The sequence below is a fragment of the Mustela nigripes genome, chromosome 16, assembly GCF_022355385.1.
Source record: "Mustela nigripes isolate SB6536 chromosome 16, MUSNIG.SB6536, whole genome shotgun sequence".
Taxonomy (NCBI): Eukaryota; Metazoa; Chordata; class Mammalia; order Carnivora; family Mustelidae; genus Mustela; species Mustela nigripes.
In genome coordinates, this window is record NC_081572.1 from 36,672,648 (window position 1) to 36,744,166 (window position 71,519).

Genomic DNA, 71,519 nt, shown 5'->3' on the forward strand with positions numbered 1-71,519 from the left:
ACTCTGGTTTGTGTGTGCAAGGTGGGGCTGTTCCTGGGAAGAGCTCAGCCTCTGCCACTTTGGGCAAGTTACCCAACTTCGCCACCTCCTGCTGATACAGGTATGACCAGTCACTCCCCAGGAATCCAGGAGCGAGCGTTCTTCATATCTAGGCTTCTGAATGCCCGTATTTCAGCTTCAAAAGTACACACATCATTAACTTATGTGTTTCTCCCTTTGTGTAAAGGAATGAACAGCAGTTTTCTGGAAAATTACTTGTCGCAACAGCCTAAAATGCTCTTTTGTAGCTGAGCTGGGCAAGGTTTGAAAACAAATTGCTGACTCTCCGGGGAAGAGAGTAGATGGCAGGGCTCATACTTTCTTGGTGTCCCCTGTGCGTGTGCCCCAGCTGTGCTTAGCATCTTATGGAAGCTTCCAAAACAGCTCTCCCCAAAGTGCATTAAAGAGATTGCTGGCTCTGCAGGAGGCTAGTCTGTGTGCCTTGTAAAAAAAAGGATTCTGTTGCTTAGAAAAGCCTGTGGGGTTCAAAGTTAAACGGATTCTTTCAGAGCTTGGTTGATCTAATGTTACTCACGAATCCCCCAGATGGAGACATGATAGTCAGCATTTGCCAGGCTCACCTGACGGCAAAACCCTTTCTCACACATCTCATCAGACGAATGTTCTGAAAAACACACTTCGAGAATCACTGCTGACAACAACTGTGCAAGATAATGTCTGTCCGTGTCATGTACAAATGAGGAAACTGAGGCTCAGATAAGTCGATCAGGGTGGTCCAGTTGGTGATTCCTGGCCTTGGGATTTGAACCCAAGGCCACCTGACCTTAAGCCTGGGTTTGGTTCCACTGTCCCCTGGGGCGCAGAGGGTAGGAATCAGGGTGCCTTTAAGCTAAGTGCTGGGCGCATGAAACTGGAGGGTGAATGCGAAATCAAGCTCAGAGTTGGGAAGAGGATCCCATGCTGCGTGCATTGGTCCTGGAGCCCAAGTTGATGGAAACTGATGCAGTCTTAAGAAACCAAGGAAGTGGGGAATCCAGAAAGCTGAGGTCAGTGGAAGACAGATGGGGTGAATTCCAGGGGCCCTGCTATTAACACTTCATGGATCACTTTCTTATGGACTCAGCTGGTTTACGAGGGTGGTGGATTCATCTCTTGTGCCAGTGTAAGGTGGAGAGCAAGAAAGGAGCATTACTCTGTTGTGCTGTGGTGTGGAAGAGCCCAGAAGACTCCTGCCTTATTACCAGCACCTCTTGATTGTGTTAACTGCTCCCTGCCTCCCATGATAGGCTCTTCCCTTGATTCCTGTCTCCCCCGTGGGCTCGGACCGTTTCCTGCTGGGGCTCTGCTCTCGAGCAGCTGCAGGCCTACGGTGTGTGCACTTCACTGACCTCAGAGGTGTGGAAGAGATGAAACCTGGTAATGCAACAGCGTCATAGCCAGAGCTCTTCCATTCCACGCATTCAACAAAAATTCACACGCTGGCATTGTTCTAGGCTTCCGGTGTATTAGGAAACCGTCCAGACAAAAACCCCCTACCTGTAGGCATAGTCATGCTAGTGCGGGAGGGAGATGATAAACCAGATAAGAAAAATGTTAGATAGTGATCAGCAATAAGGAAGAAAAGGGGACAAGAGCAAGGTGGGGGATGGAACAGTAGGGGCTCACATTTTGGATCCGGACAGCCAGGGGGACCTTACCGAGAAGGGGCTTTCTAATCCCCGCATCACCCTTCGAGCTGGGAAGGGACCCCACGTGTGCTGTACCTCTAGTAGATGCCAAACATTGCACGTTTGTATATGCCGTATGTATTTTTTCCTTTTCAATGTACAGATGAGTAAAGTAAAGCTCAGAGAAGCCAGGTAATTTTTCCTAGGTCACACAGCCTAGGTATGAAAGAGCCCCCAATACACTGGAAAGCCCATGCTTCCTCTGCAAACCCACACTTTCTTCCTGAAAGAGCTAACCAGGCCAGGCCCCACTGACTCACTTTAGAGGGAAGGAAACAGATGCCCAGAGAGTCCTAGGTAGAGGTCAGGGATGCTGCTAAATGTCCCACATGCAGAGAATAGTCTCTGTAACAAGGAATTACCCTGCCGCAGCCGTTGGTCGGAAGGGTGGAGGCAGAGAAACCAGAAGCAGAGGGAGTCTTATCCAAGGGAGGTAGGCTCATGGCCACGCTCCGCTCACCACCCTCCCAAGGCTGCCTGTCTTCCTCGAGTGGGTGCGGAAGGACAAGGCCCTCCTGGCTCTGCTCCTGCTCCCTGTTTCACCTCCTGGTCCTTGGAGCCTTGCCCCTACTTTCCATCGAATGTCACCTTTGCAGATTCTCATATGAAGCTGCAGCCCGGCCCAGGGCTCTCCGTGCTCCTCCCGTGTTAGAGGCGTCCCCACCCCACCGACGGCCCGACACGAAGTCAGTTACTATATTCCTTCCTCTTCCCCTGGGGGAAGACCCACAGCGAAGGCATACTGGTTTGGTTCACTGCTGTACCCCACTGCCTGGTGCTCAAAACACATTTGCTGAAGGAGCGAGTATATCCACATCATACCGGCCCTGACGTGCTCCTCTCCCCATGCCTGTGACCCGAGTCATGAGGCCACCATCTCATCGGGAAACCGAGGATCATGCTTGGGCCTTCCCTTTCTCCCTCTGACAGCTTTACGGAGGTGTAATCCACATACCACACAATTCATTCACCTTTCGGTAGCTTTTTCAGTAGCTTTTCCCAATCAGGTGGGTATTTACCATGAGACACCATCAATTTTAGAACATTTTCCTTACCTCTCCCCTGCAAAACCCCATAGGGCTTAGCCATCAGCTCCTAGTCTCTCTTGCACGCCAGCCCTAGGCAGCCAATAATCTACTTTCTGTCCGATATATGTGCCTGTTCTGGATGTGTCGTACGAATGAAATCAGACAATATGTGGTCTTTCGTGATCTTCTCAGTTAGCATAATATTTTCGAGGTTCCTTCATGTTGTAGTACGTATTAGTATTTCATTCCTCTTTTTACTGAACAATGCCCCATTGCATGAATTTCATCTTATTTATCCATTTATCAGTCGATGGACATTCAGATCAGGTTTTTGTGAGCCGTGGGCTCCCTCCTGCATCCCCAGAAACTGCCTGGCCACTTCGCGCCCGGAGAACCACAGTGCCTGCCACCTGGGATCTCTCTCGAGTGGGTCACCCTCACTGTACACCAGAATCACAGGGAGAAGGAAGTTCAACGTCCCAATGCCCAGACTACACCCCAGACCCATTACAGCAGCCTCTCTGGGTGGTAGACCCAGGCATCAGCCTCTCTCCAGCTCCCAGGTGGTCACAAGCACAGCCAACTGTGAGAGCCACAGTGTCTCTGTCTAACCCCTGCTTCGAGCTGCTACCTTAGTGCAAATCTGGTGGTGTCACTACACTCTTCCTGAAAGCCCCTTATAGCTCCCTGTGGCTCTCAACAAAATCCCAAGTCCCCGGGAGACACACAGATTTCTGGGACCTCCATCCGACTGCCACCCGGTCCTGCCTCCTACCCTCCCTGACTCATGTGGCCCCACAACTCCATGCCTTTGGACACACCAGTCCCTCTCCACTGGCTGCTCTCTGCTCTCCCTGGGGGGTGGCTGGGCCCCCTCCTCCACACGGACTGTACCACTGTGTGTCCGGACCTGTCCAGGAGCCTCTCCAGCCCAGAGCGAGTATATGATACATGTCTGTATCCTCCAGCTGCAGGGGCCTGCCACACAGTAGGTGGGTTTGTCGGGTGGGTGGGGCAGGGAGATGAATGAGAGAGAGAAGGCCTACTGGTCTCCGGGGGAATGTGAGCGACCTTCTCTGTTACCTGACCATTCTCTTCCAAATTCCAGCACGAATCCTGAGGCAGCCAGTTGGCTGTGCCCACTGCGCCTCCCCGACCAGTGAGGGTCACGAGCGTGCGTCCCCGCTGTGGCCACGCCCACCGCCTTTTCCCCTCCTGGACCTACCTTGCTTCATTCCCTCGCTGTGGGCCCAGTGCCAGCAGGTGTTGGCAGAAAAGGGGGGACTGGGAGTGACTGTCCTTCTGTAGCTAAAGGCAAAGGGCCCAACCTAGATATAAATCATGTAAATCCACTTTCAAAGGGCTGGAGTGGAGTGGAATGTCTCTCATCCCTCTGTTAGCCATAAATCTTCTGGCTGGGGGAGGTAATTGTCCTGCTCTTGAAGAAGCTATAAAGGGGGGGGGGCATTAGCAGTTGGCAGGGCAGAGGCTATAAGTGGCCCTCTGGGTGGGGCCCTGGCTGTGTGCCCTCTGCTCTGCTGAGCTCTCCTCTCCTTCTGCCTGGCATGGCTGTGCATCTTGGGAGGGCCTGTTGGAGGGCTCCACTTCTTGTGCTGGAGGCTTCCATGGAAGGCCTCCCTTGCCCTGTAAATAACCCAGCTCCTTTCTGCTGCTCAGCCGTGTGGACGCCACTTCATTTCTGGCAGATGAGGAGCACTGTAGAGGGAGTCCAGCTCTGCTGTGTGACTGTGGGTGACTGAATTCCCTCTCAGGGTCTTGGTTTGCCTTGAGGTGAGGAGGTGAGGAGGGTGGGCTGGCTGATCCCAAAGGGCCGCTGTCAGCTCTAATGTCCCAGCCTGCCCTCCCGACAGCAAGGCTGTATGAACGTCTTTCTGTAAGGGCCTGAATTATCAGGAAAACCACGGTTGGGAAGACCAGAATCAAACACAACAAAAAATAACAAGCCAGAAATCACTCCTGTCTGTATTTTCCTTTCTTCTCTATCTGGCCTCAAGGGAGCAGCAGTGGAGAGGGACACAGCACTGGACCAAGGCGTCTGCAAGACCTGAATTCAATTCCCATTCTGCCCCTTACGGGCAGTGTCATTTGGGGTAAGTCATTTTTCCCTCTGTGGGACTCAGTTTGCTCATCTGTGAAGTAGGCTTATTTCACACTTCATTCACACAGGTACTTGCTTAGTGCCGGCTCTTGTGCCGGGCCGAGGGCTTGGTGGGGGAGATAGAAAGATGGATAAGACACAATGCTAACCCTCAGGCTGCTCACGGTCTAGTAGGAAGTCGGCCAAGCAGAAGGGCAACCGCGGCGATAGGATAACGATAGGATAAGATCACAATAAACGCTGTAACCACAGCTAGCGTTCATTTACGTCCTGTTAGTGCTCTGTGCTCTGCTAGGGGCGTGATCATTTCATTCCCTCCCGTAACAACCCTGTGAGCACGGCAAGCGTCCCATGTCACCGGTGCTCAGGGAAGGTGGACCAGAGGAAATGGTGTGTCTGCTGGGCCCCGAAGCGGGTATGGGAGCTTCCTGGGCAAACCCTGAAGGGCTGGGAGGGAGCATGGGGACTGACCAAAGGCCTGCACTTGCCTAAGCCTGCATGGCTGGAGCCCACTCAGGGGTTGGGCTGGGGAGGGGGCGGGCAAGCCATGGGAAGAGCTTCGTGAGCAGCTGTGTGGAGGATGAGCCGAGCAGCCAGTGAGAAAGGTGAGAAGCCCTCCAGACCTGCTAGTGGTGGGAGTGCCCTCTTTGGAGGCTATTGTCATAGTCCCTAAGGGCCTGGGCTTAGGGACCCATGGTCAGAGGGGACTGATGGCCGTGTGGGTAGAGTGATGGGGCTAACGATTGATGACGCTAATGAGATCCTCCTGGAAAGGCAGAGTCCTACAGCTTGTCCCTGTTCTAGCCTCAATCTCATTCCCAAAGTGACCCCCACCCCACTCGCCATCTTGGCTGTCAATACACTGACTGGCACTAGGAGAGAGGGGCGGATCAGGGAGGAGCCTGGGAAGCCTACCACAGCCCTGAAGGAATAGAAGCAGGGAGGATCTGAGCAAGGAGGCACGTCAAACCCAGGGGAAGGATGGTTTGATTATGAAAGCAGTCCTGCAGAGGCGATCGGGAAAACATCAAGGTCCATCTCTGCCTCACATCACACATCCACGTAAGATTTAACCTCCACTCAAGACTCGCATGTGAATCAACAAACAGTTGGAGTACCATGTCCAGAAAGAGAGAACTGGTTAAAATGCGACCTATTGCTATCTTATGGCCAGCTCTTGAGTCATTAAAATCATGTTTTAGTGCACCTGGGTGGCTCAGTGGGTTAAGCCTCTGCCTTCGGCTCAGGTCATGATCTCCGGGTCCTGGCATTAAGCCCCACATCGGGCTCTCTGCTCTGCGGGGAGCCTGCTTCCCCACTCCCCCCACCTCCGCCCCCCCTGCCGCCGCCCCCCCCCCCCCGCCTGCCTCTCTGTCTACTTGTGATCTCTCTCTCTGTCAAATAAGTAAATAAATGAAATCTTAAAAAAAAAATAAAATCATGTTTTAGGAGCACATTTAATGCTTACGAGAGGTTATTAAGTAAAACAGCAGACTACCAAAAGGGACATAGGTTATGAGCCCAGTTTTGGAGACTGATTTCCACAACATACATGGAGGAGTTTCACGTGAGTCCACGTGGATGGCGCGCGCTCACACGCCTGCGCGGATCGATAGCAGTGGGACTGGAAACATGCCAAAATGATAATAGCTGTCACTGCAAGTCATTTTTACTTACACATACCTACTGGGGATTTTCGCGAAAATTCTGCTGTGAAGACTCATTGCTTTTATAACATGGAAAAGAGATAAACGTTACATAGAAAGTTAATCTATGCTGGCTCTAATATTAAAATAGTGTAAACACTCGGGTGAAAGAAAGTGCAAACAAATCTGGGGAGCGTACCTCAGGAAGGCTGGAAATCCAGTTGCCCAAGGAGCTCAGCGTTTTCCCAAGGCCCCACCACGAAATGACCAAATAGGACTATTAATGCAGCTGGAACCTGACCGAAACTTGCCCTTCTCTGGATAGGAGAGACCTCTTCCCTTGTCCCACAAGATGGTCCCAGCTGCCAGGGCGGGTGTGTGTGTGTGTGTGTGTGTGTGTGTGTGTGTGTGTGAGTGTGTGCAAAATGAAGTCCGCGGTTAGCGTTTTTTTCAATTTAGATTTATCTCCTATACGATTTTCTTAAACATTTGATGTCTTGAAGTTACTGATATATTGGAAGCTAGTATGAGACGATTATCAGAGCCGGTCCTGATTCTGTATTTCACTCTACTAAGTCTCTCACGTAACCATTTCCGTATGCACTGGTTCTCAAAGGAGTGAAGGCTACAACAGCCCGAGTCTCTGGTTTTCACCTGTTCTCCAGGTGACTCTGAAACTCGCCCGCTGGTGTTGCTCGCGCTTACGTGCTGAACGTAGTGGGTCTCAAATTGTGCTGTAATTATAATCACTCATGCAGATTTTAAACCTGCTCAGGGAACGACGGCACCTCAGACCAATAACTCAGATTCTGTTGTTTTTAAAGTTCCGCAGGTGATTCCAATTCAACCAGGTTTGCGCTTAGAGCTCTCTGAAATCGGGGGCTAGGGCAGAGAAGCAAGACTAGAGTGTGAAGGACTTTGTGTGTTCTCTGTCTCCATCTGCTGGCCGTTCTGCCGCATTGCCATAATTTACCTGTAAAAGGGCGAGGCTGCTTGTACTTTTAAGAACGTTGGCCACGTGAATTAAAGAACCAAAAAGAACGGAAATGTTTAAGTAATAAAAATAGCTACAGAATGTATTCTTGTATATAAGAGGATGGTTTAAGTTATAAATGCAGTAGGATAACCCGTTTAGAATCTTTTCTGCTGTTTCAAATTAAAAGCAGCCATAAATTGTTAACAATTACCATTAAAATTAGGCATGTTGGACCCCATCTTTTGAGTACAGTGAGTCATTTCTGAATGAATGGCCTTTTTTTTTTTTTAAAGATTATTTATTTATTTATTTGTCAGAGAGAGAGAGAAAGAACGAGTGAGCACAAGCAGGGAAAGCAGCATACAGAGAGGGAAGGAGAAGCAGGCTCCCGGCTGAGCAGGGAGCCCAATATGGGGTTTGATTCCAGGACCCTGGGATCATGACCCGAGCTGAAGGCAGATGCTTAACCAACTGAGCCACCCGGGCATCCCCGAATGAATGGTTTTTATCCATTTAAAAAATATATTTAGTGCTACTATACCTGGCGTCCTGTCGGCTATGGATACCTAATAGTAAACGGACACAGTCTGTACACTGAGAAAGACACTGGAAGAGAGACAGAGGTCTTTAAAAATTATTATTATAGACTTTTGAGGGAGTGCATGTTCTGTGAGTTCCATACAGATTAATGTATCCACCACAATAAGGATTCCAAACGGTTCCATCAACCCTCAAACACTCCTTCATGCTTCCCTGTAGTTCAATGCTTCCTTCATCCCAATCTTTAGCAAACACTGATTTGCTTTTCCTAACTAGGGTTTTGCCTTTTCCGTAATGCCATGTAAATGGCATTGTACAGTTTGTAACATCTTGAGAGAGGTTCCCTTCGCTCAGCATAATTTTCTTTCTTCTGCTTGCTTTAGGTTTCTCTTGTTTTTCTAGAGTTTAAATTTGAAATTGAGATTATTGATTTGAGAACTTTCTTCCCAATTTCTCATGCTACAAATTTCCATCAAAGCCCTAGCTGCATTTTGTGCATTTTGACATGTAGTATTTTTATTTTTGTTCAGTTTAGACTATTTTCTAATATTGTCTGGGACTTCCCCTTCAACCCAGGGTTTACTTAGAAGTATATTCATGTCCAAGTATTTAGAGATTTTTTCCCCCAGTTATCAATTTCTGGCTTAATTCCTCTGGTCAGAGATCATACTGTGGATGATTTCAATTCCCTGAAATTTGTTGAGATTCATTTTATGGTCCAGATTGTGTTCTATTTATTCTACTATTGGTTATTGAGGGAAGAGTAAGTGTTGAAGTTTCCAACTATAATTGTATGCTGATTTGCCATCTCTCTTTGCAATTCTACCAGTTTTGGCTTCCCATAGTTTGAGTATTTGTTAGGTATATGCCATTTAGGATTCTTATGTCTTCTGTTTGTGTTGACCCTATATTTCTAGTGTCTTTTTTTTTTTTTAAGGTTTTATTTATTTATTTGACAGAGAGAGAGATCACAAGCAGGCAGAGAGGCAGGCAGAGAGAAAGGGGGAAGCAGGCTCCCTGCCGAGCAGAGAGCCCAATGTGGGGCTCCATTCCAGGGCCCTGAGATTATGACCTGATCTGAAGGCAGAGGCTTAGCCCACTGAGCCACTCAGGTGCCCCTCTAGTGTCCTTCTTTATTGCTGGTAAATATCCTTGCTCTGAAATCCATTTTATCTGATTAATATAGCTACTCCAGCTTTCCTTTGATTAATATATGCATGGTATATTTTTTCTTTTTGTCCTTTTATTTTTAAACTACACTATTTACTTAAAATGGTTTTTTTTTTTTTTTAAAGATTTTATTTATTTATTTGTCAGAGAGAGAGTGAGTGAGAGCGAGCACAGGTAGACAGAATGGAAGGAAGAGTCAGAGGGAGAAGCAGGCTCCCTGCGGAGCAAGGAGCCCGATGTGGGACTCGATCCCAGGACGCTGGGATCATGACCTGAGCGGAAGGCAGCTGCTTAACCAACTGAGCCACCCAGGCGTCCCTCAAATGGTTTTTTTATACATAGCAAATAGTTAGGTCTTAAGGGGTTCTTCTTCGTGTTTTTCTTTTTTTTTTTTTTAACATCTTGCCAATCTCTCTTAACTAGCATAATTTAGGTCTTATGAATTTCATTGTTGACATGTTTAGATATAGGGCTACTGTTTTATTATTCGTTTTCTATTTGTTCCCTATGTTTTTTATTCCTGTTTTTGTCTTCTGAATTAGCTGAATATTTCTTTGTATTCCATTTTAAGTAACTGATTATCTAGTGAGTTTTTTTTTTTTAACTGTATCTTTGTGTGATTTTTAAATGTGGATTCTTTAGGCATTGCAAAACACTTCACTTTTCATACTCTGTTTAGGATTAACATTTTATTGCTTCCAGTGAAGTATAGAAATCTTACTACCATACAGATCCCTATTCCCTACCTCTTACAATTTTCATATGTACTACATCTGTATTTGTTAAAATCCAATCAATGTTATGGAAGTGAAACTTATATTATACATGTTATAATGGACTCAAGATGGGGAAAATAATCAATTATATTTATCCAAATAGTTCCCATTTCTGTTGCTCTTTCATTCCCAAAGTTTCAAATTTCCCTTTGGTGTCAGTGTTCTATTAATAAAATATTATCATATTAAGAGGTCAAATAAGAAAACCCAGAGAGAGAAAGCAAGCAATGGTCATCCCTTGCTGTGGGACGATACTTCCTCTGGACCAAGAGAAGAGCTCCCTCCCTGTAGTTTTGGCTGCCAGAGTCCCTGCCCCAGTGGGCTTGCCAAACGGCTGGTGTGAGGGAGGAGAGAAGCTACAAACAGGATTTCCCTACTCTCTGACCCACGCGGCCCTCTGCCTTTCCTAAAGCAGGAGATAGAGAGCTTCTGTCTTTCCATCTGCATCTGGTCTGTAGGTCCAGGTCTCTCTGTCTGCTAGGAGTCCAGGCCAGGAGAGACCAGAGCGGGGAAATGGCAAACTTAGGGCCAGTTTGGTGGTGCTCCGAGTTCTCCTGTCCCTCCCTCATGTTCCTGTTTACTCCTTCCCTTCATGACAACTGCATGTGGGGGAGGAGACAGAACCAGGATGGGGAGAACAGGAAGGAGAGAGAGAGGGATTTGCTTTTAACAGACAGGGGTGTGGATTTACAAAGGTTGGAAAAGTGCTTCTCTGGGGCACACTAATTTAGGGAGAAATTCTCTTTTCTCCCACAGTGGCTAAAAGCCTGATTCCTTGGTTTGAATTTTTGCGTTCACTTTTCTAGATGAAATTTAGAATCATTTTGTTGTTTAAAGAAATCTTATTTTGATGGAAATTTAAATTTGTAGATCTGAAGAGAGGTGATCTTTTTATAATATCAAGTCCTTCCATCTAGAACATGGTACACCTTCTCTTTCTAATTTCTTGTTTTGTGACCATCGAAGATTTTTTTTTTTTTACCATCGAAGATTTAAAAAAATTTTTTTTTACAAAATATTTGCTTTGTTTAAACTTATTTATTAGTAAATTAAATTTATTTCTTAATTGGCTTTGTTTAAATTTATTCCTAAGTATTTTATTTTGTTACTATTGTGAATGGAATCTTTTTGACATAAAAAAATTGCATCTGTTGCTGGTGAGGATGCGGAGAAAGGGGAACCCTCCTACACTGTTGGTGGGAATGCAAGCTGGTGCAACCACTCTGGAAAACAGCATGGAGGTTCCTCAAAATGTTGAAAATAGAACTGCCCTATGACCCAGCAATTGCACTACTGGGTATTTACCCTAAAGATTAAAACGTAGTGATCCAAAGGGGCACGTGCACCCGAATGTTTAAAGCAGCAATGTTCACAATAGCCATATGGAAAGAACCTAGATGTCCATCAACAGATGAATGGATCAGACAGATGCTTCTTCCCCAAGATCCCACTCCAGTGATTTCTCTCTAATGAGACAGACATTCAAGCCCAGGAAAGACATCAAAGAAAATTGTGTTTAACACCAGCTCTGGGCCAGCTCCAAGCCAGAGGCTTTACTTCACTTCACTTAACTGGCTTACGTGACTTACCCCTGACACTCTGAGGTACCCTTATCCCCAGTTTACAGAAGAGAGGTCAAGTAACTTGCCCCTGGATGTGGTTATTAAGTTTTATTGTTGTCCTTTAAAGCTCAGGTGTAGTTCCAAAGCTTGTGGAAAATGATCTGTAATTTCTCACTGGCCCTCAGGGATGGGTCATGAGGCAGAACTAGGGAAGGGGTTACAGCTGTCCTATTGAGTCTCTGGCCTGCCACAGGTCTGGTCCCTTCCCTGGCCTGTGGGGACCTCAGGGAAGGATGCAGGGCTGCGTGTGGCCAGCTACCAAGGTCCCGGGGCAGTGCCTCTCCCGCAGGGCTGGATTCCGCTTCCCGAAGCAGCCCAGGTAACACCTCACCTGAAGGAGCAGTTGGGAGAACCCAACTATTTGTCATCACGAAAATTCATGGTGTGTTGACAGTATTTCTGCCTAGTGCTCTGAAAATTCAAGGAAAATACGTATTTGACATTTACTGAGTACCAGAAGCTATGCTAAGAATTTTCTACGCATTAACTCATTTAATCATTAGAATATCCCTATGAAGCAGATACTATTATCCCCATTTTACATTTTCTCCCCTTAGAAAACTAAGGCACAAGAGGTCCATAGAAAGCAAGCCAGGACCTAAGCCTAGGCTCTTGACCACTGCACTGTATCAACGAAGTGAAGACCAAACGAACCAGAGGAGCTAGAACTCAGCGCTCTTACGTTGGAAAGACAGTGAGGTTCCACTCAGGGTCTGCATTCATGCACAAATGTCAAAACCAAGGAAGCCCTTGCCCAGGTATTCCATGGAAGGTTTCTGCCGCCCTGTAATCACCAGAGGACATCTGTTTTCCCATTAACAAGTACCACAGAAGAGGTTATAATGTGCACCTTCCTCAAGTTCTAAAAGTGGGTAGAAACTCGTGAGTTTCTTTTAGTGGTCACAGAAAAGGTTCAAAAGTTAAGTGAGGTGTCCTAATGTGGTCAGTTTGTTATAAAAAGATTCTAGTCATCTGTCCATGGATGACCCTTTCTCCAATTTTCTTTAAATATCAAAAAGCAGTTCAAAACTTGGCAGTCTAAATGGAAATTTGGAATTGGAGCTGGACTTTCTATTATTTCTGCATCAGACTCAGTTCTAACTCTGCATCTTCTGTGTGGCTTCCCTTCAGGATGGCAGCTTTCCTGGGGCCCTGAGCATCTGAGGGTGTCTGGCCCCTGGGGTGCCACAGTGAGAAGGAAAAGTCAGCAGCCCATCCAGACCAGGATCTGTACCCTGGATGTCCTGAGCTTCTAGCAGCGGACCCCTGGTCTTTCCCTGCCTATGGATACACTAACATCTGGAGACTGGGAAACCTTTATGGAAGTGAAAGTTTTTTTTTTTTTTTAATGAGATTTTATTCAAGATAAACAACATATCATCAAATCAAATCATTCAAAATCTTTTTACAGATATTTTATCAAGAAACTCACCAGTGAGAACCCTCCAAACAGTGGCTAACTATGCCACATTTTTGCTTTTATGAAAGTGACAGGTAAATGAACTGCTACTAAGAATGTATCCCTTCAAGAGAAAGAGGGAGGTTCTGAAAGTCATCATCCGATCAGCACCAGAGCAGCAGAGGTTCAACTTGGGCCCCATGCCTCTGGAACAATTCGTGTCCAGAATCCTCCCCAAAGAAAAGCTAATTTAAAGAACATTCTAGATGTTTTTACTGTACCTGTGGTCTATTTCTTTGGAAATCAGTTGGTATTCTACCAAAGGAAAAGCAGGCCTTCAGGTACTGGACTCCTCTGTTCCCCACACTGCTTGGGTAGTACTTCCTGAGCAACCAGCAACACAGTAGAGGGAAAAGAGCAACTTAGGGGCAAAGGAGAAACACGGAGGACACATGCATGCCATGTGTTAAGTAACAATAGTTAAATAATGTATTGCCAAACCCCATTCTATGTATCTTGATTCTTATTTATCCCAGATCAAATATAAGTACAGAGACATTTTATTTATTTATTTATTTATTTTTAAAAGATTTTATTTATTTATTTGACAGACAGAAATCACAAGTAGGCAGAGAGAGAGGGAGAAGCAGGCTCCCCGCTGAGCAGAGAGCCAGAGCAGGGCTTGATCCCAGGACCCTGGGATCATGACCTGAGCCGAAGGCAGAGGCTTTAACCCACTGAGCCACCCAGGCGCCCCAGTACAGAGACATTTTAATTGGTTCTTTTATGTATCTAAATTCCTACCTGAAATCAATTCTTAGAAACTGCTGGAGGCAAAGAGATGAATGCAAAATTTAAATGTAAATAATTCTTTGGTGAGAAGTGACTTTTGTAACTGCTTAGACATGATCGAAATATTATTTAAAAACCTTTCTTAAATGGTTACATAAATTTTCTAAGGTCCAACAAACTATATAGTAGCAAAATGGGGAAATGAGAAAAAAATTCATATTGTAAGTGCAATTAGTATATAAACTTCAACAAAAGTTCAAAGGAAAGTCATCAAGCTAGTTTTCAAGATTACAGTAAAAATATAGACTTTAAAGTGATTTGAATTTTGGGTTGGCTGTAATTAAGCATCCAATTGTTGATCTCAGCTCAGGTCTTTAAAAATTTTTTTTAAATAATAATAATAAAATTGTTTGAAGTTTAAAAAAAAAAAAAACCTTTCTTTCTAACCACCTAAATTAAATTAAATAGTTCTTTTTTAAGGCACAAATTCAAAGGTGGCAAAAGCACTATCAGGTGAGGATGGAGGACACCCCCCCCCCCCCAAGGACACCAGGGAATGGAGACAGAAGTAGGTGTTACGGCCATGGTGAGACAGAAACAGGCCTAGCCGAAAGCCTCTGTGTGCCGGGGGTCAACATGTCCGGGAGTGGGTTATGGGGAGATGTGGAGAGGCTTCCAGGCTTGGTACTGGGGTGCTCAGTGCAGTAGCTATTTACCAACCTGGAAGGAACTTTCCAGTATTTTCGCAACGGAAGCAGCTCCACCAGTGCAAACTGGCTGAACACAAGCTCTGTGGGAAGCTTTCTAGAAGTGCAACTTGATCTGAAAACAGAGGAGACTGTGGGCACGCTATTTTTCATTAGTTTATTATAAAAGCAAAACAATTCCCGGAGATACAAGACACAACATCCTAATCTCTAAATTCCTTTGTGTTTTGTTTCTACCTTGTGAGGCTAAACGCCCTTCATGACCACCCGATCTGCTCCATCCGCACTCAACCCTGTCTCCGGGCTCCTGCCACACAGGTCAGAGGCTCCAGCAGCCTGTACCGTGGCCAATGCCATGGAACCACTCTCTGAGGTGGCTGAGCCTTTCAAGGAAAAATTTCAGTAGATGCTAACCTATTCTAAATAAAGGTGAACAGGTTGTTTCTGCCCCTAAAACTAAATCCTGCATATCTAGTAGTCAAGCTTACGTCTTTCTATTACCACCTAACACTTAGAAGTGTGGCAGACTATTCACCGACTTGTTAATTCTGGGATCGCTACTTGGGATCCAGACGAGTCAAAATAAATGGCGAGGATATCTTCTAAAAAGCCCATGATGGCCCTCCTGGCAGTGTCACCGGTCAGTGCCTGGATACTGCTTACGTGCTCCAGGGCCCTTCTGACCAGCTGGCCTCTTTCATGCGAGCTGTGGGGTGCTCCGGGGTCCTCTCCCTCTGCTCCTGATTTTAGAAACTGTAGGATAAATGACTGCACCATGTCCCCATTCAATTCAAGAGTTTCTCGGATGCAGGGCAGGTCTGAGGCACTGGCCAAGTTCAGGAGATGAATCAGTGCCTGGCAGATCTGGGTCCGTAGGCTGGCACAGTACTTGAATTCCAGAAAGTCTGTGGTGTCTTCACTCTTCTGTAAGGCAGTGACCAATGCGTTCCAGATCTGAGCGTACTGGTCAACAGAGCCATAGTGCTCTCTCTTGCTTGGGATGGAAAGGGCAGTGGCGGATCTGATGCGCACTTTGAAATTCTTGCATGATGTTACAACCGATGTCAGGGCGTTGTAGGCCTGGGAGGTCCATGGGGCTGTTCCTAGAAAGAACCCACTGGCACTGAAACCAGCAAAGGCTTAGACATCAACGGGGGAGAGGGAGTGGGTAGAGGAAGCACACACACTAGTGCTCAAGCTAATCACTATGTTTTCACTTAATTCTCACACTAACCCTAGAGGATTAGGGTAACCAGTGGGATTACTGGGATAACCACAGGGTAACCAGTGGGATAACTGTGGGATTCTGGGGAAGGTGCCGAGTACTGACTCCCAAACTTCTCATTTCCCTAAACAACCTGCTGCATGCTCAGGGCCTCTGCTACTTGCTACTTCAAATGGGGACTCTGGCAACCATGACAGAGGCTTCTTCTCTGGGAAGAGACTGTCCTGAGGGCTTGGTGGGTGGAGTACAGACTGAATTATAGCCCCATTTGTTCTCTCAGTCAGGTGCTTCTGAGCAGAGCACACACTGCACAACTGTATGCATATCCTTGTTCATGCTGACAAAAGAGTATTTTATCACCCAGATTAGCATCCAGGCACGGCTGTGGACATAGCCAAGTCATGCATTTTATTGCATAGAGAAAGAAAATACTATCTAGGCAGTGACTGGGAAACAGAATACTCAGATTAACCAAAGGTACAACTGTCTTAATTTTGAGAAGATATTGCCCCGATTTCTGTCTTCTCTCCCTTCCTGATGGTCTCAGGTAGTTAGCCTGCTTTCTTCCTCCTCAGAGCTACCACTCTCCACTCCCCCACTCCATTGTGAGGGTGTTGTTTTTCCTTGAGATGGGCAGCAGCATAGATTTCATCTTCCCTAACTCTCCTAGCTCCTCTCAACTTCTTCGTTGCCTTTGAAGACAGGCAAGCAGACATCTACCTTAAGGAGCTCCAACTCCGCAGGTCACTTGAGCCTATTTCCTCCATGGAAAAGCCGAGAAGCTACTTCTCCACTAGCTCCCTTTTATTTTCTTAAGTAAGTTTATTTGTTTATTTATTTAAGTAATCTTAAGTTTATAAGTTTAATTTAAGTTTATATGTTTATTTAAGTAATCTCTACACCCAATGTGGAGCTCGAACTCATAATCCTGAGCTCAAGAGTCACATGTTCTTCTGACTGTGCCAGCCAGGCACTCTCTGGGTGGGAGTTCTTGATAATAAAGGGGAAGCAGAGCCAGATTTCCCTAACCTGATGCATGCTCTGCTGGTCCAGAATGGATTTACCTCCTCAGTAACACGTCTTATTTCAAACCTCGTCACAAGGACAAGTGTATAAAGCAAATGCTGATAAGGAAAGTGGATGGGATTTGGAAGCTACAAGCCACACGCCTAAGCAGCTGTTAGCCACCAATTCTCTAGTTCGGTACATGGCAGGTCACTACTTAGATGCCCTCCTTCTATGCTGCAGCCAATGGCTCACATGGATTTCTGATTTCTACTCTTTCTTCCATGCCACTCTTTTTCCTTCTTTTTGACCCCTGTTGTTAAAACAACATATGCTCTTGTAGAAAATTTAGAAAGTGAAAGCAGAAAAAAAATTCTACTTATCGTCCCCTCCAGAGGCAACCATTGTCACTAATTAGACTAATTTCTACCCAGTCCTTTTTCTACCCATTTATTGAGATCATGCTATTGAAACAATTTTATAACCTGTTTTAATTTGCTTAACATCATACTTTCCCAGATTATCAAAAACATTTTGTAAACATAATTCTAAAAGATCCCTTTGAGGGGCGCCTAGATGGCTCAGTCAGTTAAGTGTCTGCTTTTGGCTCAGGTCATGATCGCGGGGTCCTGGGATTGAGCCCTGAGTTGGACTCCCTGCTCAGTGGGTAAGCAGGGAGTCTGCATCTCTCTCCCCATCTCCCCTTCCTCTTTGCTTGTGCTCTATCTCAAATAAATAAAATCTTAAAAAAAAAAAAACAAAAAAACCCCTTTGAATATATATATACTATGATTTATCTCAACCATTCCCCTAAACTTGGGTGTTCAGAACATTTCCATTTTTTCCTAATACTGTGATAAGTACCAATGTAAGGAACATCATAAATAACAAATAGGCTGGTGGGGCCCCTGGGTGGCTCAGTGGGTTAAGCCGCTGCTTTCGGCTCAGGTCATGATCTCAGAGTCCTGGGATCAAGCCCTGCATCTGGCTCTCTGCTCCGCAGGGAGCCTGCTTCCTCCTCTCTCTCTGCCTGCCTCTCTGCCTGCTTGTGATCTCCGTCTGTCAAATAAATAAATAAAATCTTTAAAAAAAAATAAAAAATAAAAAATAACAAATAGGCTGGTATGTGTTGTCCTAGGGCCCTCCACCAGAGAGAAGAGGGAGACTTTCTTACCTAACGGAAGAGCAGGATTTTTAAATACATTCCCCATTGCATAACAGGCATTCCACCGGACTTTCATGGCAGCCTCAATTAGAACAGTAGAAATTAGGGCCTGGATGGACTCCTCAATGATTTCAGCAAACCTGGGCTTTTCTATATGAGACGGCTGCAAAAAATGAAGCAAATTTCCAAGGGCCCGGACTGCATTGCTTTTTACCTAGAAAAAATGTAAAAAAAAAAAAAAAAAAAAAAGCATTAGAAATCTGCTTTGCCAAAGAAATGTTACAGAAAGTTTATTTTCAGCTTTAAAAAACCCAGGAAGTGTTAATGCCAATGAGACAAGCAGACCATAAAGGTGTAGCTTCTTGGAAAGCTGTAAAGACCTAGTGTGGTGAACAGCCTGTGCCCCTGGGAAGGTGAGGTCCTCTACAGCTCCTCACCGGTATCTTTAGATTAGACTTCAGAGAGGTGTGTCTTCCTCGTTTTGCAGAGATGGCGTGAAAGACCCAGGGGCAACATAGCAGAGATGGCTTGGAGCAAGGGGAGAAGAGGTGAGGTTTCAGAGTTCCAATCCCGTACTTTTGTATTTAAGAGTCTCAACTTTTGTAGCCTACTAGCATCATCTGGGGAGCTTTCTTTTTCAGAAACCAATTCCCAGGCCCGAAGTCCAGAAATTCTGAACAAATTAGTTCAAGGCAGGGCTCCCTAGGTTTTCAGAATCACCGTGCTCAATTAAGCACTTGGTGTGGGTCAAGTGCTATGCTAGGTGCTTCAACACAAGCATCTCCGAGGCCACTGAGGTAGAGGTCCTGACTTCCATGTTCAAGATGAGGAAACTGACCTTCAGAGAAGTTCAGCAATACACCAAACATCACCCAGTTACCAAAGGGCAAGCCAGGATTTGAACCATGTCTGCCTGACCCTAAAATCCATTTCTATGCTTTCAACGTACTAGTCTAAAAGGAGCTATTCAAAGCCAAGAGCTGCTCATCCTTCTGACTTACCACTTCTACTTAAAAGATTTTTTTGGAAAAACAAAACAAAACAAAGGCAGATTAATATTAAAGCGAACGAAAACAGATTACAAGTGGTATTACAAACAGCACTCATGTTTTTCAGGACACAGGAAGACAGGAGAGAAACACATCATACCCTGAGTACTCTCTCGATCACCTCTGAACAGGAATAGATTCAGTGGAACAAAATCATAATACACTAGTATCTACCTGAGAAATACCAGTGCTGTGACTCTACCTTGTCTTTATCCCTGGATGCTTCTATCGCTGATCGCAACATCTTCAGGAGCAGGAGACCAGAGAACTCTTCCTGGAAACTGGGGTCTGGTGTCTCCCTATTCCATCCAAAACAGGCAAAACATGTTGAAAGGCAAAACCCAGTTGAATATACACATATACACATACTCTCACTTAGTACAACTATAAAAAAAATTTGGGAAAACAGCTCAACAAATCTGTTCAGATTAAATCAAGAACTTAGAGTTTATACCCTTTGCCTCAGTGGGTCTACATCTAGGTATGCGACCAAAAGGTGTATCTCAGAATAAAGATTTCATGCACAAAAATGTTCACTGCATATCAAGGCCTAAAATAATGCAGATGTTCAGTAACAGGGGATTAAATAACCACTGCCCACTGATGACGGTGTAATAGTAATTCACATTTATAAAGCTGGAAGAATGCTCACACACGTTCTGAGAGAGAGCTCAGCAATGAAGAGCAGGACGTGTGAGGAGCAACTGCTGCCTCCAGGGAGGGGAGCAAGGTAGGAACGAGGCTTTATACTGAATACCTCTTTAGTATCATTTAAATTTTTTTTAACCTGTGAATATAATACTTTAAAAAATTACAAATTTGACATTTAAAAAGTAGTGCAGCGAATACTATGGTTCTGTACTTCTACTTCTGTATCTTCTATAATGTGGATATATAACTTGTATCAGAGACAGTATTAAATATATACACACACACACAGAGAACAACTTGCTAATCTTTTTTGGGGTGCGGAGAAAGGGAGAGAGAGAATCCTAAGCAGAGAAAGAATCCTAAGCAGGCTCCACACCCACACGGAGTCCAATGTGGAGCTCCATTCCAACATGCTGAGCTCAAGACCTGAGCAGAAATCAAGAGTCAGATGCTTAACTGACTGAGCCACCCAGGTGCTCCACAACTTTCTAATCTTAATACTTGAAGGAATATAAAAACAAAACAGGAAGACTGACTACACAATATGGGAAGATTACTGTTAGTTTTTTTTTTTTTTTTAATAGTAGTGATCAAAGATATCCTCCTGGGTCCTCAGCCTCAGAAGTCACGCACGGGAAATGAGCTGAGTCACCTACATGTTGACAATCAGAGTGTCTGTCAGGTTGCCCAGGGACCAGGCTGCTTTGGCCCGGACGTTCAGAGATTTGTCTTGAAGTGACATCAATATTGCATTTGCTGTATCTGCAACAAAAATGACATCCTAGAAGATAAAATGAAACATGGTAGTTACTTTACGAGCTCACACGGCTGCCTTGCAATTCTGAAATTTATTTTCAGAGAAAGATTTATTTATTTACCACAAACTTCCACTTGAAAAATCAACATGTATTTACTCAATTTGCTGCTCTACTGTACTATAATTTGGACCCTCACTCAAACCCCAGGGGAGGGTCTTCCATGATTTTGGTATGCGCCATGCACACCCAAGGAGCCTGCGGATTTTGCCTTGTCGAACATTTTACAACCTGGTCCATGACAGTTATCAATGAATTCTGTGCTTAGACTGATTTCCACCTTGGGAAATGATGTTGACAATGAAATGCATTTCTGGAAACATGGCTTATTCATTACACACTTCTCAGGGTGATAAATGTCCTAGGTAAGACTGAAAGAGAAATTTATTTCCTTCTTAGTAACAATTTTATCAGCTTTCTAAGTTATTACCATCGCACGGTAATGTCCCATTTCTTTTTTTTTTCTTCAATTATTCATTAATTTAAACATTACCTGGGCACTCAGGGTCCTGAGCAGTACAGGCATTACTATATTTTAGCAACAATTAAGGAAACCAGATTAAAAGCAATGTTATGTCTTTTACCGTCCAGCTCTCTATCTACCCAAACCACGAGCACACTGGCCCATCACAGGCACTGAAGGGCAGTGCAGACTCACACTGACCTGTCTGAGACAGGGGAAAAGCACATAGACTCCAAGGGCCCGTGAGGTCGCCGCTTTCACTAATCGGTTCTTGCTGTCGTTCAGCCCGAGCAGCATGGTGAGGCACAGGATCTGCCTGTCGCTCTGCAGTGGGAAAGGTTGGCAAAGGGAAAGTGAGCTTGAAAGAACTAGAAGCCATTGTCCTTGACAGGTGACTGTGACGCATCTGTGTCTGAGTTCATATTTGGGAGCAGAACACAACTGAGATCTGGAAGCTACCTTGGCAGAGAGCAGAGGTTCACTTCGGACCCATCAGGGGAGTGTCTGCACACAGAGCATCTGTGACCTTTAACCTTTACCACTGTGTGAACTTGGTCACTGTACTCTGCTCCTTCATGAAAGCTAAGAGCAGACACAAATGTCACTGGGGACTAAAGAAGGGGAGCCTCCTAGACACCCCATGTGGTGGGCACCAGCCAAGTACAGTCACATACTTCACGTTACTCCTCACGTAGTGCCCATTTTATAGATGATAAAACTCAGTTTTAAAGAAGTTAAGATCATCAGAGAGGTGGAGAGTGGAAGAGCTGGGACTTACACCCAGGTCTTCCTAACTTCCGGCTTCGAATGCTTTCTGAAACGTCTCTGACTTCTGAGCCTCTCCCCCCACTTCCACCACCCACCCTCTAAAGTGCACGGAGGAAAGGCTCTCCCGAGACGTTAAGATTTTAAATTTTAACCCCGCCCTCTCTCCATACTCAAGTAGACTGAGCCCCCTTTTCTCCGAGAACATGATGAATACTGGCTCAAAAACAACAAGAATCTGAATCAAACTAAAGCTCTGATGCTCGAGGGGGCTGCTTGGGGCTGAGGAAACACTCCTCTGGTTACCGGCAGGCTGCTGAAGGCTTCGGGCAGGATGGAAGACAGGGCATCACAGGCGCTCGCCTGCAGAGTCGGGTGCTCAGAATTCTGCAGGGCTCTGGGCAGAGGGCCATTCAGCATCATAGTCCAGAACATCACCACCTGGAACAGGGGCACAGTCAAAACCGTGGCCCAAGAGCCAACAATGGAACCAGCTCAATGTGAACACTACCACAGGGGGCCAGAGTAACAAAACATCCTTCTATAAAGCAGAGGCTTTCTCTAAGTCTTCTGCTAGTCCTTCCATAGCAATGGAAGGGGCTTCAGAAAATGACAACTGCATCCTTCCACCTTACTGACCAGGGACCGGTCTGCTACAGTAAGACGACCGGAGAAGACAATTGTGGGGAGGAGGGGGAAGATGATGGTAGTAAAAGCAGCAGCTGCCGGCACCTCGAGCCTTCCAGAGTGCGTCTCACGTGCCAGACGCTGCTCTCAGTGCCTCACACAGATCTACACACTGCAGTCCTCAGCACAACTAAACGAAGTATGTGTCATTATCTCCACTTTCACACAAGGAAACTGAGGCACAAAGACATGGTGTAACTTGCTAGTGGGCGTCAGAGCCCAGGGCCCAGAGGCCTGTGCGGGAGTCCAAACAGTGTGGGATCCAGAGGCAGATCCTTCAGCGGCCGCTTCCCATTTCTGCAACCTCGGTCAAACCCCATTTCTGCAACCCGCCTAAGTGTCAGCTCCTCTTCAGAAGAACAGGGCAAAGTTGTCTACTTGGCAGAGTCGGGGTGAGAGTAAGACGTAATGCTGGGTGTGAAGTCCCTCACACATGCCCAGGAAGAACAAGCTCACTTTGAAGCTCTCCAGGTAGGCACCCGCAGAGTACCTTGAACAGCTTCCTTCCCCTGCTTTCTAAAAACCCAGGGATTTCATGTCATTTGCCAATCTGTTCGTGGCTTGGTACCTCTTTCTGCCCCATGGATTTAGTCCTAAGATCTACCATGTATCCCACAGCCCAGTTCTGTCCTCCCCTAAATCCCAACTCCTAGAAACCCAATCTGGGTCTCTCCTACCCCAAATGAAAGACTGCGGACAGAGGTATGCTTGCCAGCCTCCAAGATGGCCCACAGTGATTCTCGCCTCCTATGTTAAGGAGGTGGCCCTCCGTTCCCACACTGGCTGGGGCTGACCTGTGTATCCAATAACAGCCTGTGGAAATGACAGTTTGAGATTTCCAAAGTGAGGTCTTAAAAATGCCACAGCTTCTGTCTTGTTCTCTCTTGATTCTCTTGCTGTGGGGGAAGCCAGCCACTGCATCTAGGGGACACTCATGCAGCCCTCTGGAGAGGTCTTCGTGGGGAGGAGGGAAGAGGCCCACTGACAAAAGTCAGTGCTAGGTATGTGAGTGAGCCATGATGGAAGAAGATCCTCGAACCCCTATCAAGTTCAGTTAATGGCAGCCCCTGCTGGCTTCCTGACCGCAACCTCAGAGAGACCTGAGCTAAGCCACTCCCAATTCTTGTGCCAAAGAAACTATGTGAGAGAATGTATATTGTTTTAAGCTGCTAAGTGTTTTAGATAATTTACTACCAGCAACTGACTAGTAATATAGCAAGGGTATCCTTTCCATACATATGAAATAACACCCAAGTGTGAACAGATGAGTCTTGCCTAAAAGTCACTGACAAGCAAGGGGAGAAGACTGGGTGCAAACTCAGGTCTGTCTGAGCAAATCAACTCATCTCCCCGTGAATGGTGACATTTCAGCTTTAGTGGCAGTCTCGGGAAAGAACTAGGAATAGGTATTAATTTCTTGCAAGGATGATGGAAATTGCAAAGGGAAAAGAAGAGGCAGGTTGAGGAAGACAGGAGAAAAACCCATCACTTGTGGTAGGGTCATATGTTCCTCACTGGCACAGTATGGGGACAGCAGAAACAACTAAGATCTCAGATCTTTAATGGGAACCACAGGGGCACGGTGGTGAGGGCGTTAAGGGAACGGACATCTGTTGAGCACCTACTATGCGCCAGCACCTTTACATTTCAATCTTCCAATACTCCCAGGAGTTAAAGATTATTATTCCTCCTTATGAGGAAACTATGCTTGTACATCCATTAATGATGCTCCCTCAATTTGATCTCCTGTCTTCTGATTCCAAATGCTTGGCTCTTCCCATCATTCCAGTCTGCCTCTTGGGCAGGATGAATAACCAAACTAGGTTTTATGTGGAAGAAATGCTATTTCAGTTGCTGGCTGTATGTTATATATAATGTGACCACACAATGAACTGCAAAGAAACCAAAGCGCACATAAATCCTATTCGTGGTAGTATCATGTCATAACAGATTATAAACTAGTTTTTGACACTGGAAGGAGCCTTATCATTTACTTTACTTTATTACTGAGTCTCAAAACTGACTGAAGTACTAAGAAAAGAGAAAGCCGTACTCACCAAGGTGACTGGCACTCTCTGATCAGATGGTACAGTAGAGTCTGGTTTATACTGTTGAATTAAGCCTGTACCCAGTTCTTCCAAAAGCTGCCGAGGTAAAAGAAATAGATTATCAAAGCACAGTATGAGAATTACGGAGGTAGAAAACCTCACTTGTTTGGAGATGACCTCAAATCAAGGGGAAAAATAATTTCCAACTGAATTTTCTCTCCTTTCTCAGCAACTGCTATGCAAGAAGTATGCTTTCAGGAACAAAAGCACCAGAAATATATGGTTGATTTATTACCAAATGAATTCTTCGGGTTTTTACATTAGAGCTGCAAATAAAAGAATGTATGATTTTCCCTACCTGAAACCTCCCTCCAAAAGAAACTTCAGAATGGACCGACATGTAGCAGAGGGAAGAACATAAAGGAAGAGAAGAAGAAAGCAGGTGGCTTTTCATGAAAGTTACCTTTGCTCCATGAAGCTGAATAGACGGATCTGCTTCCCCCATGCATTTGCAAATCACCTCTCCAAGTTCCATCAAGTACACTTGAGCCATTGAAAAGTAACCTCTGGCCAGATGAGCCAACACCTGCAAAGAGAAGGGACGAATTACCCCCAAGACCTGAATGCAGTGCGGGGCTGCAATATCCAGAGGTGTGCTCTAACATTACAGAAGTCGCTCACACTTAACACGGGGCAGGATTCTAATGCTGAAGGAAATGAACAACTGCGATCTGTATTTTATGACTGAAGTCAATTAACTGTGTCATATAATCTCAGGGTGCTTTATAATTTATGAAATGTGTTTCACTAAGATTGGTGATATTATTTACGCCTGGGAACAATTTGCTGAGGCTGGGACTCGTGGAATACTTCAGCTGAAGGAGGGAGCTAAGGCTGAAAAAGTTGGAAGTTTCCATGTTCAATATCAAACCAGACGACTAGCAGCAGAGCGCAGAAACAAACCCATGTCTAAGATCACAGCTGAGCACAGAAGAAGGAAGTATGTTAACCTAGCTTGTTTTCTTCCTTTGAAGGAGCAATTATTTTGTTGTCTCTAAGCAGATGGAAGATGAAAGAGAAGTTATGGAGAACTGCACATTTACTTAAAGTTGCAGAAATCAGAGACGAACTGTACAATTTCTTTCAGAATTACCATATAATCTAGCGTTCCCACCTGTCACATAATAGAGGTGACTAAAACGGCTTGCAACAAAAAGGCAGGCATCTGACATTTAAACCAAGTCTTCTCCCAGCCTCGGCCAAAAACAAAACAACAGAGCTCTCACACCTAAAATGCAACTCCCAGTAACACCACTGGCCCGTGGCTCGGTTTTCCATTACTTTCATGGACTCGCTCCCCACAACCCAACACCCTTTGAAAGCAGAATGATTTCTTCCATTTCAGAAACAAGGAGCCAGAACCTTCTACCTGTAAGGCCTCCAGCCGCATGGGGGATGGTTCGTAAGTGCTTCCTCCAGCAGAGCCAGCATCGCTACCTGAACAGGAATCCTCCTTGGGCAGCACAACAGTGGAAATGCAGAGTCGGATGAGCCAGCAGGGCTCTGAAGATCCCTTTGGGGAGCTAACTGATGCTTCCTCCAGAAAGGGTCCTGAGGGGGCTTTTTTGCACCAATCAGGAGTGCTGAGGTGGGGAGTCACTGAATTGCTACTGCTGAGTCCGGAAGAACAGGGCTGTTGTAAGAGCAACTGGACTTCAGGTAAAGGTGCGTGAGTGGACACGATGGCTCCCAAGAGAGTAAAGCTTGACACTCGAACATTTACATCTGTCAAAGTTAGTGGGAATTACTATCACTGTGGGATCACAATTACCGCCGCAGGCAATGAAGAATTAGGGCATCCTTGGTTAACCTTCATCTAATTAAACCTCTAGCCCTAACTTCCAGTTTAGAGAACTACACGGGACAGAAACAGTAGTTCAACAACCCTGTAAAGAAACTATCTGGCAACAGGGTGTTTGGGTGATGGGGAGGGTATGTGCTATGGTGAGTGCTGTGAACTGTGTAAGCCTGATGATTAACAGACCTGTACCCCTGGGGTAAATAATACATTATATGTTAATAATATAAATATATATATATAAAGAATTCAGAAAAAAAAGAAAGAAACTATCTGGCAAACTGAGCATGTGAAACGTGCTGGGAGACAACTGTCTGGGACGCATCCATAAATCAGCGTGGCGAAAGAAAGGAAAGGCTGATGGACTGCTCTAGATTAGAAGCCACTACAGTGACAGGATAACGACATGCAGTGCACGAACCCAGAATGAACCCAAGTTCTCACAAAAAACGAGGACAGATTCTTTGAGACATGGGGAAATTTGAATGTGGAATAGATTTAAGATGATACTATGAAATCAATGTAATTTTCTTAGGTGTGAGAATAGTGGTGTGTTATTTAGGAGACTGTCTTTATTCTTAAAAGATGCATGCTGAGGTATTGAGGATGAAATATCATGTCTGTAATTGACTTTTTAAAAATTGTTTTTTAAAAATTTTTATTTATTTGAGACAGTGAGAGCATGAGCAGGAGGAGGGGCAGAGGGAGAGGGAGAAGCAGGATCCCCACTGAGTGGGGAGCCCGAAGTGGGCTTTGGTCCCAGGACCCTAAGATCATGACCTAAGCCACCAGTAGGCACTTAGCCAACTGAGTCACCTAGGCACCCCTGTAACTGACCTTCAAATGGTTCAGAAATATACATATTTATACGCACACATGTATATTCACATACACAGATACACATGTGCGGAAACAAAGCCAACATTACCAATGATTAAGTCTAGGGAGAGGTACGCAGATGTCCATTGCACTATTCTTTCAAATTCCTGTGGGTTTGACCATTTTAATAGTAAAAATGCTGGAGGACAAAGCCAGACGCTTGTCCCCTCAGTCTGCAGATGAAGAAGAACTGGAGCAGGAGAACGGGCAGGGCACTGAGCCCAAACACTCGGGATGTTTCAGTCTTACTTCTGCCACTAATGTGATGAGAGACTCCAAGGCAGGATTTACCTTTCTGGGTCCCGTTTTACACACTGGCAAAATAAGTGAATTGGACTTAGTTTGCACATCATGATCTCTTTAAGCCTCATAAAAATCTCATGAGGTAAGTCTACTTCTTCCTGTTCGGGGGAAAGGAGGCTCTGACAGGGCTGCGATTCTGAGATGGCAGCAGTGGGAAGGGGCTGCAGACCCTCAGCCTGACTCCAGGTCCATCAGCCCTCCCATGACGTCACAGAAACATCTGCCACCTCCTTCAAGTACTAGAAGTCAACACTGAACAACTTAACATACCAGAATACGGTCTGATCCTAAAGCTTGCAAGCAAAAGAAAAACTACTGTTCTCCAAACAAGTGTTCTAGCACATGTGTATTATGTGTGGGAATAAGTCAGGAAACAGCAAGAAATAGGACTGTAGCCAGTGGGGATTTGAGGCTCTGGAATTTTATCCAAACCTCAGAGGACATAATGTTAAGGAAGTTAGGTTTTATATTCCAGTTTTTCTTTCCAAAAAGAGAATGATGTCTATGTGACTCTCCATCCATCCTTACTACTGGGGCTTTAGGGTCCAAAGTGGGGTTCTAGCAATGGCTGGTTTCCCCGAAAACTTGAGAATAAGTAGAGATATCCTAGAGCTACAAATATGCTTTAAATACTTTTAAAAATAATAATCTAGATTTGATTGATATAAAAAAACAGTTGACTTTAAACTACCACCAACCTTTGTGGCGAATATAAGGCTTTATCTGGTTCCAGACTTTGGTCAACAGGCTGAGTTTTAGACGGTTATATGGTGAATTTGATACTAAATTTGCAAGGCACTGCAAAATACAAGGATAGCCCATCAATCGGTCTGATTAAGCCACAGCACAGACACAAACTTTACAGCATTTAATTAAAAAAAGAAAAGTCTTCATAGTCATTTGAAAATCAGTCTTTTTCTTTTTTGTTCTTTTTTTAGGGGAAAAGCATTTGTATTCTCATTGGTACAACTTAATACTAAAAATAGGAATATTTTTAGTAAATCATTTACTTGGACATACAGAAATTGTAGGTCAGATCAAATAAGTAGGCACAACAGTATAGCTTTAAATAAAATCATCAGTTAGACTTCCAAATAGGGTATCATTAAATAAAATTAGTACTTCGTTATATTCTTAAGTCAAATTACTTTTGGACAATGTAAAACATACAGAATTGAAACAAGACAAAACCCCTCCAGAACCTATGGATAACTTGGCACGCTTACCTTAATTATTTGAGTAAGGGTCTGTGAGGACGACTCGGCCACCAGCGCTAACAAAAGACATCTGTGCAATTCTCTAATGCTGGATGCAATCATCACAGAAAAGGGAGTGAAAGCCCTTCGGTGGTCACTGGTATCTTCAGCAACAGACAGAAACTGCTTTGAGCCTTCCAAGATGGCAGATAAAACTTGCAGAGCACAGGCACGTGTCTGAAATTTCAGGATGATTCCCATCAGTTAGTTAATAATCAGGAGTCAAATCCCCTTCTTGGGGCACCTGGGTGGCTCAGTGGGTTAAAGCCTCTGCCTTCAGCTCAGGTCATGATCCAGGGTCCTGGGATCAAGCCCCATATCAGGCTCTCTGCTCAGCGAGGAGTCTGCTTCCTCCTCTCTCTCTGCCTGCCTCTCTGCCTACTTGTGATCTCTGTCAAATAAATAAATAAAATCTTAAAAAAAAAAAATCCCCTTCTTCCTAGTTTTGTTTTTAATTTTGGAAGTATTATGGATCATTTTAACTAGGAAAATAAAGGCATTGGGATTATCTATCAGGTCCTAAAAGTAGCCATGAACTAGGCCCCTTGCACCTCCACTTTAAAAAGAGCCTTACATCACACTGCTGTTAGGTTTTCTTACAGTAAGGAACGAGTCTAAGCTACAGAACCATACAAAAACCTGAAATCATGAACATGAGAATAACTTAAAAATTAGAGGCCTGGTTTATTCGAGCACAAGACCAAGGGAAAAGAGAGTGAAATAGCTCATAGGGCAGAAATAAAATACATGAGTCTAGAGTCCGTTTTACATCAAACATGCTGCTTTATATGCTCTCCTGAAGCATCCATGAGTGCTCTAAGTTAATTAAACAGGATATTAGAGACTCTGCATTCAACTTGGCAGGCATCATTTGTGATCCAATTTTTCAGAAACACTCTTAATGTACAGAAATGAACACTGCCTGTAGTGAGCCTTTGATAATCAAAGAAAGGAAAACCATTAACCGTAGCCTGACAGATGGAAATGGAAGTATGTGCCTTTTTGCCAATGGGAGGCTGCACTTGTCGGAAGATTCAGGGCAGCAAGCTTGTGTTTCTAATGCTAAATATGACTTTCACTTGGTACTCAGGATTTTGTGGTACTGAAACTAGGGAAAGGAAAAAGAAAAGAAATAAAAAGAGAGCCAATTTAACCAAAATGGAATATAGGTGATAAATGTAGGACTAATAATGTAATACTGTACCCTCTTTGGCCAGTCCCCCAAAATACCAAACACTGTCAGATAATTTTAAAATGGAGACTCATCATTATAATTCGAATCTAGGGGCACCTGGGTGGTTCAGCTGGTTAAGCGTCTGCTTTGGCTCAGGTCATGATCCCAGGGCCCTGGGATTGAGCCCCATATTGGGCTCGCTGCTCAGCAGGGAGCCTGCTTCTCCTGCTGCCCCCACACCCACTCGTGCTTGCTCTCTCACTCTCTCTCTCCCTCTCAAATAAATAAAATCTTTAAAAAAATAATACTTCTAATCTAAGTATTTGCTCATCACGCAGTGTATCTGAGTTTGGTGTAAAAAAGGTTTTCTTGAAAATCTGCAACTGTATCATCTCTGCGTAACAACGAGTAAATCATTTTTGCATGCCTCTTGTAGCGTGGACTCAAAAAACTGAAAATTTATTGCTTTGAAAATAAATGTGTAGTAGAGCAAAATGAGTCTTTGGAATTAAGCACAATCACTGAATTTAGGAAGATGACAATATATTAGGAAACTGTGTGTGTGAGAGATTGCTCATGAGAAAGAACTCACGCACAAGTCACAAGTCTGCTCATCCAAGAAAGAACTAGATCAGGCGCTGGAAAACTTTTTCTGTGAAGGACAGTAGCACACACTTTACAGTTTAGACTTTGTAGGCCCAAGAGTCTCTGTTGCAACCACCCAGCCACAGCAGCACAGACACTAAAGATTAAATAGGAATGTGTTCCAATGAAGTTTTACTTATAGACAATGAAATCTGAATTTCATTTAATATTTACAATCATGAAATATCATTTAAAATAAAAAAATTAAAAGCATAAAACTATTCTCAGTTCATGCATCATCTAAAAACATACTTTGCCAACCCCTGAGTAGATGGCTGGTCTGAACTGAAAAATGTAGATGTTATGCTAAACATCCATTCCTTTAGATAGTAATTAAAAACCATGATTCCAACAGCTCACAAATAAACTATAATGAAAAGCCAAGTTGTGGAGAGTCATGAACTGATATTCAAAAGTTAAAAAATTTTAGCTCAATTAACTTTGGTACCCTATAAGGGAAAAAGTATCCATGACCATCAACAGATGAAAACAAAAGTAATGTCACTGAAACGTATCACTGAGATATAAACTCTGTATAAAAAATTGATACTATATCAAATTATACTTCTCATAGTTCTGATTTAATTTCCTTTAAACCCCGTTTAACATATCTTTGTTGCTAAAAAAATTCTACTTATGACACTGAGTTGTTCAAGTTCTGCTTCACTGACTCTTACATCAATATTTAATAAACTGACTGATCAGTTCTGACCAGTTCTCCATCAGAAATGACTGATGTACAAGCAAACTGTAAGAGGTGCAGCTCTCCAGAGAACTCCTTTTGTTGTTTTTAGTATCTGTTTACAATGATGGATGAAGACTTTTCAGTCAGATAAGCATCAGTGTGCTCCATTTCACCAGCGGGGGGTTTCACTTCCTTGGACACGCAGTCTTGTTCAAAGGTAATGAAACTGCCCTTTCCCTATCTTGCTACCTACAGATGCAGCAGAAATGTTTGCTACGGTAGCTCAATCAGTCCTTATGTTTTCTTTAAAAAAAAAAAAAAAATTTATTTAAATTCAATTAATTAACATACAGTAGATTGTTTCAGGGGTACAGGTCTGTGGTTCATCAGTCTTATATAATCCCCAGTGCTCATTACAACACATACCCATCTCCAATGTTTTACCCTGTTACTGCATCCCCCCAGGCCTCTTGCCTCCAGCAACCCTCAGTTTGTTTCCTGATTCTCTTGTGTTCTCTTAAGTTTGTTTAAGTTTAAGTGAAAGTTCTCTTAAGTTTGTTTCTCTTATGGTTTGTCTCCTTCTCTGGTTTCATCTTGTTTTATTTTTTCCTCTTCCCCTATGATCCTCTGCCTTGTTTCTTAAACCCCACATATCCTTTTTTTATGTTTGTTTGGTCAAAATCTTTCTGGGAAGGTGATAAAGAAGTCACTGCTGGGAGTGGGTAGCAGGGAGGTTTCGATGCACGTGGCTGTTCCCTTCTTTGGCTTTGTCCCAGGACTGATTATTCTGCACAATTGTTCAAGGTTACTTTTATTTGATTGCATTCCCAAAGTTGGCTGCCTTTAGGGTGGAGGCATTTGAACACAGTGTCAGGGTCTCTAGATCTGGAGATACCCAAGCCAAGGTCATCTGTATCTTGGTTGGCCTTATAAGGAAAACCTACGTCTGTAATAGTTAAAAACTGGCTTTATTCTCTTTCCTAGTTATGCTAACTATTACTTTAGAGTTTGATTTGTTTCTCCATTTCACAGTTCTCCAAAAGAGAAATAAATAAACATCATGGAATTTCAAAATCAGAATAATTCTCAATGTACCAAGAAGAAAGTATACCCCATAGTGTGTTCCTTAGATCAAGTCTGAATAATAATCTAACCCCACTATGGACCAAAATATTCCACTGAGTGTTTAAGCCTTTTTATTTTTCTTATTTTCTCACTTTTTATTTTTCTTACTACAAATACCATGGCAATCAACATTTTCACCAAAGGGAAGGAAGCACGGCAGCTCAGAAGGGACACTGAAGTTCTAACCCTCACTGTGCTCAGGCTTGAAGCAAGCCCTGGGCAGCAGGCAACCTCATTGTGCTCTCTCTCAACCTGTTAGTCACATGAGCCCACTTCCTATCCTCCTGCCTGTCCAGCGGTTCGCAAGTCGGAACTTAGGTTGCTATTAGGGAGAGCTGTATTCAGATGAGATCAGGTATGGCAGAGATAACAATAAAGATGTGTAAAGTTCTTCTTCCTGGTATCACATGAAAATTTAAATGCTCTTACCTTCGGAGAAGGATCTTTTAACGTAAGAGTCATCAGGGACACGGACTGAGGGCTGCCAAGCTCAGGTGTATCAGGAACAAAGGCTGACCAGTAGCCATAAAGAACTTTTTTTTCTATAGATTTTATAGTAGAAAGAAAACAGGCTAATGCTCCTTGGCGAACTTTGGCTTGGTAAGACCTACCCAAGAGAAGGAATACAAAGTCTTTTAGTAGTTTTTAAAAAATATAGACATGAAAGTCTGTTTATTTTAGCCAACTCAAATGATACATTCAACATTCCGAATAAACCCTAAGGTAAAGATGCCAATGTGATATTAAAACAAATATTTTTCCATCAAAACACATTAAAGCAATTTGTTTATATAACAAGTTAAAAAGTTGACAATATAAAACAACTAGACAGAAAATAAAAGGGCAACAGTTTGACATCAGGAAACTAGTGTTAGATATGCAACACTGCAGAGTGTCCCTTCATCCAGCAAACTCACCCAGAGTACGTAAGTACGCACCAGGCATTGGGCTGAGGCCGACAGACATGAAGCCCGTCCGTGCCCCCCACAAGCTCACGAGGGACAGAGACAGACAGTTAAGGAGATAACTGCAACACAGCATGATCAACCTTAAGGCAGGAATAAGCCCACGAAGTAGGGACCTAAGCCAGAATTCGGCGGGGGGGGGGGGGGGGGCCGGACGAAGAAAAATGTCCACAAGGGGGAGGGGGGAGGGGGGCGAAGGGGGGAGGGGAGGAGGGAGAAGGCGGGGGGGGGGGGGGGGGCAGGGGGGTCCGGAACGGTGGGGGGCGGGGGGGGGGGGGGGGGGGGGGGGCAGGCATCAGAAAAGGCTTCTCAGAGGACATGACTGCTGAGCTCGTACTCAAGAGGAGCAGTGGTTAACACGGCAAGGAGACAGAAGGGGGGAAATTCCAGGCAGAGGAACCACATGTATAAAGGCCCACACAAATGAATCTTCAAATTCAATCCTGTCTGTCAGTCAGCTTTTTAAGCAAAGTTATAACCTTACAAGCAATGGAGATTATAAGGCATAACAACATAACAAAATACTACTACCTCATTTTACTCTGCATGCCTCCCTCTGCGTCGGAATAGTCAGACTCACTACTGCTGACCCTTTTCCAGCTGGCAGAACGGATGGGCGGGGAGAACAGGTCTTTTCCTGCAGCGCCATCTCCCTCTACGGGCAAACTCTGGCCTCCCAGGGTCGAGGAAGAGGGAGTGTTCCCCTCACGCAGGTGCTCTCTGCCTGAGGCAGCGACGGGGGCTACCTCTCTTTCACCACTGGATTCTTCTTCTTCCTCTTCTTCTTGCTGGATTTTCTTCGATTTGACTTTTGATTTTTTCTTTTTATTCTGATTGTAGGAGCAAATGAACATGTATATATGATAGCTACTGGTACCTGTCTCATTTAATAATTACTAAATATGTCTTCAAAATGTAGTATGAGGAAAGAAGAAAAGAGAAGAGAAAAAAGTGGCACTTCCCCCTCTGGGTGTCTGGGGCTATGCTAAGGGCTTACACACACCCCACTGGACCACGGGAAACAAGGCAGGAAGTGTGCAACAGAGCCACGCTTGGAGCCCAGCTTTATATTCTACCCCCGTGACTCTGAGCACATCACTTTGCCTTCCATTAGTTTGACCTTCCTCATCTGTAACGCCACCTTTCCTGAACAACTGTGAACGCATTCAACCACAAGAGAATGCGAGTACAGAAAAGGACTTGGGCGACAATTTTCTCCGTTCTCCCAGATAAGACATGTAGCTAGCGCCACTCCAGATGTAGAAAAGAAATGCTAGCCCACCACATACAATGCATGTTTTAGGGCACTGGGGCTTTGTAGGTATGAAGTAAAAGCCAGTTTTCTCCCTTTCTCCTACTTCTTTCCAAATGTCTTTGGAATATGTGCCATCCTTTGCATTCTCAAGGTCCCTGACTTTGAGGAAGGAAGGTCCTCGTCCCTTCTATTTCGGATTATTAATGTGGCTCCAGACTCACACCCTTTTACTTGCTACCGTAGTGATTTTTCTAAGACGTGCATCTGATCACCTCACTCCCCTATATGAGTCTTCATCTCTATATCCTGTAAGATAAAAGCTAACTCCTTAGCGTACTGTATAAGACCCTTAGGATGTGGCCTCTGCTACCTGCATGTCCCAGCCTTCCTCTGCACGCACCTGACATTCTAGACTACTGGTTGACAAATGGGCTACGTGCATGCTCCTTCTCTATGCTTATGCACTTTGTTTCCTCTGAGTAAAACTCTTTCCTTTCTTTTTGTACTTTACTCATTCTTAAGTCTCAGTTTGGCCACCACATTTTTTAAAAAGCTCCCTCTAGAGGCGCCTGGGTGGGTCAGTCATTAGGCATCTGCCTCAGGCTCAGGGCATGATCCCAAGGTCCTAGGATCAAGCCCCGCATCGGACTCCCTACTCTGCGGAAAGCCTGCCTCTCCCTCTCTCACTCCCCCTGCTTGTGCTCCCTCTCTTGCTGTGTCTCTCGGTCGAATAAATAAATAAAATCTTAAAAAAATAATAAAAAAATAAAAAGCCCCCTCTTACCCCTCTATTTGGATTGGGTACTCTGATGCGATCCCAGAGTACCCTGTGAATATGCTGATGAAAGAAATCACAATACCGCATTGTAGTTGCTTGTTTATCCACTTTCCCCTTCTCTTCCATACTGTAAAAAGTAGAGTCTATATCCTTAATGCTTAACATAATGTCTGGGATGTAGCAGATGTTCAGTTAATGTTGTGTAAATCAATGAGTGAAAGAATTTCTCATTATAAGCATTTGGTAATTAACACCTGATACGTTTCTAGATGAAGTACTCTGGCTCACGTATCTGTATGTTCTCAGTTTCTCAACACAAAGGAGTATAAGGGATATGGCAGCTATATGAACAGGCTGGGAAACTTGGTAGTCACAAGAGAGACCTACGATATTTACCAATCAGCCTTTTATAGAGAAAGTTGGTTGGCTTGTGGTCTCGAGCATTTGGGGAATGAGGATGTGTGGCTTCAGGTATAAAGTAAACATCCATTGTTACATCTATTACGCTGTCTAGAACTCTTAGAAATATAAGAGACTTGAACTGGTGTTTTCAGCAGTCTGATGAATTTAAATTTACTATGCTAAAAACCCTAAACTGAAATCAAATTCAAGGTGAGCCTTTGGCACAAGTAGTGATGCAAATCATATAAAACACATATAACAAGCAATTAAAGGCAATCCACAACTTAAGCCTAAGCAGACAAAGGCATACCAGAGTTGGTCGGGAAGTGCTGGATTCAGGTTGCTGTGGTTTGACAGGTGGTCGCCCGTCATACTGAGGAAGTAGAGTCGGGTATAACACCGTGGGCAGCTCTATGTTTAGTCCCGGGAGTCCATGAAACATAGATTTCTAATAATGATGATTAAGGAGACACACACACACACAGAAAACTAATCATAAAACAATGATTCACCATGTTCTGGATCACATCAATGAACAGATTAATGTCTAGAAGCTTATTAAGGAAATTAAAATGGACAAAAAATTGATACCTCGGTGGTTTAGGGGTTACAGAAGCATTTAATTTCATCTGGATAGATCTATCCTGGCCAGATTAGGTTAGACTTGATTTTAGTTTATTTAATCATGTTTTTTATTAATTTTTAAAATTTTTCCAATCTGTTTTATCCAATCCTTTGATCCATAAGTTTTTAACCAATCTATTGTTCTTTTTTCACTTACGCATGTCTACACCCAGCTGTTTTTCTATTTGGGTGACAGGACAGGGAAGAATTTGACATTTTTTTATCAAGCTAAGTTACCACACATGGCTTTGAACCGAGGCCACTTCCTGGCTGAACTGAAAGGTGGGTCCCCAGAGAAGCTGATCTGAACTTCCCACTGACCGGCAGGCTCAGAAGCCAAAGAATGCATCCTCCTAATGTGATCCTGACTGGCCTGCTGACTGCATGGGCCCAGAGCCAAAGGGAAGCTCTGGTTCTTCTTTCAAGTAAAAACAGGTTTGAGATGATCTAAAACTAAATTATTTACAGATCATAACCTATTCCTTTCCTAACTTAAGATTCATAAGTAAAGTTGCAGAATTTTGATATATTTACTTAAGGCAAGTTTTATTGTTTTCAGTTCTTAAGTATGCTTGTATATGAACATTTGAATGATCTTTCCTAAAATATAATACCCTAAAGCTAGCCTTAGAGTGATGATGTGAAGTGGTTCTTTTGCCTGGGGTTTAAGGAGGAAAGATACTCACCATAATGAGGACTTGGGTTTAAACAGGCAACACCTCACCTTTAGCACAGCCAGCAGAGCTCCAAGTTCCTCGGTCTGTGTCAGTTTCATCTTGCCTCCATTTAGAAGAGACTGTATACCTTTTAATGCATTTTGTAACAACTAGGGGAAAGAAGGGACAAGTTTAAAGGTAAAGGAAATGTAGTTATCCAGGGATCAACTTTCCAGCACCACTGAGGCTGGAGGAGAAAAAAATCTCTAGATGATGAAAAAAAAAATTCAAAAGGAGAAAAAAAAAAATGAAGATCCAGAGGAGAGAGATCTGATGAACTACTACTAATTATTTTCTAGAAGAAAAGAGTGCTCTCACAGAGGAGTGGTCTTATCCTATATGTTTATAAGCTAGCACGTACAAATGGTGAGCAAGAGAAAAAGAAAAAGAAGAAGAGGTGTGTAGTGGGAAGAAGGTGATAGGGATGGAAAAGTAGCAGTGAAGATGGGAAGCGGGGAAGCTCTCTGATGCACCAACCTCACTAGTTCTTAAAAGCAAAGGCATGTGTGGGGAGCAGGTTTCCAGAGAGCAAGTCTGATCCAGATTAATCTTCTGACCAGCATCCTCATTAAGAAATACCATCCTGAAGAAATACTACCCCCATGGAGAGGATGTGGACAACAGCCTTTTTCTGAAATAGTGGAAACACTCATGAAGCTTCCATTTCCCCCTGTTCTGAGGACTGTGTCATCCTCAGAAGGTCAGAAGCTGACCCTCTGTGGCATGGGAAAGTCACCCAAAGTAAAGCAGGTGTATGCCAAGCACTGTCAATGCTGTGTTTCGTAGACTGCTCATAGGGCCCTACAGGGTAATTGCATCATCTGTCCCATTTCAGACAGAAGGAACAGGGAAGCTCAAGAAGTTCAGTAACTGGGCCAAGGTCTCCCAGTGACAGCAGTCAGAATGCACGAGGTACATCAACAGGTACTGAAGAGCTTCCCTAGAAATATTCACTTTAAAAAGGAGACAAAGGGGGATGCCTGGGTGGCTCAGTCAGTTAAGCTGCTGCCTTCAGCTCAGGTCATGATTCCAGGGTCCTGGGATCAAGTCCCACAACCGGCTCCATGCAGGGAGCCTGCTTCTCTCTCTGCCTCTGCCTGCTTGTGCACGCTCTCTCTCTCTCTCTGATAAATAAATAAAATCTTTAAAAGAGCGTGTGGGTGGCTCAGTGAGTTAAGCCTCTGCCTTCGGCTCAGGTCATGATCTCAGGGTCCTGGGATCGAGTCCCACATCCGGCTCTCTGCACAGCAGGGAGCCTGCTTCCCCCTCTCTGCCTGCCTCTCTGCCTGCTTGTGATCTCTGTCTCTCAAATAAAGAAAAATCTAAAAAACAAAAAAAAGGAGATAAAGCTGAAAAACAGCATATTTAATATGACCCCACTTGAAAATTATAAAGTTATGCTCATTTACACACAGAAATAATATCTGGGGACTCATAGAACAAACTGTTCCAAGTGGTTATATCTGAGCAGGGAACTATGAGGAACTTTCATCATCACAGATCTGTAATTTCTGATATGTGTCACTCAGAATTTAAAACATGTTAATAAATTGTCATATTTCTATCAGCTTTTTAAAAAAAGAAATAATATTGCAGATACTGTTGAAATCCACTCTCTTCCATCTAAAAGATATGTACAAAGGGTGCCTGGGTGGCTCAGTTGGTTGGGCATCCAACTCTTGATTTCTACTCGGATCATCATCTTGGGGTCGTGACATCGAGCCCCAAGTCATGCTCCATGATGGGTATGTGAAGCCTGCTTGGGATTCTCTCTCCCTATATCTCCTGCCCTTGCTTGTACTGTCTCTCTCATTCTCTTTCTCTCACTAAAAATAAATAAATAAAATGACAGTTACTAGTCTGAAATTGTATTGCTTTTATAATCAGGAGAAAAAAAAAAAAAACACTTTTCTTTAAAAAGCTTTAAAATTGCAAAACAAAATAAACAGAAACTCTCTTGTAATTTAAACCGGAAAGATACGATGTCCATCTTTTTAAGTTACAAACATCATGCATGCCTAATATCTCTCAACAAAACTAATTTGACAACCAAATTATACTCTTTAGTAACAGCCTCCGTTCTACTGCTGCTTCTAGACACATCTGTAACATTCACAAGATCAGTGGTAGCCCCACCTACCATGCAAAACGTGATATCATCCATATCAGATGATTTTGGAGACTGTAAAGTGGTCAAGAAAGCCTGGAAGCAGATATTTGGGTAGGGCTCCTCCAAGTACGGCTGTCCCGGCACACTAAAACACATATAAAAAAGCAATGCAAACTCAGTCTCCTTTGAAATGGGACTTGCAAAAGAGTAAGAATTTAAAATAGCAGTAATACAGACCAACAGAGTTGGACTATGCCTTTGGATGAAACTGTATTGAGGAAGAATGTGCACTTTGCGTAAATAACTATGACTAGGAGACAGCACAAGGATGGAATGAATAGGAAGGAGGAAGAGTGGTTTCTATAGGGAAAAGTTACAGAAGTCTGTAGTGGAAGACCAGAGGAAGAATTCCTTATTCTGCTTTTCAGGGTTTAGAGGGAAGTAACGCAGACAGGTCCTGTCAAGCCAGAGGCACACAGCTGAGCCAGCCCAGCACCCACCCTAACAACACTGCAGTATAGAGACCAACAGCAGTTTAAGTCTGTGCTCCTCATTTTTCATTGCAGACATCTACAACTGGGTGGCCGGGATGGGTGCCAATTTCTTAGAAGAAACTGGTTTTGACAGAGGCCTCAACATAGCTTAAATTCTTATGACTATACTCTAAAAGATTTAATATGGTTAAAATTTACATCAACGGAAAACAAAGCCTTGGCATATTGCACACGGACTCCTTTTACCCTATTTTAGGGATAAGGTCCTAGTCTAGTTTTTCCTTTATCTTTTCTATAAACAATATCAAAATTAAAAGTAAACAATATAAGATGATCTTATTAGCAAAGAACATGAGAATCACACAGTAGGTTATTTTTCTAAGTTGGCTCTGGTTTCAGACTGATTGAACCACCCACAAAGGGCCCATGAGAAGCCCTGTCTTACTGCAGCTGGGAGCCGTGAGCATCCACATACCTGAGACACAAGTTTGCCATACAGTGCACGGCAGCTCTCCTGACTTCAGGGTCGGGCTGAGCTGAGTCACTCAATGTCATCAAAATCCCACTCTTGCCCAGCAAGTCTGGGAGGTACTAAAACAAAATAACAGCTAATGTTGGTCAAAGAAAGCTTCTAGGAAAATATTACTCTTTAGACAGATGTCAGTTTTTAAACTAAAAGGCAGTTAAGTTCCACAAGACTAGCTGCTAGGTAAATCTTCCAGATGGGCATGCAAAGGTGTGCCCCAAAACACCAGGGGGGATCACCACTCCCAGCCTAGGTAGTTGCTGAAGCTCTTCCGTCATGGGTACATAGCTGAAGGGTAATAATAATAGTAACAGAGATTAATAATGATGGTAATGACATTCATTGAGTGCCAAGCACTTCACGAGGACTGTCTCACTTCATCCTCAGAGGAACTACTGTACACATGAAGACACGAGGCTCAGAGTCGTTGAGTGAGAGCTGCTCAAGGTCACACGTACCATGAATGATAGGACCAAAACCTCAGAACGGGCCTGTTGCTTCAGAGCCTGTGTTCCTAACCTTTTGAAGGAAAGAGAGAACACAGTTGAAACTACCTTTTGACATTTTGAGCCATTGCAGTAAACCAGAGCTGCCAGGGCTTGAAGGATTTCCACGTGTGTCCAGGAACTACACTGACGAAGAGCAGAAATAGCATAGCCCAGTAGGAAAGTCAGGTTCTGCTCATCCACAATCACCTATCAAGACAGGAAAAAATATGCATGATTTAACTGGTAAAAAGATATCTTTATCCTTTCGGACATGTATGCTCACCTGAATCAAGCTATGAAAGACAGAACACATATGCCCATCTTTCTGGTGTCAAAAAGATCAGCTCTGAAGGCCCTGCAAGTCTGATCATGACAAGGCCTTCTCCTTGCCCCAGGGCCTTGCTCATCACCTCCCCCTTTATTCCCTCCACACAAAGGAGAACCTGGCAAAGTCCTTGTAAATTTTTCTTGACACCGGCAGCTATAAATACATTTATATGTTTAAGACTCAATCCACTAAAATTGCCTTCTACATAGTAAATGCTCAACAAATACACTGCGAATATGTATGTCTGCTAAATAGCTACTATGTCTCACTCTGATGTGGGGAACAGGACAGGAAGACGTATCTTTGTCCTCAAGAAGTTTATCATCTTGTTGGGACAAAGCTGGTTAATCGAAGTATCAATTCATGAATAACTGAAATAACCTGTCATCAAAAACTAGGAAGTCGGCTAAGGGCTGTAGGTACCATATGTGATCAGGAATTTTTCCAACTGCCTGAATTACAAAGGTAATATATCTGACAACAGTAAACATTCAGAAGGTACCGTATCAGTGTGAAAAATTCTAAACTTGAAAATAGACTCATTTCATTTAGGAAGTCACACGTAGCAGACACTGCTTACCTATCAGCATTCATCTCCTGTCTCCTGCTGGCAGAGTACTGATTTTATTTGGTGGCTCATCTCTTGCACATGAGACCTGAGGGTAAATCCCAATTAGCTAAGACAGTGGTCCTCTACTGGGGGCAATCCTATTTCCCAGGGAAATAAGATTTTTTTATGGCAGTGAGGATAGACATTCACAATTGGGGGGATGCTACTAGCTTCTAAGGGAGAAGATAAGAGAGATGCTGCTAAAATCCTATAATGCACAGGACTGCCACCCACAACTAAGAATCATCCAATCCAAAATATCAATAGTGCCAAGATTAAGAAACTTTGACATAAAAGTTGAGCTGCACATTGTAATCATCTAGGGAGCTTAAGCCCTCCAGGTGATTCTAATATGCAGTCAAGGTTGACCCATGGTTTAAGCCACTCATGGTAAACCATTCCCCTGATCAGAGGGGTGTAGAGGGGGTTTCATATGACTTAGGTCTCTCCAGCCAAATATCAGGGGAGGTCTGATGGAGACTGTGGGGGACAAGAAGCCTCGTTCTTAAATCAAAGGAACACAAAACAAATCATTCTTTTGCTTCTGCAGGATGTTATTTATTTATTTCACATGGGAGGCCTGGAACTGAGGCCACCATCTTGACTGTAAGAGATATGGAAAACCCATACAAACAGTGAATGAAAAAAATGCCATACGTTTCTTCTTATTAAGTGCCCCTTGGGAGTTCCTCCCTTGGGGGTTGTGACATGAGATAATTAAAAAAATTTTTAGCTATTCTAGGTTGGTTTTTCTGTTTCTTGCAGCCAAAAGAATCCTAGATTACATAATGCTAATTGTAAATTTTATGCTAACTATATTCATGTACTCATGTGGTATCCTATGGTAGGTAAGAGCCGCAACTTCTGAACTGTTTCTAAAAAGATATGAGATTTATTTAGGAAGTTAAGAAGGTTCTGGAAAGAGGGGAACCATAGTACAGACCTTAATATAAATAACAGAGGTCTTTTCATCTAATGTCCTCTTGCTCCCAAGCTACTTCTTATGTTTTATGATGAACAAAGTAGACTGCAAAAATGGTAGCTTTCGGAAAGGGGGATAAATACTGGTAGGAAAGAATCAGGGTATTGTTTTAACTTTTTCTTAGATATATCTTGGTCAAATACATCTTCCATAAAAAATTCTAAGACCTGGAGGCCTCAGTGCTATTGGTTTCTTGAACCAAACAGAAAGGGACACCTCTCATGGACAAACTTCTGGAACTGGGCAGCATAATTTTTTTGGTCAGAATTATATTTAATATCATTCTTAGTAAGGAAGTGCTTCTTGCAGTTTCTCAAAAGATCAGCCTATCATACCTAACACAAATGTAGCATTTCAAAGGTTTAGTTTATGATGGATTCTAAGGTCATACGCGTGATTACCTGTAATCTGTTAAGTAAATGGTGGATAAGTTGAGACACTTTGCTGACAAGATGATTCTGATTAAGAGGCACCAGTCGGCAAGCTTGGACTAGAAGAGTACAGACATCCTACCAAAAAAAGAAGATAATGAAAAGGCAATATGCCTATTAGTCAAGTGAAGAACCACCCCCCCACCCCCCACCAAATATAGCCAAACAGAAAAATGAAAGTGAATGTTCACACTCAAAATGAGGAAAGATGAAATCTGAAGTAGAAACTCAGAAAAAAAAAATTAAATGACATCACAGAAATATGATGTCCTAAAAAAGTATAAGACTCAATGTGGTTTTGGTCAGGCTGACGGCTCCAGAGTCTCCACATATGTAGAGACAGTGCAATTAAATAACCAAAGAAAGGCCTCCAGAATGTAAAAGTACACAGTGAAGTTAAAAACACCAAAAAGTAAACAGACACATGAAAAGTTGCTGATCACCACTCATCATCAGGGAAATGCAAATCAAAACTACAATGAGACATCACTGTACATCTGCCAGAATGCCAGAATGGCTAAACACAAAACACAACAACAGGTGTTGGCAAGGATGTGTGGAAAAAGGAACCCTCATGCACTGTTGGTGGGAATGCAAACTGGTGCAGACACTGTGGAAAACAGTATGGAGGTTCTTCAAAAAGTTAAAAATAGAACTACCCAATGGCACTACTGGGTATTTACCCAAAGGATACAAAAACACTAATTCAAAAGGATACATGCACCGCTCTTTACAGCACCATTATTTACAACAGCCAAGATGTGGAAGCAGCCCAAGTGTTCGTCCATGGATAAGTGGATAAATATGTGGTTTAGATATCTATAGTGGAATATTACTCAACCATAAAGAAGAATGAAATCTTGTCATTTGCAATGACGTGGATGGAGCTGTAGAATATTATGCTAAGTGAAATGTCAGTCAGAGAAAGGCAAACACCGTATGATTTCACTCATCTGTGGAACTGAAGAAACAAAACAAACAAGCAAAGGGCAAAAAAGACAAGAGAGACAACCAAAGAAATAGACTCTTAACTATAGAGAACAAGTTGATGGTTACCAGAGGGGAGGCAGGTGGGGTGATGGGGGAAATAGGTGATGGGGATTTAGGAAGGCACTTGTGAAGAGCACTGGGTGATGTATGGAATTGTTTAATCACTGTATTATACACCTGAAATTAATATAACACTGTATGCTAACTATATGGGAATTAAAAATATTTTTAAATAAAAAAAATAGAACTCATTCATTCCTATCTTAAAAAAGAAAAGAAAGTAAACAAATCATATTTTCAATGCCACTGGGAAAATCAGGAATGACACCTGGATCAATTTATTGTAAAATAAGGTAATTCTTCAAAAAAATAAAGAGGGCAATCTATTTGCAAATCACACTATTCATTCATCCACTGATGTTTATTGAATTGAAAGGTTTGGAGCACCTACTATGTGCTAGGTAGTGTACTAGATCTTTGGACTCCAAAGATGAACATGTTCCTGAACTTTGAAAAGAGCTCATAGTGAGGAAGACAGAAATACTCATAAATAATTAAAGTGAATTAAATGCTGAAAGAATTAACTGCAAACTCCATGGGGAAATGGTAATTAGGGAGGTCTTATGGAGGTGATTTTTTAAAAAGATTTATTTATTTTAGAGAGAGAGAAAGCACAAGTGGGGGTGGGGGGTGCAGAGAGAGGAGGATTGAGAATCCCAAAAAGACTCTGTGCTGAGTGTGGAGACTGATGTGGGGCTTGATCCCAGGACCCTGAGATCATGACCTAAGCTAAAACCAAGAGTAGGACACTAAGCCCACTGCTCCACTCGGAAGTCCCACGGAGGTAGGTTTTTTTGTTTTGTTTTGTTTTAGATTTCATCTATTTACTTGACAGAGAATGAGAGGGGGTGGTCAGAGGGAGAAGCAGACTCCCTGCTAAGCAGGGAGCCCAAATGTGGCATTCGATCCAGGAAGTCCAGGATCATGCCCTGAGCCAAAGGCAACCAACTGAGCCACCCAGGTGCCCCTCACAGAAATGATTATTAAGCATAATCTGGAATGATCTGAAGGATGACTAAAATCTGCCAGACAGACAAAGCAAAGAAAGATACAGCAAGCAACGGGAATGGAGTGTGCAAAGACCTAGAATACCAGTAGGTGTGAAACACTAGTAGATGCTGAGGAACAGCAGCTTTTAAATGACTGCACACAAGGCACAAAAGGAGAAGGGACAGGAGACTTCAAAGGCACATATTTTTGATTAAAAATATATCAAATTATAATAATAAAGCAAAAGGTCCTAAGTACCTCCTTAATTCCATTCTGCTCCCTGGGGACATACACTATTATTTCATTAAAAACGCTTCCATTCGTTGCTGTGAACTCTTCACCATCTATAAATGTATGTATTCTCTTAGACACGCTCCTCACTCAACATGTCATACTGCAACGAACTGTTCCATACCCTGCTCTGATCATCTACCAATATGTATTGAAGACCTCCCCAAATCAGAGCTTTGCCTTTCGAATAAGATTTTTTCCCATGAAAAAAAAAAGACCACTCTAGTAGTAGAACAAAGAATGGTTCGGAGAAGAGCTAGACAGGAGGCTGAAGAGAAGTTTGAGAAAACCAGTGGAAGAGTTCAGGAGTCATCTTGCCTGAGGGCTTAAGGCACTGCAGTGGGAGCACAGAAAAGGGAATAAGAAATATTTATGAGATGGAATCTGAAGAATCCGCATTGGGTAAGATCTGGGAGGAAAGAGAAAGCACCAGTGTGACTTGGCAGACTGGCATGTTTCCGTGAGCTAGGGCATGGGATGGGCTGTGGATATAGTTGTCTCCAGAGAAAATGTAACTTCGTTTTTAGGAACTGTCAAGTTTGAGGCACCTGTGAGCACCAGAGGCAGTGGTATGACTGGGTCAAGAGTTCTGGGAGTTCAGTAAGTAGGACTTAGAGTAGAAGACATCATGGTCTGATGTGTGTGAATATTATTATTACTCTAAACAGGAGGCAGATAGGGAAGAGCTAGTAGGAAACAACATAAAATGGCAGGGAGCATGGGACAGCCTTTGCTCCAACTCTACCTCTGCCTTTTGCCAGCAATATGACACTGGATCTTTACGTGCCTCAGTATTTTTATCAGTAAAGTAGATCTACTACTACCCACGTTGTAAGATTCCTCGGACCGTACACCATAAAGTACAGTACATGATGATGGTCTGAGTACCAGGTCTTCAATAAATGAAGAAGTGAATTTTATATGGCAAAGTGTTCTGTGCGTAGGGAGTGGAGCGGTGCGACCAGAGAGGACACCTGCAGTGTTATCAGAGCAGAAGTCATCAAGTGGGGTTTTAAAGATGCGAGTTTGCCAAGCACTGCAGGATCTTCAGCTGGAGGAGAGCAGAGACTGCCGCGGTCGGAGGGAGCCTGGGAGCCTGGAGCTAAGTAACGCGTAGCGGAGCTGGGAAAGGCCGGGCGCGGCAGGCGGGAGCTACCGGCTGGGTCCCTGAGGCTGGAGCCGGGGCCAGTAGGCGCGGCCCGAGTCCTCCCCACCCCGCACGCCGCCTACCTCCGGAGCCACGCCGCCGCCCTCGCTGTAGTTCTCAGAGATGAGCTGGTCGAAGAGCAGGTGGATCTCGGTCCGGGCGGAGCTGCTGTCATCCGGGCGCAGGGCGCAGAGCCTGGCCGACAAGCAGCGAAATCCACTGCTGCGCTCTGGTGGTGGCTCTCGTGGCACTTCGCGCCCGGGAGAGCCGGCGACTTGTACCGCCGCCATCTTTCCTAAGTAGGACAACAGAGAAACACTTCCGGGGTATTCCCAGCTCCGCGCGCCAGTTCCGGAAATACTTCTTTAGACCGGGTCCCTCCTCGGAGTGCTTTGAGAATATTTGTCAGAAATTAACTTGGAGGGTTTTTTTGTTTTGTTTTGTCTTTGTTGTTGTTGTTGTTGTTGTAGCTTTACCTCCCACTTGTCTTTGAGTCCTGACTGAAAAGTGGGACTCTATTTGTCCTTCTAGAAAGTGTGTTCCTGGACAGGGCTGACATGGCTATTTAGTACCAGCGTTTTCAGAAGGGCTGGAGTTGGAGGGGCGGTTGGTGGTGGGAACGGCAGAAACCGCTGTTTCTACGACAACCTTGGATTCTTCTTGTATCGTGTGAGAGCCTCTGATTCTTACCCAGGCACGAAACCACCCTGTAAATAGAGGGTACAAGTCCTAGTGTTCCTTGCAGCCGGCTGTGCATCCTTCTGAGAAACTTGGGCGTCATTACACAAGAAAAGAAATTTGGAAGTTCAAACTGAGCCATGTAAAATATAACCTGCCTACGGGTGACCTGGTTGAGATTGGACACCCCAAGATTTCCTGTAGCCTTAAAAGCAAGAAGCTGGAAAAGAAAGTAGCTATTTTATTTTTTAAAATTTTATTGTAAGGTTTTATTTATTTGACAGAGAACGCGAGTAGGCAGAGAGGCAGTCAGAGAGAGAGAGAGAAAGGGAAGCAGGCTCCCAGCTGAGCAGAAAGCCTGTTGTGGGGCTCCACCCCAGGACCCTGAGATCATGACCTGAGCCGAAGGCAGAGGCTTTAACCCACTGAGCCACCCAGGCGCCCTGAAAATAGCTATTTTAAATGCTGTAAATGGTTTTTAGTCACCCAAGAGGTGAAGGCATGAAATTAGCATTTGGTCATGTCTTGGGTTTTTGAATTATGCAAATAATAGAGCAGATGCTCATCAGTGGTTCTTAGGAAAACCTCAAAGTCACCCGAATGTACATGTTTTATCCTGAGACTAAAACACTTGTGTTTAGCAATAACAATTGGGGACACGCTTTAGAAGAGTTTGTTTTCTGAAGACTTTGGGTTTTGGGAAGAAATACTAATTTTTTGTTTGAATTTAGATGTCATTGTGCTCATATATTATTGCTTATTCTTGGGATGTGTGTATGTGTGTGTTATGTATTTGTGTGTGTTTGTGATATTCAAGCATTTGCTCAGGGAAGATCAGGAGCTGAGACCTAGACACGGAAGCGCTAGTCTGATTTCTCCCAAAGCAGAACCTTAGATGAGGTTTATATGACTGACTTATTTAGGAATGAACAGGGAAGAAAGGAGAATCAGTACACATATGTACTATTGAATTGGCCGTTGCAAAGAGTGAATGATTGCTCAATCCTCAAGATTTTCTGAGAAGCCTTATGGAATGTTCTCAGACATCCCCCGACCCATGCCAAGGAATGTAAGAAGGAAGTATATAACTGTCAGCCTTTGAATTCTGTTGTCAGGCATTACCCTCACCACGTATCAATTCTCCAATGCTTCTCATTTGAGCATGTCAATGGGTAGTGGTTCCTGCAGGAGTTTCTGGTTGTACAAAAAAGCCCTGAGGCAAAAGTGAGAGGTATGGGGCACTAGGGTACAAGTCCAAGGCAAGTCTCTGATTACCTTGTACTAAACTAGTAGATGCCTGACAGAAACTGGTTGCCATAGCGATGATTAAAACAAGAGTGTAAGGCCAAGAGTATTTGAAGGAGTGCACAAGATATCCAACACTGGGGCTAGAAGAGCATGAGGCCTGGTCATCACCACAGTGGAGGTGGTTACCTAGACTGGAAAGGATCTGGGTTCAATGTGGCTCATCTTAGGTTGTAACATGGATGATCCATGTTATTATTCAGGACTGAATGACCCAGGAATTGTGAAGTGCACCAATACTGCCGGTATCTGTCTTTTAAGCTCTGATGGAATATGCCCTTGCAGATGGCAGTATGGTTTCTACAAGGAAATGAACATTCCTACCCTTTAGTTATCACTAACTGAAGAAAACATACATCACACTCTCAGGGAGGACTTGAGGGCCCCCTTCCTTGTCTTGTGTTTAGATGATAATCCCCAAACTGTGGAACTTAGAGCTTGGCAAAAGTTCTCCCAAGAAAATCTCCTCACACATCCTTACTCCTCCTCACTCTCAGTATTTTTTAAACTTACAGAACCTTGGGGCCTTGAAGATGCTAAGCATGTTCACAGCCATTTCGCTTTATAAATTCTGCATAAAGTGATCTGGAGCCCTTCCTCTGGAATATCACCTCTTTCATATTTTGGACATCTGTCAAAACTTAATTTTTATCATCTCATTAGAAGTCCGGATCCTTCTAACTGAAGTAGGCTTTACCCTTTACCCTTTCTAATTCACATCCTTGTTTATTTCCTTCAGAACATTGACCATAATGTGTAGTAATATTCTTTATTGTTCTATTATCTATTTCTTTCTCTAGGAAGTGAGCTTTGTTAAGGCATACATCCTGTCTGTCTGGTTCACTATTTTATCGCTAACACTAGCATGGCACCTGAGTCATGGTAGACACCTCCCAATACTTAACAGTGGAATGAATAAATTCATTCAGCGCCTCCGATTTCCCATTGGTTGGTTGTTGTGAAAATCAAATGGGATCTTTGTGATACTTTGTAAACTATAACGTTCTATAAATCTTAGCATCCAAGTGAGGTAGATACTGTTATTTTCCCTTTTTGCAGATTTAAAAAGTTTAAATGGCTTAGAGAAAGACAATTTAAAGGGTTCAAATGGTTTGTCAAGGCCCACACAGGCAGCAAATTGGCTGAAATCAGACCACAAACCAGGCCAGTTGCAATAATGAAGAACACGGACAAGAAATTGTAAGTCTATTTTTACCTCCCATCTTTTGTAATGGGGAAAACCAGAAGAGAGGGGTTGGCTTTCAGGATCCAGATGAGCTAGGATAGGCTAGGAAGGAGAATTGTCCTAGGCTTCTGTTCTAGATTCCATGAAAATTAGTAATAAATGCCATCATCCCATCTATTTGATAATCATAACAATCGTAGTTAACGTAATTGAATGTTTTCTGTGCCAAGTACTTTACATGAACTAATTTCTTTTGTCCTTGGAGCTCTATGAAGTGTATATTGTCATACAGATCAGGAAACTGAAGGACAGAAAGGTTAGGACACTTGCTGAAGGTCACACAGTTATGTGGCAGACCTGGGTTTGAAATTCAGAATTAGAATTCCTAACTACCACACTATAATGCATAGGCTCTGGAGTTGGACATGGGATTAGAGGTAAGACCCTGTGACTTACCTGCCATATGATTTTCAGCAAATTACGTAATCTCTCCAAACCTCAGCATCCTTATATATAAATAATAAGCATAGTCACAACGTGGTTGTAAGGATAAATTAGATGATGCTTATGGAGAATATAAAACAGTTGCATATCAAGTGTTCCACAAATGTCACCTGTCTCCCACCCTGTCCACCTCATCATCACCCTTAACCAAATAACCCAAACAGCGTGGGTACTGTTGACAATGATGATTTATTAAAAGAAATGACTCTTTCCCCTTCCCCACCACATCTCTTGTAATCTCTACCCACAGACCCCCATTTTCATCTGTCTTCCTGGTCAAGGAGTTCCAGTTGTATCTTTGAAGACAGGAAGTGTTGAGAAATTATTAGGGAAGGATGACCTTCAAGATGAGTCTTCATCTGAAAAATGGACCAAAAAATTATACATGAGACCTGCTGTTTTGGGGACCTGGAATGACAGAATGCAATCAAGAGGGGATAGTTCTCAGTTTTGGGAATCAATAAGCACCTGAAAGAACCAGCAAGGCCAAAAGCATCCCAAGGATGTGGCTGAATTGGACAAATAGTATATTCTGAACACAAATGGGTTACTTGCAAAGTTTATGTTGATTCTATTGTGTTAGTTATTATGTAGACTAATAAATACAGCTTAGTTTATAATCAAGGCTGAGTCATGGTAGCTTTTCATTATGCGTTTTCATTTGATGGATATAGAAAATAAAGAAACGATCATGTGAGGACCCTGAAAAATTTCTACAGGAAAGGGGTTCTCATAGGTCAATCTGGTAGTGTGCATCAGAGGTGGAAAATGAACATATTCTTTGGTCATAAATTATAATTCTTAGAATTTATTCCAAGGAAATTAATAAGGGCATATGCACACATTTAATATTCATTATAACCATATTAATAAACAATGAAATATTAAATGTGTATTAATGGGGGTTACTAAATGAGTATATATGGTGGACTTCTACAAGGCTGTTAAAGAAGATTGGTATTGTTCAAAGTTGTTCACTTGCTATTTCTAAGTGAAATAATTAAGAAATCAAAATAGGCATAAGATCATCTCATTTCAATATATATGTTATGTATCTGTGTGTGTGTTTAAAACATGCACCAGAGTATTAAGCACCTATCATTTGGGGATGGGAGATAATGTGACTGGTTTTTATGTTCTTTTTGTTCAAATAAATAATCTGATTTCTTTCCTGGATATATGATGAGCTAGGATAGTGAAATTATTTTAAAGGTTTGGAAGGCACCATCCTGTGATAGATACTTCTTCTTGGGAAGGGTGTGAAGAGGGAAAGGCCACAGAGAGACAGGTTTCTATCCCACCCACTTCTGGGAAGTCCCATCAGAGCCAGTCAGCCTAGTGGGAACAAGGTTTGAGGAAGCAGGGAGGGCCTGATGTTTTTACCTGTCCTTAAACTGCAGCACAGACATGGCCACACCCATTGCTGACGCACCTCTCCCCTAGGTCACAATCCCAGTCGCCGCTGCAGACCTCAATGCAGGTGCCTGCATTAGAACAGAGTGGCTGAAAAACACCCGGCTTTAAGCACAAGTATCAGAGAGGACAGCCCTTGACTCATTGAAAGAATCCGTTCCATTTTTGTTTTCCAGTTGAATAAAAAGAGAATTTGTAAATAGTTACAGAACAACACTCATTAACATCTTACACATTACCGTTTAAAATGATGCATTCACATGACCACAATAAAGTAAGGCCCACTTTAACGAAGAGCGTAACTGTGTTTGCAGAAGAGAAGTACAAAAGAAGTCCCCTCAGATGTCCCCACTTCCCTACTCTGCAGGGAAATGGGCAGAAAAGAGGAGATTCACATCTACCAAATGCCATCAAGGGTGCCTCGCAGTCACCCTGCACAGTGAGTCTGACTAGTCTCACCTTACAGGTGTGGCAGCTGGGGTGCACAGAGGTGAACTGCCCACTAGTAGGTACAGAAGTGGAATTCAACTGACACCTGCCTGGCCCCTGGGCCAAGCTCCCTCTGCCATCCCACTTGGTGAAGTAGATCTTGACATGATGAGCATATCTCCAAATTTCAAGAGGTCACTCCTGGCCTGAGTGGAGCCCTGCCCCCAGGTTCCCAGAGCCTCAGAGTTAGTCTTTGAGATCAAATGAAGTAGGTCCAAGAAACTGGTGAAGACCATACAGAAGCTTCAAGGTAAATGTATGCAGAGCTCTGGATGAATATGTGCTGTGGTTTTGCTTCTGCTCAGCGATTATCAGGAGTTTCTCTACCTGTTTCTGTGTCTAGACTTCTTTGGGCCTTTGTTCCTCACGGGTAAAATGGAGCTCTTGGATTGAGCAGGGAAAATAAAGTTCATTTTCCAGTGTCAGTCCTGATCCATAAAGATGACTCTCTGGGGGTGCCTGGGTGGCTCAGTGGGTTAAGCCTCTGCCTTCGGCTCAGGTCGTGATCTCAGGGTCCTGGGATCGAGCTCCACATCGGGCTCTCTGCTCAGCAGGGAGCCTGCCTCTCCATCTCTCTCTGCCTGCCTCTCTGCCTACTTGTGATCTCTCTCTCTGTCAAATAAATAAATAAAAAAGATGACTCTCTGATGCTGTGTTGAGAGGGCTGGCACCACCTGCTGAGAGGGCTCAGGCTGGCACCAAGCACGAGGCTCGGAAGGAAGAGAATGCTATCTAGCACTGTAAGACTGTAAGAACGGGCCCGGTGGGGTGTCTGCCATATACTTGCATCCCTCAGAGAAAGTCAATGCGATCCCTCCATGCTTCTATCCACTGTTGTTGATTTGTGGTGAGAAGATTCAAGACTTTGTCTCCACTCATAGCTGTTTGGTCATTCAGTAAATCTGTTGATTTCTTACAAGGTGCAAAGCATAGAGCTAAGTTATTCAGAAAATATAAAGATATAGAGTCATTACCTTAAAGCAGCATAGAGTCTAACAATGGAGGTAAGTAAGTCTTGTGTTGAAGGCACAGGAAACAGGGCAGTGTGGACAAGTGTCCTGAGAAGAGGTATATCCAAAGGAAAGGGGGTTCAGAGGAGAGAGGACATTACTTCCAGTAGATTGACTAGAAAAGGTGAGTCTTGAAGTAGAGGAATCTTTTAAAGGCAGAATTGAGGGGCGTGGTAGAGTCTGATGGAAGAGAAGAGAATTACTGGTAAGAGTTCACAAGGGGAGAAATGTAACTGGGCCTGGCATAGGAAGAGGCATGCAAGGCACTTGCAGCACAAAGTTTAAGGGGCACATGCACAGCCCTGAGAGTGAACATCTCCTTAAATACGGCACCCTGGGTGCCTCATCTCCTCACTCCTTGGCTGAAATACAAGGAATACGGGAAGACTGGCAAATAAATACAAGGCTTGGGAAGTAGAAGGGGGCAATTGGAAGTCAGGCAGGAAAAGTAGGTGGGGGGTAAAGTTATGGGGCCAGATCTTGAGGACCTGAGGAGTTTGGGTTTCACTTGCTAGAACAAGGGAGGGATAGGACTGTAGTTCACTTAAGAGAATTATTGTGGCATAAGGGTATAGAATGCACCAGGGTTCCATGAGTAAGCAAACCTCAGAAGCAATCCAGGGTCAGGAAGTGCTGTCAGGAAACCACATGGCACTGTCCCAAGCAAGGGGTAGTCAGGGCCGGATGGGCCATGTGGCAATGGGAAGTGGAAAGGCAGGAGCACATGCAAGAGACAATTTCAAAGAATGGACAGTATTTGGCAACTGGTTTAATGTGGGAGAGAACAGCACAGCAGAGAGAGGATTAGGAGTTGAAGCCAAGAATCTTTAGGGAGAAGTAAGAGCTCCAGCAACAATAATCCAGGAGAGAAAAAAATCCGAGGACTGATGGAATGGCAAACAATGCCAAGTGCTGCAGAGGTTACAGACTTTTGCTGTTGAGGAGGGTCAAGAGATGTGTCAGCAGATCCTGGGAGCAAAGTTTCTGAAGACTGATGGGGACAGGAATGGTGACCATCTTTAGGAGGCAAAGGAAGGAGTTGTGGGGAAAGTTCGGGTAGAGAGTTAAGATTGCTCCTTTGAGAATGTTGGGGGTAAAAGGAAAAGCAGAGATTAAGATGATTCCCATAGAGCATGATCAGGAAACTATGTTCTCTTGTGACCTGATCTATTTGTAGCAAGAGACCAAGAAACCCATGGGGGAGAGAGATGCTGGGGAAGATGGCGGGGGGCTGATGAGGCAGCAAGAGGGAAGAGTGGAGAGTCCAGTGGAAAGGAAGACCCAAGGAAAGGAGGGGGGAAGAGTGGAGGCAGAAGGAGAGAGGTGCTGCAGTCAAGGTGGCTCCTGGACTAGAAGGTCTGTCCTTCTTGCCTTCCTTCCCTCCACCCCCAGCGCACACCAGTCCCTGCCGGCTCACTTTCCAGCTCCCTCATGCAGAGAAAGGGTTGCCTTTTGCCTAGACTTACCCAGAAGTTGCTGTGGTCTCACCGCAGCCTGGAGCTCCTGTACCTCTGAGCTGAGGGTGAGGAGCATCGCCAGGAGGAGAAAACCCCCCAACTTCATGTTGCCTTTGGAAGTCTTCGGTAAAAATGCAGCAAGGCTGAGGACAGCTGCAATTTATGCTCTCCCGCCCACTGAGCTAGAACGCAAGCCCAGGGGTGGGACTAGGCACGTGAGAGCCTGAGCCCTGCCCAGAAACTACGTCTGAAGAACTCCCGCCTGGTAGGTCTTCTGAGGAAGGCCTTGTTGCCCAAGCCAGTCCTAGCCAAAGGAACTCCCTCCTCTGGCAGATGAGTAAGACTCTCCCAAAGCAGGAAAGCTATGAGTGACAGAGAAAAGGGTGGAGTGGGGTGTGGGGGGGCACTAACTTATATTATGTACTTGATCCACGTGTTCCTTTTGCAACACAAGCAAATGTCTCCTCTAGGCCAGGCACCTGCTAGGCACAGATACAGCCTTATAGAAATTCCAACCTAGGAACTGGGCATTAGCCAGGGCGCAGCCCCCTGTCTCACTTCTCTGTGCCCTGCTCTGGGCCCTAGAGCTCTGGTATTGAGGACACGGAGAGTCAGGAGAGCCAGCAGGGGTGCTCCTAGGTCACCTGCTGCTGGGAAGGAGCCCCTCCGCCCCCCTTAGTCTCCTTCCTTGGTCTGATTTAGGCGGTTGCGGGGGTCTTTGCCTATATGAAGTACATCCTTTTACGGCCTAGAGTTTCACTTCATCTTGCCCACTTTCTTTTCTGAGAACCCTAACTCTCAACATACATGCTAGGTTCTTCCAGAATGTTTCTCATCAGGCAGCACAGAGTGGGAGGGCGGGGGCAAGGTGGCTGCTGTAACCAGCCAGCTGGGGAGGGAGATTTCATTTCCTCCTTCTTGTAAACACTCCTAAGCTAGACCAATGATTTCCTGAAACCTATACTCCCACTGGTTTTTTGGAAGAATACACCCTCCCTCCCCAGAGACAGTGCGGGCAGAGGAAGGCATGTGTAACTTCTGGCCTTGAGCATCGTGTCCCATAAGATGTCTTATTGGTAACGTGGGATAAGGATGACTGGGCTACTTGGGAATGGTAGGACGAGTTTGCAGAGTCTTACACCTCTGGGGAGAGGGCTGACTTCTCTTTGGAAAGTAGAGTCCTTAACATTTCACCAGGGGCCCTGCTTCCTAATTCTAAGGCTATGGAAAGAGACCCTCCCTATCATGCTTCCTTTGTCACAGTTCCTGAAATGCCACCAGTGAGAGGTCTTTTGGAAAAACACCTGACATCATAAACTGCTAGTACCCCCCGGGGTAGGTTAAGAGGCCAGTTATAGGCTATTCATAAAGCAATTTCGCAAACTGCTTCAACTTGATCCTGCCTATCCCAGTGCTGAGGTTGGTGTCCAATTTCTGTAACAGTGTCAGAGCCAGAGAGAGATATTTGAGAGACCCTAAACACTGAAAAAATGATAGTGATGTTCTCCCCCATGTAATTCCAAATTTTAAAAAATGTTTCAACCGGAAATAAAAATCTATTTTGAAATAATTTTGAAATTTCAACAAAACTCAAATGTGTGTTGAAATTAAAACTAGTTTCTTTTTAGATGTTCTTTTTTCCTGATTTTATTTTGGGGGCCCTGTTTTGCCCCCAGTGTCCTAAGCACATGCTTTGTTTGTCCTTGGGGTCACTCAGAGCCGAGCAGGGCCTTCAGAGACTGGGCAATGGGGTCCAAGCCTGCCTCCCTTCCTCTTGGCCCTGGCCCTCTGGGCTGCTTTGATTGCTGCCCCTTCCCTGGTACATCACACTCCTGCTCAAGCTGTTCCTTGAACTTGGAACACCTTTTCCCTTTCTTTCCCTGCCACATCTCACCAGGCTCAGCACAAACCTCACTGCCAGAACCCTCCACAACCTCCACCCCCGGGAGAGGTAACTTTATACTTGTTTGGTCATAGCACTTCGTACCTTATATTTACAATGATCTATTATTATTTTTACATTTCTTTCCTGAGACTATCCTGATGGTGAGGATGAGGGAGTGGTCTTATGTATCTTTTGTCTTCCAGTGATCAGCATTTGCTGAGTTCAGTAATTATTAGATGAACCCATGATATGGGCAGTGATAAATGAATGGGCGTTTTGGTTAAAGGATGGGGACAGAGAGAAGAGCAGGAAAGCAGAAGGGGTTCTGGAGCATGTGATGGAGAATGGGTCTGAACAGGACACGTAATGCATCCTTTAGTTGCCAGAATGGAAGTCCCATAAAAGCACCAACAGCAGGAAGGGCACGGTGTTGAAGCTGGATAAACTTCCATTTGAATCCTTCCATGTGGCTATCTCCTGGGTGTGTGCGTGGGCAAATATTAATGAATGAAAAAACCGCATTCGGTTCTTGGAAAAAGCTTTACTGATCTCTGACTGGGTCCCATGCTGGGTACTAAGTTCGGGGTACTAAATGCTGGGTACTAAATGGGGTGTGAGCAGGGTGGACTTCCTCTTACAGAGGAGGAGGTAAGCACCCTACAGCACCCCGGCTGGTATGAAACAACGAAAATAGTCTGCTCATAGAAGCGAATTTTAAGCCAATGTCATCTGGCTTCCCCAGGCCTACGAAGTGGGCGTGCCACTTGACTGTGCTGCCACTCTGCCACAACCCCCACCCCCGAAAAAAACAGCAACCTTCAAAGGGTTCCCCAGTTACGGTTCTTCCTGTTTCTCAAACTATAGGATGGAGGAAATGTGACCATTCCAGAACCCTAAGTTCAAAATCAACCCCAAAAAGCTAGATTTTCTCAGTTGCAAATTTGGAATGCTGCAGGAGAGAAATGGATCGTCCGATTGCTGATAATATAAACCAAGTTGCTGAGGGCCCTGCGTGTGTGTTTGGGGGGAATGTTCAGGGAGCCATTGTAAGCAGCAAGCCCCCGCACATGGTTTCCAACACAGACAGGCACTAATACTGCCATTTTACAGATAAGGAAATGGAATCTTGGAGAGGTTTAGTAATATACCAAAATAATATGGCAGAACTAAGATCAAACTCCAAAGACTGTACTTAACTGGGACATATCACTGTCAGGCTCAGTCCAACTGCCTAAAAGATAACTTTGACTTCTCTCTGGGACACAGATAAATAGGTTTGTATGGACACAGCAACAGGCCTAGTGCTAAGATTTCATACACAGAACACCACCACTTTGGGCCAAGCTGTTTGCTACAGTGGATTCTGATGCCCATTCAGGTTAAAGGTGGGGCTCACCCACATAAAGCTGTGACTGTGGGGGCGCCTGGGTGGGTTAAGCATCTGCCTTCAGCTTGGGTCTTGCTCTCAGGGTCCTGGGATGGAGTCCTGCATCAGGCTCCTTGTTCAGCTAGGAGTCTGCTCTCTCTCTCTCTCTCCCCCTCTGACCCCCCCCCCCCCCCCCCCCCCCCCCCCCCCCCCCCCAACTCCACATTCTCTCTTATTCAAATAAATACACAAAATCTAAAAAAAAAAAAAAAAAGGAAAAAACCTGTCGCTGTGATTTTAAGAGAGTTGAGGTACAGCAATAGGGCCCTTATTTCTGGCTGTTCACTAAGACCAATGCAAGCACTGCCTAGCGCTTAAGACAGAGGACTCTGGGGTGTGACAGATCCAGTTTGCCTCTGGCTCTGCTGCTTGGCAGTTGTGTGATCTTGTGAAAATTAATTGCTCTTTCTGAGCCTCACTTCCTCAACTGTAAAGTGGGCGTATTAATTCCTACTGCATCGGCCTGTTGGGCAGATTAAATGAACACATATGGAAACATATCTATTCCTGGAAGAGTCCTCAAAACAACAAAAAAAGCAGCTATTATTATCATTAATTTCTATGAAAGGGAATGTATGTCTTTCTCTTCCCAATAGCAGGGCACGTACAGACAGCCCGTGCAAAAATGTATCAGTTCCCCAAGGAAATATCACAAGAGAAAGGGGAATCGGAACCTACCCATATTTTATTCTACTGGGAATTATCAGCTGAACCATCAACACCATGAAGCTGTCAGCACAACAACTTTATGTGCGTTCAGGATTCCCATCTGGAGGTCAGGAAACCTAGCATGGAACCAAGTTTTGCCTAATGAGGGTCAATGAAGTCACAATCTAATACCATTTCTCCTCAAAGTGCTAAAGAGCACAGCAATTGTGTAGAAGGGATTGTCCCCATTCAAGAGTCCTTGCTCCAAACAAAAGCTACTTACCAGCAATGCCTTGTGAACACTGACCTGCTCCAAATCCCAGCTCTGCCTCTCCCTGGGTTCTTCGATTGGAGCATGAGACTGAAGGTGAGGTCATCTGGAGAGGATAACATCTGGTCCCCAGGAGAATATTAAGCATGTGTCTTCCTGCCTAGACCTCTGTGCTGTGTCAAATCTTGGTCACATAACAGGCAGGAGTCTGCGCTCAGGAGCCTGGCCACCTGGGTCAGATCCCAACTCCACAGCTGTGCGACCACCCGTGGACAAGTTACTCAACCCCTGGGAGGCTCAGTTTATGAGAATAGTACCTGTCCCACAGTGTCAGGGATGAGAATGCAACGAGATAATTATGTTCATAATTCAGCACCATGTCTGGAAGACAGCAAGCACCCCATAATGGTTGCTGTTTCCAGGATCCGTGATAGTATTATTCAAAAAGGAATTCTTTTTTTAAAAAATATTTTTATTTACTTATTTGATAGACAGAGATCACAAGTAGGCAGAGAGAGCCGGGGGAAGCAGGCTCCCTGCTGAGCAGAGAGCCCAATGCGGGGCTCGATCCCAGGACCCTGGGATCATGACCTGAGCTGAAGGCAGAGGCTTTAACCCACTGAGCCACCCAGGTGCCCTCAAAAAGGAATTCTTGCTTATAACTGAGTGTACCTAGATTTAAGCCTGACTGTGTGACCTTGGATAAGTCATGCTGTTGTTGTGGAACGCAAGGGTCCTCATTGCTAAGAGCTGTTGCTAGAGCAGGAAGCTCACAAGTACCCCCGTCCCCCTCCCCCCCAGTTTGAAACCCCACTGATGTGAGCACTTCTGCTTTACACGGACAGTGGCGTATGCTTCTCCTTTAAATGAAGTGAGTTCTGTATTACCGGTGCTCTTGAGAATGCCGGAGCAGAAGAGGCCCGTGGGAAGGGGCTCTGGAAAAGAGGACAGGGGCTGAGATGCCACCCTGGGCTTCCTCTTCAGATACAATGTCTTGTGCCCCTGCCTTCCCCACTCTCTTCCCTCCTGCTCATCGTTGTATCATCCTTCTATCCAGCTTCTCATCCTAACACAGGCAAGTGGTGGCTGACCGGACCTGCCAACCGCCTCACCGGTTTGGAGGGCAGCCCCTGCAGCTCTATGTGGAGAGTGGGGAGGGCTGTAAGGGGGAGGACACCCCCCATGCCACGTTGCTGTGTGGAGTTTCCTTGGGTGACAGTGCAGATGGGCAGAGAGGACCTGACATTCATGCACTTCTGGTGACTGAGCTGGGCAAGGGTATTTGGAAGCTTAAGCCCTGATATGGGCAGCTGACCTTTCTGGATTATACAGATCCGTGTTTAATATTGAATAATGGCGTATCTTCAAATAAGCTCTCTGAGGCCAAGTAAAACAGTTTCTTCTGCCTAATAATCAAGACTGCTGAAGAACAGAGGCCACTATTCTTCTGAGTTTTATTTACTTAAGTAAATAAACGATACCCCACGTGAGGCTGGAACTCATGACCCAAGAACATGAGTGGCATGTATCCTCTTCCGACTGTGCCAGCCAGGTGCCCCAGAACAGAGACCACTTCGAATGGCAGAGGGAAAGGGGATGAGCATCTCTGTGTGCCAGATTTTACAAACATACACATATATAAATTGGATCTTATAGATACATATTTTTAAGTAGTATATATAAATTGATCTTTAAACTGGTAGATATGTATATGCTATCTCCATCCCGTTTTAAAAGCAAAAAGTACTCTCAGAATTTATCTCCAATACACACATGGAAAGAAGTCACTCCCCACTCACTTCCTAATGATTCAGGTCCTCCTGATCGAAATCCCAAGCTCTCTCCTCCACACACACATAGAGTTCACACCTTTTCCTTACACATTCCCATTCACTAGATTTTAGATCCAAATATTAATATTGCAGGTCTTAGAACCTAGTCTAGGAGTGGGGACTGGTAACCTCTAACTTCTCCTCCAGGCTCTGCAGAACTACTTAGAATTCCTCATCCGGTCACACTGCCTAAAATGCTAACAAGTAGAGATTTCTTTGGGTAAATAAGCCTCAAGCCACATTCAGGTGCAAGAAAAAACCCCATATCTGAGTATCACAACTTTTCCCCTCCTTCCACCTTATATAGAATCCTTGAGGTTTCTTTCTTTCTTTCTTTTCTAATTTTTCGAGCCTTCTTTTTATTACATCTTCTCAGAAACACTGACCTGGCTTTTATGTAGAAGTTTTCAGTCTTCCTTTTGCAAAGCTGTTTGGAAGAACACTCATCTTGTAAGGGGGGCTCTGTGGAAGGTCTGAGTACTATGCAGCCTTGGCCACAGTCAGCAAGGTCAGCCTCCTTAGGGGTAACAGGTGGACCCATGGCTCCTTCTTGAGAAGGTACATTATAGTTCCCAGCTTCCCCCGCAGTGAGCTATGGCCATGTGACTGAGTTCTAGGCAACCCAATGGGAGCAGAAGTGACAAGCACCACTTCTGGGGAGAGGCCCCTGATCACCCCCTCCCCACCACATGCAACCCTGCATTCCTCCCTTCCACCTGCTGGCCTGAAGCACACAGACAAATAATTCTGGGGTCCAAGTCCTGAAATTGGTGAATCAAGATGGAAGGCGCCTGGTCCTCAAATTACCAGCTGGAAAAAAGCTGTCTGCTGTTGCAGATGACACATTCTGGATTTCACAGCAGGAAGGAGTGACCCTCAACTGAGAGAAGCCAGTAAGACTTGGGGGTTTACCTGTTGTTGCAGCTAATTAATGTAATGTTAATTCTAAGTAGTCACACACACCCCTTTCCACAAGTGAGTTTGACCTCTTTCTTCTCTCCACCCTCTCCTGCTCCCAACTCCTCTCTCCCAACTCACATTGCATTCCTAAATGGAGAGGCTGGCCACTTTTTGAGATTTCTGATTTTCTGAAGTCCCTATTGATATTTTGTGAATAGTATTGGTGGCGTGGCTATAATGGAACACTACGTTCTTATTGCCTTTAAGGAGTACCAGCCCAGGCTGCCATTCAGATGTAATTTCATTTCTTCTTACAGGCTGGGGGTGCTTGAGGACTTTGGGATGATACTATTGTACAGTGTATTGGTGTAGTGGAGGGAATATTTGTGAACCCTGGGATTTTGGGGAAACTGAGAAAGTGAAGCTCAATGAAGAAGAAAAAAAAGATAGGGGGACACACACTTTAGAGTTGGATCACCTTGAACCAGGCACAGATCGCCAGATCATCAGTGACTTTCCATAGCACAGATCCCAGCAGCTGCTTCCCTGGGCAGCATCAGGGGGCATTTAAACCTCGGGGACATTGCAAGCCCCTGTCAGGGGAGATGGGACTATTGTCGCAACCCAACTTTACAGGTCCCTCTTCATCTCTCAGTTTCCGGAGGGATCCAAGACCCATAGCCAGTATTTTAGGGACTGTCTAATCAACTCGGCAGAGAGAGGTTGCATAATCAATCCAGGTCTTTCAAGCTCTTAGTTTCCCAAATGTTAATCAAGTTCCTGTAACAAGTCACTAACCAAGTGTTAGGAAACCTTCCAGTGTCTGTTCCTAAGGCCCTAATACTCTCAGCACTTCCCATGTTGGGAGAGTAGCAAGTACATTGGTTGACTGCAATGAAATTGCCAGACAATACCCATCCTAATTTTTATTTTTGGAGGTAGTGTAGTATAAGAAAAAAGAGAGGGTTGTGGAGCCACTCAGATCTGGATCTAAAAGCAGGCTCTACCACATCGTAGTAATAATCGACCACATCCTTAGCAATTCATCTCGGAGGTTTCTTCCTCACAGATGAGAGGCTCAGATTGTTCCACTCATGGGGCTATTTTTTTTTTAAAAGATTTTATCTATTTATTTGACAGAGAGAGGTCACAAGTAGTCAGAGAGGCTGGCAGACAGAAAGAGGAGGAAGCAGGTTCCCTGCCTAGCAGACAGCCTGATGCGGGGCTCGATCCCAGGACCCTGAGATCATGACCTGAGCTGAAAGCAGAGGCTTAACCCAATGAGCCACCCAGGCACCCCTAATGGGGCTATTTGTAAGGATTAGGAAATAACGTAGAGAAAATATCTAACACCTCATAACATAGTATATAAAAGATTTTTCTTCTCCTGTAAATGCATTCCTTAACCTCAGCTGGGTTTCAAAATCCCAAAGCTAAGAGTCCTTCTTTACAATCTCTGCGGAGCAGTAGAATGGTGAACAGGACTGCAGTGCAGCTGTTGTTACCTTGGCATGCTCCTCCAGACTACCAACGCGTCCCTGAACCACCCTACGAGCTCCCGAGATCATTTACTTTGGGGAGCGCTGGCTTCCTGCTCCTGGTACTCTGTGTGGGGCCTCGGGGGCTCCAGGGTGAGGTGATGCTCAGGCTACATGCGTGGCCTGAAGATTCTTTTGCAGACCAGCAACTGCCAGCCAGGGCGGGGTAAGGACTGGGAGTGAACAAACAGACCTGTGTGCTTCACACCAGCACAGATGCGTGTCTGGGTGTGAGACAGAAGCTAACTTGTTCACACCCATGTTCTTTCCAGCCCTTGCTGAGGAATGATGTAGTAACTTAATGATATTTCCTTTTTTGTTTTAAGACTATTTCCAGCTTGTTCAAGGTTTGCAAATACTTTTTTATTTTTAAAGATTTTATTTATTTATTTCACACACACACACACACACACACACACAGATTACAAGGAGGCAGAGAGGCAGGCAGAGAGGAGGGAGGGGCAGAAGCAGGCTCCCTACTGAGCAGAAAGCCTGATATGGGGCTCAATCCCAGGACCCTGGGATCATGACCTGAACCGAAGGCAGAGGCTTAACCCACTGAGCCACCCAGGTGCCCCAAGGTTTGCAAATACTTCTAAAGCAAGATCTTATTTATCTGTCTTCATAGTCTTCTAGACCTGGGAGATTGAACACCTTTTCTAATTTTCACAGGGGCTAACACTGGCCCCACCTGAAGCCCTGTTCTCTCTCTCTCTGTCTCTGATGGGCCTGACGCCCATTGTCTGGGTAGAGCTGAGCCTCTAGCCGGTCTAGGACACAAAAGCAGGACTTGCTGCTCTTACCATGGTCTTGGGCTGGCGAGCGCACCTGGCTGTGCTGGCCACTGACACAGGGTTGCTCTACACGCAGTCCCAGTGTCCTCAGCACTGTTCCACACAGAGACCTGCCACCAGAAAACGAGAACTATGAAGCCTGGTAGGAGAGCAGGGGAGGGCTCTGAGGGGACTAAACTTTTGTTCAGTTCAAAATATACAGATATCTACATAGTTTGTACTATTATAAAAGTAATACATTTTCATTTTAAAAAAAGGTTTTATTTATTTATTTATTTATCGAGAGAGAGAGAGCACAAGCAAGGGGAGCAGGAGTCAGGAGAAGCAGTATCCCCTCTGAGCAAGGAGCCTGATGTGGGACTTGATCCCAGGACCCTGAATCATGACCTGAGATGAACACAGACGCTTAACCAACTAAACTACCCAGGCGTCCCTACACTTTCATTTTTAAAAGGCAAAAACCACTCAACTATATAAAGAAAAGGTCAGTTTCCCTTCCCCCCAACCCATCAAGCCTACTTCCCGGGAGGTATCTACTGTTTCCTGTGGCTCCTTCCAGGATTTTCTCTGTGTTTTTATAAATATAAACACAAGCCCATCAATAACATACATATACACACACATAAAATGTCAGTAAACATTTGTTTACTAAATTACAAATATGTAGAGTGAGAATACACTTTTTTTTTTTGGTGTTGAAGGATGTCTTCATTAGGCATTTACAATATACATCAAAAGCTTTCAAATGTACAATTGGTCATGTCACTTTTAAGAATTTATCCTAAAGAAATATGATTTCAGGGCACCTGGGTGGCTCAGTCAGTTAAGCATCTGTCTTTGGCTCAGGTCATGATTCTGGGGTCCTGGAATGGAACCCAGAGTCAGGATCCCTGCTCAGCGGGGTGTCTGCTTCTCTCTCTACCTTTTCCCCTGTTCATGTTCTCTACCTCACTCTCTCTCAAATAAACAAATAAGCAATCTTTAAAAAAAGAAATATGATTTTATTCAAGGATATTTATCTCGTACCTGTTACTGAACATCAACCCCCAATGACAGATTTTCTAAGTATAACAGGACAAGGTATGGAAAATATGGCATATCTATATATTAGAAAACAATAAAACCTTATTAAATCATGTGGTAGAACTGTGTTTACTGATTAGGGCTGATATATGACATCACATTTGTAAAAATCGTATACACAAGCTCATTTTCTAAATTTTTGTTGGTTTGTATGTTTATCTCTATTACTATAAGATCTTTAAGGACACAGACCTCTCCTTAATTGTTCTTCCAGCACTTAGCACATAAGAGGCGTGCAGTAACCATAAAATAAATCTCTATCCATTGTGAAATCTGCAAAAGTGTGTGTGTGTGCATGCACATGTGAATTATGGAAACATTTATTTACATGTTAACGTGGTTATCGGGTGATGGGTTGATGGACAATTTCTCTTTTTTTTTTTAGTAGCATTTCTGTATGACCATGCATTACTTGGATAATAAAGTAAGAAAAGAAGTTCCTGTGCTCAGAAAGTAGAGACACATGGGGCCATGTCATGCTTTTCCCTCAGGAATGACAAGCCTGAAAGCAGAGACCATAGATATTAACCACCCAAGGAAGAGATCTGTGGACAGAGCTAAGTAAGTGTCCCTGGGTTCTGTGGGATTTGGGGATCTGGGTGGGGTTGGGGGCTTTTACCTGGTTCCTGGGCTGGGGAGCAGATTTGATGATACCCTCTCCTGATAGATTGTCCTCCATCCCTCACAGTTTTGGTCACCTTAGCAGAGAACCACACAGACTCCTGACATTAGAAAAGACTCAGTGTGTGCAAAGAATGCTCAGGTGGGGGTATGTGGAAGCAGGTCTGCTTCTATGTGGTATATAGTACATAATGGAATAGGATGTGAAACAGGACATAATGTGAAAATAAGTCTAAAGCGGTATATTTTTAAAAGAAATTGAAATAATATTTACCCAACCATGAGGGTGATTATCTCAAGACGATTCAACTATAGACAGATGTATCCCTTTCGGTTTAGTTCTCTGACATTATAGCTTTTGCAAGAAAAGTGTAACTTCAATAAAGAAAAAAAAAGCCAAATTTAAAACTGGAGAAAATTTAGAGAAATAAGCTTCAGGTTTTTGGCCAATGCTGTTGATCAGCAGGAGAACAGAAGATGGATTCCATGCTCACCAAGCCTTTCCTGTGCATGCCAGTTGTGCAACAACAGAGGTGTGCGGGGGGGGGGGGGCATAGAATTCCGACACGAGGACATAGGAGTTCAGAGAACATAACTGACTTGCCCACAGTCAGGACTTATGAGCAGTGGTGCTGGGGTTGGAACCCAGGTGGCCCTGGGCTTCAAGTCCATTTTGACTAGAGACCTTCTCTGTGATTCCCCAGCTCACACATGCCCATGTGGAGTCAGGTATGCCCTCAGATTGGTTCTGCCATGGCTGTATATGTCTGAGGGGCCAATGTGACTTTTGGGAGGCACAATGAGCTTTTTTTCCAGGGAGGGGGAAGAGTGAGCCTTCAGGACAGGAATTCATAAACACTTGAGGGATCATGCCATTCCCAACCTCCCAGGCATCCGTTGCCTTCATGATTCCCACCGCTGTACCTACAAAGGTGGCGTCCTCCCTCCTGGGTGTGCAGCGTGGCATTCTCCACGGTGTGGTTCCCAGATAGGGCCCCTCTAGCCAGGGAAATGGTGCTACCGCTCAGTCTCCTGAGCCCCGGTGCCTCCTGAGATCTCTTGTGGTTTGTGACTTTGTCCCAGATGCATTGGCCACAGCCAACGTCGGCGTTTTCCAGGGGCTGAAGTCCAACATATGGCAGACTCCATTGCTGTCTCTTCCATTCCTCGGGGTCAGTGGGAAAACGTACCACATCCTTAGAATGGCAGTGGAGTACAAGGCTAATCTGAGCAGAAGTCACCTTGTATCACCCATGCTGTAAAACCAAGCGCCGTGGCAAAGCTATTAAAGTTACCAGGTCAGATTAGATCCCTCTGGCAGCTTAGCCATAGCCGAAACCCCTTCCCTGGCAGCGAGGCCAGTCATGTGCTTCGGGGCTCAAGTGACCATTGAAACCAGGATCCTTTGGGTTCAAAGCAACGTCTCCTTCTGTTTAAGTGACTTGGCTGACTTTGCTGTTTTTACTTCTAGTCACATATCAGGATCCAGACCTTACTTATTAACAGCTTACGGATTAGGAAACCATATTGAACAGGAAAGGAAATCCTGCAGAGAGGGCAAAGGTTTGGTCTGGGACACTGATTGATGGCAAAGTTGGGGGGACGGGGAGGGTGTAGCTTGTCCAGGGACTTCTCAAAACGCTCTGACGCAGCTGTGCAGAGAATTGTACAGAAAAGTGGCTAGGGAAATAGGAGTAGGGTGCCCCCCAAAGAGCGAGTCAAACTAAAGAGAATGTGCAATCAAAGCCTTTCTAGCGGGGCTGGGAGTGGGGCCACCCTGCTTTGCACCCCAGTGGTGAAGCTCCAGAGGGAAGTTGCGTTAAACGCCTTTCGCCTGCAGGGGGAGCCAACACCCGTGACTGTCCATCCGCGGTGACACCGGCATCCTGGCTTTGGGAAACCGGGCTAACATGGGTGCAAGCTTGCCCCGGGTGAGCCTGGCTGTAAAAGCCTGAGGGTGGAGGGGAGGAATGTCGGAAAGCGGTCAGGCCCGACCGGAGGGGAGGAAAGGCTCTAGGTTTCCCGCTCCAGGCTCATGGCTAGCAGATGGTTTAACCCTGCATAACATAATCTCTGGTCTGCAAGAACTTGCCGCGAAGGAGCTCCTCTCCTCCTGTACCATCTCCCAGGAGAAAGAAATCATCTCTGCCACGATTCTGTCAGCTGAGCCAGCGGACAGACTGGCCTCCCAAAGTGTCTGTTTCGTCTCCAGGGTAGTTTCCTTGTTTGGAATGTGGAGGTTCTTACACAAAGAAAACCCAGTAACTGAAAAGTGGGGATTGAGCCCTAGCAAACACACACCAGGTCACCTGAGAGTCCCATCTGCCCCTTTCCAGGTTTTGTTTCATTTCCTTCTTCTGCACAACGTGAATTAAATTTGCCTCCTTTTGGGGAAAAAGAAGGGGAAGAGCAGGGGACCCTAAGACTCTTCCCGTTCACCCCATTCCCCCCCTCCTTGCCCCCGAGTCCTACCACAGAGTGGCCCACGCCTTGGCAGTCACGGGTTTCTTGAGCACTTATGCTTCACTAGACACTTATTCCAGACTCAGGCGTTTCATTCAATCCTCCCAAAATGCCGTCACACAGATACTACTTTCTGGGTTTCACTGATGAGGCAATGGAGGATCATAAAAACTAAATATACTTCCTCCGTGTCAGGACAATGTGTTGAAATCAAGTCGAAACCTCATGTGATGTTACCATGTTTTCTGTTGCCTCATTCTTTTCCCTATTGTTGCTTTTCCTTACAAAGGATCCGCGAGGGTCAGGGCCAAATACATTATGACGTTAGATCCTGGGATCCCCACCACACCTCTCTGAGGTGGGCGTCACCCCATTCTGCAGGTGAGGAACCTGAGGTGAAGTAACTTGGCCTGAGCCCCACGTGGGGGAGCTTCGGAGGTGGGATGGGAGGGCCCTGGAGCCCTGCGCCTCCCACTTGGTCAAGGGCAGCCCTGGGATAGATCCTGACCCTCACTGTTTTCCCAGCCACCAGCAATTCATGGGTCTCTTAAAACTGAGGAGCCACTGTTTCATGTGGGCATGAAAATAAGGAGGGCGGGGGCCTGGGTGGCTCAGTGGGTTAAGCCTCTGCCTTCGGCTCAGGTCATGATCTCAGGGTCCTGGGATCGAGTTCCGCATCCGGCTCTCTGCTCGGCAGGGAGCCTGCTTCCTCCTCTCTCTCTCTGCCTGCCTTTCTGCCTACTTGTGATCTCTCTCTGCCAAATAAATAAATAAAATCTTAAAAAAAAATTAAAAAAATCAGGAGGGCCACATTTTAGCAAGAGTTATCACTGAGACATTGCTTAGAACAGCACCAACCAACCCGACAAGCAGAAAAAACCCCACATGGAACGTCCCATAGAAGGTGACCTGTTGAGGTGATATGGGAGGTTCTAAATGGTGGCATATAATAAAGTCCATAAACTAAATGAGGAAATGTGTTCAATTAATTTATATAATTAAATATATTAAATAACCTCACAGCTGAAGGTACAACAAAACTTAAGTTACAAAAAAGTACTTACTGGATGACTTTGGGGCTAAATATAATAACAAGTATTATTAATACTATATAAATATGTATAATGCATATATGTTGTGCACATGTTCTTTTTCTGGGTAGCCAAAATGCTAGCAATATATGTGTGTGTATGTGGAGAGAGAGGTGTCCATCCGTAGTTTCTGATTTTTTTTTCTTAATAAAGATTTTATTTATTTATTTGACAGAGGGAGACACAGCTAGAGAGGGAACACAGCAGAAGGAGTGGGAGAGAGAGAAGCAGGCTTCCTGCCAAGCAGGGAGCCCAATGTGGGGCTCCATCCCAGGACCTTGGGATCGTGACCTGAGCCAAAGGCAGACGCTTAATGACTGAGTTACCCCGGCGCTCTGTTAGTTTCTGATTTTTATATAAGAAGCATTACTTGTGGGGGGAAAAGGGGAAATGAGAAAAGGTCTTTCAAAGGGGTCTTTAATAATGAGACTCTGGCACAAGACCCTGTGGTCCATTTTCCTCCTGGGAGGGCAAGAGTGGAGGGAGAAGCCCCAGGAACACCCAGGGGGGACTGTCCCGTTTCTAAGCAGCAGCCCAGTGTTGGAAGGGCCATGCAGGGCTAACCTTGGGCACACCTGATTTAGGGAATGGAGTCAGACTCCTGGTCTTCCCTGCACTGGGGGCTGGGGGAGCAGACCTGGTTACAGCCCTTCCGATGCACCGTCTTCCAGCCCTGCCATCCCACTATGTCCTGCATGGGTGCTCACAGATGCCTGCCAGGACAGATTCATCAAAAAGCTTCAGTCTCAGGACCCAGTGCTAGGAAGGGGCCAAGGCCAAGAGCGAGCAGAGCCCTTCCCAAGAGGCAGTGTCTGCAATTTGTCCTTCTAATGAATTACATAATTTATAATGCGCCTACTCCCGCAAAAAAGTCACTATTTCTATAGAATGTTGTACCTTATGGGACATTTTTGCAATGTGCGTGTGCATGACACGATGGAGATGATGTTATTCTGAGAAACCCAAATGCAAATGAGATGTCAGAATTTGTTCAAAATGTTGATCAAGTCCAATTGTGCCATTTTAACCACAATTTGAGAAAGTATTTTGGAATGTTTCAATAAAACAGTGATAAAGAGGGGCTCCTAGGTGTTTCAGTCGGTGAAGCATCTGCCTTCAGCTCAGGTCATGATCCTAGAGCCCTGGGATCGAGCCCTGCACTGGTATCCCTGCTTAGCAGATAGCTTGCTTCTCCCTCTCCCAGCTCGTGCTCTCTCTCAAATAAATAAAATCTTAAAAAAAAAAAATACAAAGCTGTTTAACAGCACCACTGGGTCAAAGGGATTCTACAACTGCCATGCAGATTGCCTATCCTTTTTCACATGTAACAGTCCTCATGGGCCAGTCTGAACATATACATCAAATGCCTTACAGCTGTGCTGGGCGGCAGGCTGAATGGAGGTTTATCAGTGGGTCTGCAAACAGAGACCACGGTAATGACAGGAGAGGGCCGTGGCTGGACAGGCATGCGATGTGAGAATGGTAGGACCCCAGACATTCTGATTTCTCGCCATCTCACGAGGGTGGTGTTTCCTCTTGATGAAAGCTGTCTTCAGAAATGGGGCATATCTGGCTCCTAAGCTCCTAGGGTTTTTTCCCCACACTACACCCTGAGTTCTTGTCATTGTGCCTGTGATCTCACTGGTTTGTCACAAGATTCCTAGGACATAGGAATTCTTAATCCCAATTTATATAAACTGAAGCTCAGGGAGCTTGAGCAATGGACACGAGACCACAGAGCTAGGAAAAGGCAGACATGATATCTGAACCAAGTCTGATTCCTAAAGAAAGATTTGCAAAGAAGCCTCTTCACTACTGCTCCAAGTCTCCATGGAGCCGGCCATCGTGTTCACCCTCGAGCCAGAACAATGTAGGCGGCCCTTGGACAGCCATCATCTAGCTCACACCGCCATGGCCTCCTCAGGATGGGGTTGTGTGTGTCCCCACAAAGGAAGGGAGGGACGCTGTGGAGGAAGTCCAGCCAGCCAACCAGAGGGGAAACCCCACTGGTTCAGGGCTTGCTTACTCCAGCTGGGCCTCTCAGAGAAAAGAAAAGAACACACCATATGCAAAGATGCTGGGTTTTCTATTCTTCAAGTTGCTGTGCCCTGAGAATATGAATGAAGAAAGTTGCAGAAGTGGGCAAATGGTAGCTCTTTAAAGGCTTTATGCAAAGAGGCAATATAGTGTTGTAAAGAGTGATCTGGTTTTTCAAGTTAAAGAGACCCTTTATTAACAGATCCCATCATCTTTCTGAGCCCCAATTGCCATCTCCATAAAATGAGAATGACACTATGACTTCAAAAAGATGTAATGAGGAATGAAGACACCCATAATTCCATCTCATCTACTCTAACTACGGCGGCCATGTATAGTTTTCTAGGTGGTGCACTCCACAATTATATCTGGTGACTGTAAATGGGATTGTAATCCATCCC

General features: G+C 44.5%; 1 protein-coding gene and 2 long non-coding RNA genes across 4 annotated transcripts in view; all 3 read right to left on the minus strand.

Moving 5' to 3' along the window:
- Positions 1-14,645: 14,645 nt before the first annotated feature.
- On the minus strand, positions 14,646-46,805 carry HEATR6 (HEAT repeat containing 6). Of its 2 annotated transcripts, XM_059378929.1 has the most exons (20): positions 46,571-46,805; positions 42,980-43,087; positions 40,725-40,865; positions 40,120-40,235; positions 39,181-39,295; positions 37,049-37,150; positions 36,011-36,148; positions 33,797-34,095; positions 32,730-32,907; positions 28,642-28,848; positions 28,114-28,213; positions 25,805-26,160; positions 24,839-24,961; positions 24,385-24,471; positions 21,947-22,081; positions 21,077-21,199; positions 20,254-20,378; positions 19,149-19,245; positions 17,907-18,111; positions 14,646-15,605 (listed from the first exon to the last, which is right to left on the minus strand). In XM_059378929.1, the coding sequence occupies exons 1-20, from the start codon at positions 46,775-46,777 to the stop codon at positions 15,034-15,036; spliced, it is 3,534 nt and encodes a 1,177-aa protein (XP_059234912.1). In that variant the 5' UTR covers positions 46,778-46,805; the 3' UTR covers positions 14,646-15,033. The 2 variants fall into 2 exon arrangements, with proteins under 2 accessions (XP_059234912.1, XP_059234913.1); XM_059378930.1 differs by lacking the exons at positions 42,980-43,087; positions 46,571-46,805 and adding an exon at positions 41,567-41,645.
- Positions 46,806-50,330: 3,525 nt separating this feature from the next.
- Positions 50,331-54,714, minus strand: LOC132003780 (uncharacterized). Its single transcript, XR_009400312.1, has 3 exons — positions 54,539-54,714; positions 51,544-51,644; positions 50,331-50,519 (listed from the first exon to the last, which is right to left on the minus strand). It is a non-coding gene; the product is annotated as an uncharacterized LOC132003780 (long non-coding RNA).
- Positions 54,715-63,846: 9,132 nt separating this feature from the next.
- LOC132003616 (uncharacterized) overlaps positions 63,847-71,519 on the minus strand; it is an 18,261-nt gene continuing 10,588 nt past the window's right edge. Inside the window, exon 3 of the long non-coding RNA XR_009400251.1 lies at positions 63,847-63,933. This is a non-coding gene — a long non-coding RNA (uncharacterized LOC132003616). The remainder of the gene's footprint in view (positions 63,934-71,519) is intronic.

Coding starts and splice junctions, on each gene's coding strand:
- HEATR6 (XM_059378929.1), bottom strand. CDS start 46,777: ATGGCGGCGGTACAAGTCGCCGGCTCTCCCGGGCGCGAAGTGCCACGA. Junction 43,088..46,570: donor GCGGCGGCGTGGCTCCGGAG/GTAGGCGGCGTG, acceptor TTTTTTTGGTAG/GATGTCTGTACTCTTCTAGT. Junction 28,849..32,729: donor TAAAAGATCCTTCTCCGAAG/GTAAGAGCATTT, acceptor CTGAAATTTCAG/ACACGTGCCTGTGCTCTGCA.